The 72,089-nt window shown below is 42.9% G+C and overlaps 1 protein-coding gene across 1 annotated transcript; it reads left to right on the forward strand.

The window, feature by feature from the left end:
- The first annotated feature begins 7,189 nt into the window (after nt 1-7,189).
- Nucleotides 7,190-54,362, forward strand: LOC144828365 (uncharacterized). The gene is made up of 4 exons (XM_078686479.1): nt 7,190-7,510; nt 7,603-7,641; nt 25,369-25,431; nt 51,227-54,362. Exon 4 carries the CDS (start codon nt 52,564-52,566, stop codon nt 53,380-53,382), a length of 819 nt encoding a protein of 272 aa, XP_078542605.1. The 5' UTR covers nt 7,190-7,510; nt 7,603-7,641; nt 25,369-25,431; nt 51,227-52,563; the 3' UTR covers nt 53,383-54,362.
- The last annotated feature ends 17,727 nt before the right edge of the window (nt 54,363-72,089 follow it).

A 72,089-nucleotide genomic window follows, 5' to 3' on the forward strand; every position in this document is an offset into this window, starting at 1 on the left:
ACGCAGGAACATCAACCAAGCTCCTGAGACGGCTGCAACGCATCCAGAACGCCTCGGCAAGACAAATCCTCGACGTCCCCCGACACAGCTACATCACATCCCACCTGAGAGGCCTGCACTGGCTCCCCGTCAACAAGAGGATCACCTTCAAACTCCTCATCCACGCACACAAAGCCCTACACAATGCCGGACCAGCATACCTCAACGACCGACTCTGCTTCTACACCCCCACCCGCAGCCTCCGCTCTGCCTCCCTCGCCCTCGCCACAGTTCCACGCATCCGGAAAACCACCGCCGGCGGCAGATCCTTCTCCTACCTCGCCGCCAAGACTTAGAACACTCTCCCTACCGGCCTACGACAGACCCAGGACCTGCTGGCCTTCAGAAGACTTCTCAAGACCTGGCTCTTCGATCAGTAGCAGCCCCCCCAGCGCCTTGAGCCCCCCACGGGTATGTAGCATGCTTTACAAATGCATGATTGATTGATTGATTGATTGAACCTATAGATAAAACATTACATTGTGGCCCGGGACCTAATAATCGCCTTCAAATACGTTGTTACAGCCAGAATAGTAGCTGGTGTTTCTAGCAACTGTAATCTTTGAACTGCTACTCTACAATATCTAATATTCCAGCTTCTAAGAATCGGTCTAAGGTATTTCTTTCTGGGCACCGTAAAAAATTTACAAAATAAAGTGCAGTGCAGGGTTGATTTTAATGAAACGTCATCGCAGGGGCATACAAGTGTATGAGCTGACCAAACATTTGCCACCGGGAATAAAACCATTCTAAAGAAGGATCCAATTCGAAAACGGGCCAAAATCATACGGCTAAAGCTGTTTTGTACCGTCAATAAGTATTGTTGAGTGCCCACGCCACTCATAATCAATTGATTTGCCATTACCGTATGTTTTACTCTCTCTTTGCACCATCTTTGATCCTCAAAATATTTCAGACAATGAGTTTTCAGATCTTTTCTGGAGATATCTTCCAAGCTGCTGGGATCCATAAAATATTCAGGGTGTCCAATAGCGTTAGTTGTCTTTTTATATAATTGAACCACACCATGTGTTTGACACCGTCTAGTTTAAGGCAGTCCCGAATTAGGTCCCTATTGAAGCCTGTTTCGTCCGTTACCCAGACCTTATGCCACAATAGTAACGGAGCTATCTTGATGGTGTCTGATATATAAGAGAGACCCAGTTCCTGGCGGCAGCTGTAAGTAGCAGAAGAGGTAGGGACACCCAGGAGGTAGCGAATAAAACCATTTTTGCAAGTTTGTATTATATCCGATCCTTCAATGCCCCATAAACCTGCCTCATATAGCCCAATGGAAATACATTTTGACTTATAAACTTCCAGCAGCTCTTTTACAGGTCTTTCTCCTATCTTTTTAACTCAATTTATAACTGCCCCCACAGCTCTGGTAAAATTCAGCTTTCTGGCATTAATTGCTGATTTCCATGTTCCTTAGTTATCAAAGGTAATACCTAAATAACAAAAAGTGTCAGTGTCTTCTACCTTTCTGTTATCAATAGAAACATTACATTTTGTGCCTCTATTCTTGCCACAGCCTATGGTAAATGTCTTAGTTATGTTCACTCTTGGGCCCCTCTCTTTCATATAAATGACAAAACTATTCACTGCCCTTTGAAGGCTCCGTTGGGTCCTTGACATAATCACTGCATCGTCGCGTATAATAAGACAGGGATGGGGGCGCCCCCTATGGTCGGGTAGTCATTTTGATCTCTACTGAGGTGTTGGCCCAAACTATTTATATAGAGTGTAAAAAGAAATGGGGCCAATATACACCCCTGTCTGACACCCTTTTCGATTGGGAATTTGGCAGAACACTCCCCCATCTTCCCATAATGCACCCTCGCCCCTGCATTCTTATACATTTCCCTTATAAACAATAATAAAACTGGGTCCACCTTAAGATCTTCTAAAATATTCCATAACATGCCATGGTCAGCAACAATCAAACGCTGAACTCAAGTCTATGAAAGTAAAAAAAGGTTTCCCCCTTTTTACCTTAGAGTATTTATCTATGATTAGGGCCAGATTCAATCCCTGCTCTATGATTCCCATGCCTGAACGAGAACCATATTGAAATTTTGTTAAAAAACCCGCCTCAGCCGTCCAGATTTGAAGTCTCTTTAAGATTATTCTCCCCGCAATTTTCATTAGAGCGTCCAAGAGGGAAATGGGCCGGTAGCAACTGAGGTCATTCTTATTCCCCTTCTTAAAAATAGGTACCACTATCACATCTGACCAGGTAGGGATAAGTTTAAAGTTGGTGCTACTATTTAGTACCATCGTTAACAGTGGCGCCTACAGATCTATGTTCGATCTGTAGACGTCCACTGGGACTCCGTCCGGGCCTGGTGCTTTCCCTGCCGATCTCTCCCTAATGGCCCTTGTCACCTCCTCTAGGGTGATGTTCAAGTCAAGGGGGAAAACTCCCTGCTCACTCATTACTCGCATATCGGGGCTGCTCCCTTTGATTTGTAGAGGTCCCCAAACAATTCCACCCACCTTTCTCACGTAATAGCCACGTCTATGACATCTACCTCTTGGTAAAAAGGAGCATTTACGGCTTTACAAAAACCACTATTGTCCTTCATTACACATGCCCGATGTAAGGCTTTCCAGGCTTCCTTCTTTAACTGACTTTTCCGCTTCTTCAGAGCAAGGCGATAGGCAATCCTCGCCTGTCTAATATCTTCCTTACATTTTGGTACAGTATGCAGCGTACTTTTAAGGTGGGTGTGGGCTCTGGAACAATCTCTATCAAACCAACCCTTCAATTTAGATCTTCCACCGCTATTTTCCCTCCTTAGGAGTCTATAAGCCTCCTCTGATATCCTTAAAAAGGCAGAGTAACTATCCTCAGTAGCACTCCCCTGTGTAAGACATATTTCCATTTCAGACTCGGTTTTACTAATTAAATTACACAAAAAGGCCTCAGAGTCAACTCTATCCCATTTTAGGGTATAACCATTTGTGGTAGCGAGTCGAACCCTATACTCATAAGGGACCTGCCTCTTACTATTTTTATGATTTTTCAAAACGAGAAGCTTTAAGCTAATTGGGTAGTGATCACTCATTGAAATTACCTCTGTTTTACACTCCAAAACGCTAGAGGCATATCTCTAGGACAATATAATAAAGTCAATAGTAGAGTTGCAGTCTCTCCCATTAAAGGTTGAATGGAAAGGCGTGGGATTTGAACACAACTCGTTTGCAAAACCCAGGTCGAATTGATATAATATGTCGTTAAACAACTCCCCACTTTTATTATGAGTAAAATGTGAAGAAATGGCCTTGTTTGCTGTTGATCTCTTTTCATGCATGCCATTGCTTGGTTTTACTCACAAGAAAGTGTCAAACATATGGCAGTTGAATATCATTCATAAGTGCACTGAAACACACAAACAAACAATTTGAAAACGTGGCTGCTATGCACTTACATTGAGACAGAAAAAACACTGGTGTTATTATAGATTTTAAATATAGTGTGCACTCACACCACCACTAAATGTGACGCACCCAGTCCACTGATAGCTGTGAGGACATGCTCCGGGCATCCCTCCAAGTCACAGAAGAGGTCCAGGACCTCACATGGTCATGGACAAACACAGGCTAGATTAGTGTGACGAGAGGATAAAAATATATGCCAGGATTACCAGTTTCATTTTCACTTTAGTATTTTGGGGTGGGGTGCACACGTTTAACAAGCAGAGGACACTCCTGTCGAAACAGCCTCAGGTTGGCACCCAGCAAACTCTGGATTGTAATTTAGGAAAAAGTATTTGTGGTTGATGGGGTCTATTGTCAAGATGACATAGAACACTATACGTGCGATGGCTGGGTCAGTTGGCACACTCTACCACAAAATCAAACATAAAGTATCAAAGTCTGCTTCTTTTAAGTGCCCAAAATGTGTCACTCTGGTGCTCAGGAGAAGGAAAACCCATCTATTCATCCTTGATTGGAAAGGTCCAAAGATTAGCAACAAAGATCTCCAGGCACACAAATTCACCACGCCTACAATGAGCGAATCAAATTTTGAATATATTCTCTTGCTTTCCCAATACAGTATATGGGGCTTTAATCATCAATTGTAGACATCAGATTTGGTTCCTCCTGAGAGACGCATACTCCTTAGTCCTCTCCAGTACCACGTGTATGTTGGCGATGAGTGAAACCCACTCCTACATCTCTGATGAACAATGATTGACTCCAAATGTTAAGCCCAGATGAAGTCTGCTGTAAACAAGAACAACCAGAGACTAAACATGTGTTGGGAAAAGGGCGTTTATGACCACATGAAATTTAAGGGACTATTGAAACTGTTTCTAATGCACGTTTGGTGGTTGGTTTAGTATGGTGCTGGTGCTCCTAGGTGGTACACAAAACTATTGGGTGCAACGTAGTGTTAGTGTGGTTCAAAGGGGTAGGGAGAACCACCCCACTCCCCAATGAGTGGTAAAGACCACAGACGGAATTCACAACAATCCCCTACACACGCCTGCAGTGTAAAGACAAATTTGTGACAGTAGATTAATAACAACAATCCGCTGCTAGGTATTTTGCTTCAGTTTATTGCTCTTCTTGTATATGGTTATTCATAGACTTAGCCAACATGTGTTTTGTCGTGTCTCAGGGTAGTAAACAGTGACTTCTTCAGGGTTAAACTCCTGTGTATCAGGTTGAAGTGTAGTTCCTATATTCCCAATAGGCTCTGTGCATTGGAATAATATATCCTATAGTTTAGACGTAGGACTGAGGTCGACTAGGTCTCTATCGAATATATTAGACTTAATTGTGAGTGCCAGCTAGCCCAGAGGGCACTAGAAACTTTCTCGAATAAACAAGAAGGGATTCGTTTCTGACAACCGCATAAACATGACAACTTTGAGAAAAGAAAGCATCTCTCTCAGTGCGTCTGCTGGAGGGTCGGCTTCCTTCGGCACTTGCTGCAGCGAGATGCGTCGGGCAAGTAGATAGTCGAACTGCTCCAAACCACTGTGTGTTTGCTAAGGCATGTGTGGGCATATTTATAACTTGAAGGTGTCGAGTTTGACGTAAGGTTGGACATATTAACGTCATCAAAGAGTCTTAGTTCTTTGAAAACTCTATGGGTTCTTGGACAAATCAATATTCAAGCAAGGGGAAGTCCCTAACTGCTCAAGCCGAGTTTTCCAAGAAATCGTTGTGGATTTTCGGAACTAGTGGAAGTAGCCATGCCGTAGTTGGACTTCATGAGCTATGTCTTCATGTGGTTATGATTTCTATGCCTATATAAGGATAGGGGGATGTATTCCTATGTAAGGGAATGAATCGGGAAAAATACACTAGGGTCCTAAAATGCTATACAACAAGGTCCTCAGTTTTGGTTATAATTCCGTCCCAAAAGTTATCAAAACAATGTGTCTCTACGCACAGAGATCAATCGATATATCGTTGAGCCTCATACGTGGCAGTCCTTGTCCAAGGTGCAAGATATTTTTGTCCCATTGCCAAGTAATGATCCTCATCATAGGTATCACATGTAATCAGATATTATGATTTTTGTTGTCCGATTATCAGATGCTTTCTTTTTTGGTGTAAAGGTTCAAAGATACCAGCAAGTGAATTACTATTGCATGTTACCCGATCCAGCAGCCTCTCTGCTTCTGAATCCTCGTGTGCGATGGACGGTGACGTAACACATGTTGGCTAAGGCTATGAATAACCATATACAAGAAGAGCATTAAACTGAATCACAAGACCTAGCAGCGGAGTGTTGTTATTAGTATACTGTCACAAATGTGTCTTTACAGTGCAGGCGTGTGCAGGGGATTGTTGTGTTTTCTGACTATTGAAATCACGACCTCAATTCTGATTTCTGTGTGCCTGGAGATCTTTGTTGTCAAGATGACATGATCTATTGCTCTAACGTGTTAAAATCAGAGGTCTAAGTGGGCAGGATCTGATGGGCACAATGTGCCCATACTTCAATAGTTTGACAAAAGCAATTCTCCTACTTTATTTTGAAAGGCTACCGTCTTAGGACGACTGAAGTAAATGGGGAGAGAATCCTCTGCCATGAAGCCTAGGGAGGGACATGCAAGTGGACGAGAAACAAGCCGTCTTGCCAGGGTGTCTGATGCCTGAAAGAAATGTAAATGTGCGCATTAGGGTAATGTCAAGGATGCTTAGAAGCCTATATTGGTTTAAATTGATGAAGTACCTGTAGGTTGTTTTTGATAGTAGTGTAATGTTACCTGATGAGCTGTGGGGTGTGTGCTTTAAGCAGTGTTATAAAAAAAATGGTTGCACTAGGTACAGTCTGCATGCTACACTGATCTGTATTTTGGAAGCACTATATCTTAAAACGAAATATTTTTTGTGAACTTTGTAGCAACCTCTAACAACGTGCATTTTCCTAATACTTTCTGTTACTGGCTGGGAGCTCGTAAGATTAAAAACACACGTCACTACTTCCCACTTCACCATCCAGAACTCAATCATGTGGCTCTGTGGGTGCACACAAAGATATCTGCAGATATTGCATTAACTAAAAGAGCCTTCTCGACGTAAAATAGCGCATCCCTCATTGACTACTTTAGCATGCATTTAATTTTCATTTAAGGTGTCTTATTTTAGATGCACTGACCTGAGGGTGAAGACCAACAAAATAGTTTCAGAAAATGTGAATCTTTTTAGCCAAGCCTTTAATCTCGCCCACTTGCTAACTGACCACGTCATTACACTCGGATCGGAGTCCCCATACTTTTTTTCCTGCATTTTGACTAGTTAAAACTCAACAAAAAGTTACCAAGATAAAGTGCATTAACAAAATGAAAACACGCATTTAACTTGCCATCCTTGTACCCCACTGAGGTGAAATTTCGAAATTTAAAACACTGTGTATCCGAAGCCCAAATGGGTATATTGAAATATTGTATTTCTGCCTGCTCGGATCTTCAGAGCTCCTTGATGCATCTGTTCCTGTCCCCATAAAACTGTCTCTGCTCATTGTCCATGTGCAGTGAAGGGTGCAACAAGCACCCCAGCAGCAGCCCCTGAGGCGAGGGGACACTGGGTCCGTGGGAGTCCGAGGCAAGGGCCCGAGCGAGGCGGTGCTGCTGGGAATGGAAGGTGAGCACTGAGCAGGCAGCATAGAGACGCTGTGTTTATCTGCAGGGTTCAGTGTCTTTCACTGTTAGGGTGACCTGTCCCGTTTCGAGATGGCGCCGGAAGAAGCTTTCAAGGGCTGCATCTGACCCCTGGAGTCCTGTGGGCGGCCATCTTTAAACGGGATACTGCATCGAGTGTCACTAGCTCGATCAGTCGGCTCTTCATCTCTACTCTGTTATCTGCTCCACGTGACAGTATCTTCCAACGGACCGTTCTGGGTCCGGTTCTTCTGGGGGTGTCTCTGGACCCTGCGGCTCCTGCGGTCAGTGCTCTGCTTCAGCCATGGCTCAGTCCTCCCGCAAGCAACGCTCACCTGCTTCATGTACCCGGCTTCTAGGCGCTTGTGTATCCTCCGTCCTCCTCTGACCCCCTCCGACCCCCTCCCCCATTGCTGCCTGGACCAATCACGGAGAGCCGGACCAGAATGGAGACCGTCCTGTTCTGCTCCGGCTTGTATTTGTACAGAAATCCATAGGACACAATAAATATAATTAATTAATACATCTTTAATGGAGCATGTAAATCAGCTTCCATATCTGTTCTGGTATATCTCATGAATGTCCCTTCAACATTCTTTATCCTTGACATTCTTTTACATCTCACATTATGATGTAATTTATACATCATTACATTCTCCCCCCTCCCCCCTAAAATAAGTGAAATAATTGAAATAAATAAATAGATTAACATTGTTCAAAATTAACATTGATCAATTAGTCTCCCGGGTCTTTTTGAAATTCTTTCTGATCTCCTTTGTATCCACTCATCTTGTTGATCATTTGGTTGTATGTTTCTCTGTACATTGCCTGTTGCAACTTTCCTAAAGAAAGACTTGTTTCTTGTAATTGTTCTGCTATCATTTTCTGCAGTCATTGCTGTGCCATGTATTTTTGTAACTTCCAAAGGCATTGGGTGAAATCTAGTTTGTGATTTCTTAACTTGCTGTTGTTTAACTAAAACTAAATCACCAATTTGATAATCTTTGCCTTGATAAGTTTTTCCTTTTTCTGCATAGTACTTCATTTTCTCTTTGGCCTCTTTGTCTTGTTTTAAGACTTCATCATGTACTTTTGGTGGACTTGCAGGTAATTGTAGTAATCGAGTTCTCCTTGATTGCCCAAACATTAATTCTGAAGGGCCCTTCCCAGTTGATGGATGAGGGGTATTTCTTTAGTCTCTTAAAATTTGACACAAAGCTTGATATACTGAAATCTGTGAAAGTTTTGCTCTTTGTACTCCTTTTTTAATTGTTGCCATCAATCTTTCCACCATTCCATTTGCTCTAGGCCACATTGGAGTTATCTTCCTATGTACTATTCCCAAATAGTTCATGCATTTTCCAAAAATCCTCTCCACTAAATGGTGGTCCATTGTCTGTTTTTAATATACTAGGTATTCCCCATGTTGAGAATATTTCATCTAATATTGGAAGTACTGTTGACGTAGACGTAGAGGATATCAATTTTATAATTGGAAATCGAGAATATTCATCTACCACTGCTAGTAGGTAATGCCCAGAATCCAAAGGCCCATAAAAATCTGCTGCCACGTTTGACCAAACAGCATTTGGAAGATCTGACATGTGCAACTCTTCCATTCCTTTCTCCTTTACGGTACGTTGGCAGATATAACAAGACTGAACAATTTCTTCCACTTGTTTGTCCAGCCTTGGAAACCATAGTTTCTCTCTTAGAAAATTCTTTGTTGCTGATACACCGCGATGACTTTCATGAGCCAAATCAATTACACGACGTTGAAGGCTGTCTGGTATTATTATTTTTGTTCCTCTGAGTAGTATTCCTGAGGAGGTTATAGATAATTCCGATTTTATATTTTTAAACGCCAACATATCATTTTTTCTAATATTTCTTTGAAATTGACTTCCTTTATTTATCAATCTCCACTTATTTTCTTGTATGATTTTCTTCACCTCTTGAAGAGTATAATCTTTCTCCGTTTCTTCAATTAATTCATTTTCTTTCACAACTCTCGGCATTGCTGATTTCACTATAAAGTGTATGTATTCTTCTGCCTCTAATTGTTGTACATCTGTTGTTGAAGATGGGTGTCTAGACAGATAATCTGCTGGATTACGTTCTTTACCTGGTTTATGAATTATTTTGAAATCATAATCCATGAGCCTCATACCCCATCTTTCAATTCTCTGTGGCATCTTTGTCTTTGGATTCCCAAAAATGGAAACTAATGCTTGATGGTCAGTAATAATTACAAAGGGTTTACCATAAATGAAATCATGAAAATGCTCACATTCCCAAACAACAGCTAAACTTTCTTTTTCAGGCTGTGAATATCTTTGCTCTATTTCAGATAGACTGGCATGTGAGATTACATATCTTTGACTTTCTCTTCCCGGCTTATGTTGTACCAGCATTGACCCTAGACCTACAGGGCTAGCATCCACTATTAATTCTGTGCATAGATGTGGGTCAAAATATTTTAGGTTTGCTGCAGTCGTAATTTCCATTTTTATATTTTTAAATGCTTGTTCACAGTCAATATTCCATTGAAATGTCCTTCCTTTTTTTGTTAACTCTCTTAGAGATGAGCTTGTAGTTGCAAAGTCTTTTATGTATCTTCAACAATAACTTGCCATCCCAAGGAAGGATCTTACTTCTGCTATGTCTTTTGGTCTCTGCATTGCATTCAATGCTACTATTTTGACAGGATCTGGTCTCATTCCTCTTTCTGAAAATATATGTCCAAAAAATGTTAACTCATTTTTATTAACTTAACATTTTTTTGCATTTAAAGTTAACCCAGCTTCTTCCAGCTGTTGACACACTTTTTCCAATGTTTGATTATGTTTTTCCAAAAACTCAGATGTCAGCACTGTAATTCATACAATTTTGTATTGGTCTTATTATGTTTTTTTATAATTTCTTGAAAAATTTCTACTGCTGAACAAATTCCAAAGTTTAATCTTTTATATCTAAATAACCCCAGGTGTGTTGAAAACGTTGTAATATATCTTGATTGGTTATCAATGACCAGTTGGTGATATCCTTTGCATAAATCAAGTTTTGAAAACACTGTTGCTCCACTTATAGTACTAATCATGTAATTCAAGTGAGGACCTGGATAACGTTCCCTTTCAATAGCAGTGTTAGGAATTCTCATATCTACACATATCCTGATATCATCAGTATCTTTTTTGGGAACTATGACAATTGGACTTACCCAGGGCGTTGGGCCTGTTACTTCCTCTATTATGTCTTGTTCAAGTAAGGATTTAATTTCCTTTTCAACTTTTCCTTGCATATGAATTGGTACTCTTCTGTGTGTTTGTGCTGTTGGCTTTATTCCTTCATTTATATGTAATGTAATTTCCTTTCCTTTAAATTTTCCTAGTCCTTCAAATAATTTAGGATATTTTTTTTTTATATGTATTTTTATTATTTTTACACAAGAGAAATAATACACATATCGGGCGCCACCAATCGAAACACAGCGCAGATGTGGATGTGCGAACGAAGCAACGAAACACCATACAGTCATGAGCAGGAGAAAAATCAATACCAGCAAAGGCTGGAGCAAGCAGTTAAACGTCAATGACCGCAGGCATCCCCCCACATCATCCACCCACCAAAATTACAGGATATACAATGGATACATGTGACACCCAGATACGCTAGGAAAAACAGGAGAATAAGCCATAGCTCTTGCGGAGAGGGAAAAGGGAAATAGAAAGGTCATAGAAAATAACAAAGGAAAAATAAAAACCGCAACCCACCACCCTACACCCCTGCTTATGGCTACGACCCAACCCCACTAGCAGTGTGCCTGTCGCCCCCTAAACTACACCCCAAGGATGGGGAAAAAGGTGGAGGAGGAGAATGTTACAGTACGATACGAGCTCCCAGACTCCCATCCCCCCGCCAAAAGCAGACACCCCCTACTGGCAGAATAGCAAATTGCAGCAGATCAAGAGATAGTCCGTAGGGGAGCCGCAAACAAAGAAGAAGAGAACATCCCGTCCGACCCCGGCTCAACAGAAATAGCAAACCCCGTCCAGACACATCAGAAAAACAGTAACCAGGCCAATCAGACGTACAGCCGGTCCCGCCCCCACAGATACAACCCAGCAAACACAAAGGGAGACATTGCATTTAAGCGTAATCAAGTTCAGCCCAAACCCTCACGATCCATCACGAAAAGCCCCTCCAGCACACATAGATCGCCATGATTCTTCACGTTGAGTACATCCATTCGAACCGCCATCACAACAGGAATACCAGAAAACAGTAGAGTGTCAAAGTTATTGCAAGGAGAGGAAAAGCAGGATAAACGTACGCAAAGTTCAAAAGTCAGAGCAAGTCCACTATCCATCGGTGAGAAAGCAGCAAGGCGGTGACGATCGATTACAGAAAGAGGCGAAGGTCGAAGTTGGCAGTCGTAGTAGAAGGCACATTGTTCCATAATGGCAGTCACATCCAACTCGGGCGGCTTCAATGTAGGGCTTAACTCACATCCAGCCCTCTCGGCCTCGATAGCCGCCATCTTAGGGTTGCTGGGAGGGTCCAAATCAATATTCTGCACGGGGACCTCGGTGCCAATAAAGACGGTATCCTTGGGTGGAGTATCTCGGCTGTCTAACAACAAAGGGTCAGAATCCGGTCTCGAGCTAATACGGTCTGCAGTTACGACCATCCCTTGGATGTTGGCGGTGAACCGTTCGTGAAGCTGCAAAATGGCGGCCATTACAGTGCGTAGCAACGGTGTAGTTTCAGTCCGCTCCATCGCCCCTCAATGAGCGACCGGGCGGGTATCCGAGCCCCAGAGGTCGACTTCTCCGGGGCACAGGGCAGAATCGTTGTTGAAACCACTATAAAGCACGTCCACAGCACAGTAGATGCACCGTCGCCGCCAACGAGGAACCGAGCCCAGAGAACCACCGGGAGCCCAACGGGGTCTGCGGGAAGCGGATCCCTGAACAAGTAGATGATATTAACAGGCCACTGTAGTTGCAGGGTAAACCCGTCACCGGAGCACCATCCAATAAGGGAGAAACAAAAAAGCCGCTGCGGGAGACCGGATCCACTCACTTTTCACAGCCGATGTTGTTCGACTCCAACCCGGCCAAGTTGAAACTCGAGGCCCCGGCGTCAGATCGGAGGCAGGCCAAGAATGGCGCACGGCATAACTTCGCCGTCCGGGCCGCCAGAGATTTCGGGGTTGCACCTTTCGAATCAGATGCTGTTCACCAGCACGGGAGTCCGGCAGGAGTTCAGGATAAAGTTCAGGATTTATGAGCTTCTGGCGGAGGTCGACGGAGCCGGGAGCTTATGCGGCCATCTTGGTTACGAGCGTAGCTCCTCCTCTAGGATATTTTTTTTAAACTGGGTGATCAGTTGAAATATTGCAGATCATTGCCAACAAACCCATTAGTTGTGCAGTCACATTACTCAACAGACATGGACCTGGTACTTCACCTTGAAGCACATGTATATCCTCTTTGCTTATTATATCTCCTTATTTTAAAATTTCCTCAAATTTTCCCAGGCAACGGACTGGACGTTTTGCACCCCACTGGAAAACACTAACATTTGATGGTGTCAACTTGGGTTGTTTTTCCATTTTCATGTATTCACTTATACACATTATATTACACGTCGCTCCACTGTCTAATACAAAAGGAACTTCTTGCGATCCAACTAGTAGGTTCACAGATGTGTTTTTTTTATATCTTCTCTTTTAATCATATTGATCTGTTGGTAAATGTCACTTTCCTGCATCATGTATGATCTTTCTGGCTGCACAAATTCTTCTTCTTCATCATATTCTTCTTCAGTTCCTTCCATGTGTCTTATGAATTTTGCATTTCCAATTTTTTTTTATTGGATTAACTTGTTTCCAACTTCCTTTGTTTTCTTTCTTGAATCTGCAAACACTTGCAAAATGGTTATAACCTTTGCATTCTTTGCACTGTTGTCCTAATGCTGGACATTTCTTCTGAAGTGGGAATTGAAATCCACATTTGTAACACAATCTTTTTCCTTTAAACTGGGTTTCATACTTTTTTTCCTTACTGATTTTATTTGACATTTCCCTAATTTGTTCAATTGCTTTAATTCTTCCTTCTTCCATGTTTGTAGCTTGTTTTTGTGCTTGCATTTCTGTTTTTGCCATGCGAATTATCTCCTGTAGATCATATTTCTTTTCTAGCAATTTTTCCCTAAACTTTACTGAGTTACATCCTTGTATAACTCTTAAGCAAATGGCTTCTTCATTGTTAAATTTCTCAAATTCACAAAATGTAACCAATTTTTTAAGCCTTGTCACAAAATTATCCATAGTCTCATTTTCTTGTTGACAAGCTAAATTAAAATTATATCTTTCAAAATCTAAATTTCTTTGTGGGTCAAACTTTGCATTTAAACACTTCATGATTCCCTCATAAGTGCTTTTTTCATCTTCTGGAAATGTTGTTATTAAGTCTTCAACATTATCACCTACAAGATTTAATAATAAATCTTTTGCTTGCTCATCTGTGTATTTTTTACATGTGGCTTTTAGAAAATGTTTGAACCTCCTTGTCCATTTTTCCCACCTTTGGGCAACATTTTCTTGATCATATATATTAAAAGGTAGTGGTCTTCTAAAAATGGTGCTTGAAATGCTTTCAGTATTATCTTCCTCATTATACATATCTGAATTCATGTTTACAACTGCATTTCTTGTTTCCTCTTCAGTCATTTTGCTGTTTATAAGTTACAATTTTTTTTTTTATTTCCTTATGTCTTTTCTTTTTTTCACTTAGTTTATTTGCTTATTTACTATTCATAATATATATAAATAACAGATATATAAGTATTTTAAAGTATGTTTTCTGTTTTCTTGTTTTCTCTTCAATGGTAAGTCTGTCTTTCCTTTTTATAGGTACATGAAGCCACACTGGACAAACTTGAGTCACTTGACAGAATCTTCTAGAGGAACAATACTGGTAATTTATTTGATCAATATCTTAAATGCTTTTGCCTTAGGATAAAATTGTTAATTTGTGTTTATTTTCCACTAATAACTGTTTAAGGTGAGCATACACTTGTGTTTACTTTCCAATTAAAAGCTCGTGCTGAGGCACGTACTGGCAATGTTTATTTTCAGTTAAGCTTCCTTCTTACACTTGTCTGCACGCGCTGAAGCTCACGCTGCAATGTTTACTTTCAATTACTGGCTTCGCGCTTGGCTGCACGCGCTGGAGCTCACGCTGCAATGTTTACTTTCAATTACTGGCTTCGCGCTTGGCTGCACGTGCTAAAGCTCACTCTCATGTACACTGTTAAGTAACAGCTTAAATACCTTTGCACTTAGTTATATGTATTAACCCCTTCCATGCTCATGACGGAACGGTTCCGTCATGAGCGTTGGTTGAGCTGTGCTCATGACGGAACCGTTCCGTCACGACCACACCCGTTTTTAAGAACGTTCAGCACAGCGCGAAAATTTGCACCGCGCTGAACGGGTTAAAATAGACTCGTTGTCAAACTTAGCATCGTGTTTACTTTTCTATTAACAGTTTCATTCCTTTCGCACTCTGCTGCTGAGCTAAAGCACACGCGCTGTTGTTTACTTTCAAATTAGGCTCAATTTCCTTCACGCTGGCTGCACTGTTTACTTTTCAATTATGTTGGATTCCCTTCACGCTTGACTGCACTGTTTACTGTTTAATTATACATAATCTTCATGCACTTAACTCCATATGCTTTGTTTACTTTTAAACTAGAGCTGTCACACTTGATTGATATATGCACAAGAAGCTTTATTTATTCTGAAACGGCAGCTTTTCTTCAGCATTAATTTGTCTCGTTTTGCTTGATAGCAATCACACAGCATTCAAAGTAGAGAAATTCTTCTCACGCTTGCAGATGACTCAGACGTTTTTTTTTTTTAATTAGAGCTCTCACACTCTGTTTATTTTCAACCCGGTTTTCCTTTTATGCCTGGCTTACTTTCAGTCAGTTTCTTTACCCTTTAGCTGTGCGTGATGAAAAAAAAAATATATATATATATGCTTGTATTTCAAATACACTTTGTAAAGTCAATTTTTAAAACTACTTACAGTTTGAAATCTTCATCAAGAGGGGGTGAAATTTCCAGTAATTCTTCCTTTGTATAAATTTTGCATATTTTAAAATGACTTTCCTTTTTAAATAGTTTAGCCCACAGCCTGTTTGATGTTTCCAAGCAATCAACAGTCATTTATGTAAATCCAGTGAATAGCCAGTCATGTAAATTCCTCTAGAAAATGTCCATAATATGTTCTTTTTGTAGAAAATCTTCACTTTCTTTATAAATGTTCTTCTCCCTTCGTCGCCAATGTACAGAAATCCATAGGACACAATAAATATAATTAATTAATATATTTTTAATGGAGCATGTAAATCAGCTTCCATATCTGTTCTGGTATATCTCATTGTAATGAACAAGAATAAGTCCATTCTTTGTGATTTAAATGATGTAGTTTTTATTCAAGAAGTATTGATGAAGAGAGCCCCACCAGGAGGAGTCTGTGCTCTGCTCAGCCCATTCAGCAACTGATGACATCCAACCGATATTCTAACATTCCACATTCTCTACACGTCACACATCCTGGCTGAGCAGTACACTATATCTTCTCCCTTCTTTACAATGAGAAGGGAGAACTTGGTACAATAAGTTACAAGCAAAATTTCTTCAAGAAACATCTTGAGGGGAAGGAATGAAAAATACATTTTCAAACATGTAAATGAGTGGAACCAACCCTTCTTCCCCCTTATAGAGAGAACAGATGCGAATAAGATGCAAGTGTTGCAATGTAAAAGGAAAAGCGATGTAAAGATAAACGAGTGAAGAAAGATGAGATTTGCGCAACAATGGTGACGCAACGACATGAATAATGAAGACTAGACATAGTAATCACCACCAGGGCACACTGGTTGGCCAGACTAGTGTGGAGGTGGCGAGGACATGAAAAGTGAATGCAGGAGAAAAAGGAAAGAAAAGATGAAGAGGTGTGTGAGATGCACCTGGGTGGATTCTTGAAAAAGTGTATCCACAAAACAGTTATAATCACATACATGAAACGATGTAAGGTGAAATACAAACTGTAATAAATCCCATGCAAAGGGAGTGTGCAAGGAGTACTGCGAGGTACTTTGAGATAACACAACTTAAAGTTGTGTTTAGTAAATAAGCACTGAAACGTGACGTGCAAGGTGTGCATGAATGGCACACGGCAAAATGTATTGCCTGAAACTGAAAATGGATGTGGAGTGGAACCACATGAAGCAATGAAAATTTCCCTCAAATAGAGTGGAATGTGTGGAAGGTAACCACACTGTATGAAACAAAAATGTGAAGTGAAAATTTCCCTCAAGTAGAGTGGAAGGTGTGGAGGGAACCACACGGTATGAAACAAAAATGTGAAAAGTAACATGGGCACAGAAATGGGAGTGCCACGTGAAAAGATGTGACAGACAAACATGAACAAACAATGAAAACAGTAATGCAAAGTACTGTGTGAGTGGGTGAGGTTTGAAATACCACACAAATTAACGTAGAAAAATAAAACCGGGCATTGAAAAGAAGGTGTAGAGAAAAACCACACAATAACTGGTGTAATAAATAAGCTAATGAAGGTGGTGTGAATTGGGTTGCCACATAATTTTAAAACATGTGATGTGAACAACGAAATTGTAAAACTATCCACAACTTTTAAAACAAACTACATGGTGGAAATGCAATTTTTTAAACACAGTGGAAATGCAATTTGAAGTAATAGCACTAATAACCAGTTGAAGCAAAAAGATGAAAATTAAATCAAGGTAATAAAAGTAGTGAATGCCAAATGGTAATTGTGTGAACCTTGTGGGTAACTACATACAAAGCTGAGTTTAATAAAATTACTTCAATACAAATTACGTAAGGAACACATGAAAATATGCATTACAAGAGGTGAAAAGTTGTTATCCTTGAAAAGAAACCACAAGGTGGCGGTGTTGTGACAAACAAAAGTACTGTACTTTGAAAAACAGCAGATCGACGTGACGAGTTTCCAGAGAAAACGACTTCAGTACCTGTGAAAAATCTCCGCTCCAATGATCTTGAAAAAAACGATGCATAGAAAGCATGCCGGGAATCTGTGGATTGCAAGACTGGAGAGACGGTGACAGCGTGCCAATCACTGCGATGAAAATGCTGAAATGCATTGGAAAAGACTAAAACAAAGCGTGCCTATCGCTGTAGAGAATACTGACACGCAATAGGCAAATTAATAACAAAGAGTGCCCATCCCCACCAGTGACCTACCATCGGTCGCCCTCAACATCAATAGTGCCACTTCCTACCTGCTGCCTACCAGTTTCTGCATACAGCTCATGCCTGCATGCCAGTTCCTACCTGCATGCCAGTGTATTTCTGCATGCCAGCTACTGCAACACCGTTTGCCCTCATCTCCAGTGTGCCAGCTCTGCCTCATTTTCAGCCTGCCTCTGCTGCCATTGAAGATCCTGCCTGCCATTCTGACTTCTTGCTTATATCACAAGCTTGTGAGTACTTTGCTGCGCTTTTCAGGCATGACATGCTTCTCTATTGTTTGCTTCCCGGTTTACTATTCAATCGGACCAACGTGTCTCTATGCTGCCTCCCTCTCCTTAACGCCGCATCAGCTTCACTCTTTTCATTTAAAAACCTTAAGAACTACAAAAGCAGTCCTGACTGACATTGCGAGCAGACAGTCATACGTTGCTTCCAGACACTTCCCTCAGAGTCAACTCTCAAGACCTCTACATGTCAGGGACGTGCTTCTTTTGACCTGGGTTCATTTCATTATTTTACATCGTTTGCGGTGAGTTTTTAATTTAATTTAATCCTTTTTGCCTCATCTTTGGCTCACTTTACTCCTGACAGTTCAACTGACTTCCTCACGTATTTGAAATGTGGCTCGAGCGCACCCAAAGCCCCCGCGCTCTCAACGTCATCTCTGCTGCTCAGCTACTCCTCTGTTCCCGATGACGTCTCTTACATTCTGAGCTGCATATTGTAGTGGCGCACTAGTTGTTGCACGTCACGTAAGGACGTGACGTGCGGCGGCCATCTTAGGGAACGATGCGCGCGCATCTCATTAGGAGGCGCGACCGGAGACGCACAGAGCAGCGCCGGCTCGGCGCTCTTCAGAAAAGTTAAATGTTGAAATAAAGAAGCGTGCAACCTCATAACTGGGTCAGCGATTTATTGCTACATAGCATCACTACAGTGGCGACGAGGTCGGGAAGCGACCAGAACCTTCGAGGGAAAAAAAAAACGGACCCAACACGAGGGAACTCCGGGAGAGTCAGCAGAGCTCCAGCCAATCCGGACCCTGTTGCAGTAAGGATCTGAGAGGCCATATATCGTAGCAGCGCCAACAGAACAGAGCCTGGACCGATGCAACAGATAAGTTCCCATAAACCTGAAGAGCGTGGCAGAGCCCATAACTGCCCAAACAGGGAAGGCAGCAGGAAGGTGGCACAGAGACCGCGTGCAGCCAAGACAAGCGCGCCAAATCGAAACCGCCCATTTACACGAGAGGTAGCGAGCTGGCCGCCACAAAACAAGGGGGGGGGCTGACACCGAAAGTCCCCAGGCACAACCCTGCAAAGAAGAAGCGGACAGCACCCCAGGCAGCCCCACCAGCAAAGGAGACAGGGCAACCACAGTCAAGGAAGAGAAGATGAGTACACCAGCGGGATATGCCATAGCGCCGGTCCAGTTCCTACCGAAACCAGGGGAACCACTGATGAAGTGGGAGGACTGGCGAGAATATATAGACAACTTTATAGGGGTCCTGGAGGACGAGAATGAAGAGAACTTCATCCCCAAAAGGAAGAAACGCATACTACTACTCAATCTGGGGCCAGAAGGACTCAGAATCTACAAGAGCCTGGTGCCCAAACAGAGAGATAGCACGGACGATGACGTGTATGCCCACGCCATCGACGACCTGAACGAACACTATCGACCCACTGTATGCGTATCAGTCGACAGATTCAATTTCCAGCAGAGGAAACAACGAGCTGGAGAGTCGATTGAGGAATACGTAGCGGCCCTGAAGAAACTAGCGGCCACGTGCAGGTACGGAGTGTGGGAGGAGGAGTTTATCAAAGACCAGATAGTGATGCACACCTCCAGCACGAACGTTCAGGACAAGCTGTGGGCGAGCGGAGACACCACACTCAAAGACGTGATGGTCATCGTCAAGAGGGCAGAACTCGCACGCAGGTGCGCCGACGCTACCAAGAAAGACACGGCAACCAGTGCCATGGTAAACAAGGTATATGAAGAGGAACCTCGCAGGGACCAGAGGTACAAGGGCCCCGCACAAAAAGGACCCAACAAATGGCAGGGCAGCACAGGACTGCATGGAAAACAAGCAGGCAATGACACCAAGAAAACGTGCTACAGGTGCGGAAGTTGGTCCCACGAGGCACATGATAGAAGATGTCCCGCATTCAGGGCAAAGTGCTTGCACTGTGGCATCATCGGCCATTACGAGAAAGTGTGCCGGAAGAAAATGTCAAAAAACGTGGTGAAATACATCGACCAAGGGGAGGAAAACCAGGACGGGACCACAGAAGAAGAAGTAGTCACGGTCTTATGCATATATGACCAGGTATTAAGCGTGGATGGAACAAGGACAACCAAACCAGTATTAGAAATGAAGATGGGCGGAATAACCATTAGTGTAGTGGCGGACACAGGCTCCCCTACACGATAGTTCAAAGAGCGGTGTGGGACGACACCTTCAGACCTAAGCTAGGACCAGAGTTGGAGAAACTGGACATCCGACCAGTCACATATAATGGCGATCGCATCCCAATGGTGGGTTTCCGACTTCTGAAGTTCGAGTTCAGAGGCCGGTCAGCGCTCTGCAAGCTGTACGTCTCAGAGAGGGGACAGTCTGTACTGGGATGGCTGGACCAGGGCGACCTGGGAATAAAATTGGACCCAGGAGGAAAAGAACAGATCCTGCTCACGGAACCGGAAACGTGGCCCAATTTGACTAAGTGGAAAGAAGAATACCCAAAGGTGTTAGGAGGCACAGTAGGAAAACTGGAGAGATTCCAACACAAGATTGTACTCAAGGAGGACGCCATTCCCGTCGCCCACAAAGTGAGACATGTACCCATAGCGGTAAGAGAGGCAGTTCAAACAGAGCTTCAAGACTTGGAGAAGAAAGGGATAATTGAACCCATTACCTGTGCAGAATGGCCCGCACCGTTGGTGGTAGTCATGAAGCCCAACGGGAAGGTCAGGCTCTGTGTTGACCTGAGGGAACTAAATAAGAACATTGTCGTGGAGAAATTCCCCCTCCCAAGGATTGATGAAATGTTGGCGAGAACCAGGGGGATCAAATGGTACTCCACCATTGATTTGACCTCCGCTTACTACCAAATAGAACTGCACCCGGACAGCAGGAGACTCACATCATTCATCACCCCATTTGGTTGCTATCAGTTCCGCCGCATGCCGTTTGGACTGGCCTCGGCAGCTGCAGTGTTCCAGAAGCTAATGCACCAGCTGTTTAGGGACATGACAGGCATCCAGTATTTCCAAGATGACATTCTGGTAATGGGGCGAGACAAAATGGACCATGATCAGAAGCTCGGAAAAGTGCTGAAAACCCTGGAAATCAAAGGCCTCACAGCAGAGTGGACAAAATGCCGATTGGGCCTGGAGTCGGTGACCTATCTAGGCCATGAAATAGGGGTACAAGGCATCACACCAAAAGCAGAAAATGTAAGGCAATCGCTGAAGCTCCGCCCCCCACCAACAAGGAGGAAGTTAGATAATTTTTGGGTATGGCGGAGTACTACAGTAAATTTGTGGTACACTTTGCTTCAAAGACACGCCATATGAGGATGCTGACCAGGGAGAGCACCAGTTTCCAATGGACACCAGAAACACAAAGTGAGTTCGAAACAATCAAGAAGGACGTCACGGGAGCAGTGCCGCTAAAAGGATACGACCCACAGGGCGCCACTGTGCTCACAACCGACGCCAGCGACAAGGGCTTGGGCGCAGTGCTCATGCAAGATCGCGGACAAGGACAGATGGAGACGATCAGTTTTGCATCCCGGGCATTGACGGCCACTGAAAGCAAATACAGTGTAATCGAGAAGGAGATGTTGGCCGTGGTGTGGGCCATGACGAGATTTCGGCAATTTCTGTGGGGAACCCGATTCCTGCTTAAGACAGACCATAAGCCGTTGGTGAAGGTGCTAACATCTAGTGGACACGCCAACGCCACTCCCAGGATATCTAAAATGACTTTGAAACTACTTGAATTCAGGTATGATGTGGAGTATATTCCAGGAAATCGGAACCGAGTAGCAGACTACCTGAGCAGGGCTGCAGCCGTGGAGCCAGGGGAAGAAGACCCTACAGACCAAAGAGAATTGGTAGCTCTCGTGGAGGATCAGGAGAAATGCATCAGCTACCAGGAGTGGACAGAGGAATACGAGGAGGACAGCGTCATGAAAGAAGTGAAGATGCATATTGTCAAGGGCTGGCCAGACAAAAGACACGTGAGTGAACATATCAAGCCATACTATGAAGTAAGGGAAGAACTGTCGGTAGGGGACAAAGGAGTGTTCACATATAGAGGAGACAAAGTGATCCCCCCAAGGAACCTCATTACCAAGTTACTGAACATGTTACACGAGGGCCACCTTGGCATAGGAAAACTGAAGTTAAGGGCCAAACAAAACTACTGGTGGCCAGGCATGGACATAAGAGCAGAGAGGCATGTCAGAGAGTGTCCACAGTGCCAAGGAGCTGACAAGACGCTCAAACCCCTGCGCCCTGCGCTAGGACAGTTCGAGACCCCGCAGAACCCGTGGGAAGAACTATCAATAGACATATTAGGCCCCATCCTTGATGATCAGGGCACTCAGAAGTATGTATGTGTCCTCATGGATCGATACTCCAAATGGCCGGAGGTGAAGGTGGATGAGACTATGGACACGGAGAACATTCTGAAATTTTTGTCGGACACTTTTGTGAGAGAGGGCATCCCCAAGTCCATCCTGAGTGATAATGGCCCCCAATTCACGTCAGAAAAGTGGAGCAAATTTATGCAGAGGAACGGCATCACAATCAAACACACGGCGATCTACCATCCAGCTGGGAATGGCTTGGTGGAACGATTTAACAGGGTTGTGATGGGTGCCGTACAAGCTGCGATTTCCTGCAACAAGGATTGGGAGAAAGCCATAGAGAATATGGTTTGGGCCTACAGGATCACTCCCACTGGAACTGGATACAGCCCATTCCAGATTTTGAGAGGGCGTGAACCCTTCACGCATGACAACCGGATTTGGAAAGAGAAGGTTATCACCAGCGAATGGTCTCCCGCGGTGGTACGTGCCAACCTGGAAAAGGCACAGTCTGTCTATACCAACCACTACTACAAACGGAAGAATGTAAAGGGAGCAAGCTTGGAAAAAGGCGAGTGGGTAAGAGTAAAGTTGGCAACGCTACAGAAGAAAGGAGACAGTAAATACAGCAGGCCCATGCAAGTCAAGGAAGTGTACGACCGAGCGGCCCTGCTGAGTGACGGGAATGTATGGTCCCAAGACCGCATGGCCAGGTGTAACAAGATCTTGCAATGGGAGCAAAATGGAACTGAATGGGAGGACACGGAAGACCCGCAGGGAGAAAAAGAACAATGTGCAAGTGAGCAGCAAGAAGGGGGAAGTGTCAGAGACGAACGACTGGAGGAAAGAAGTGAGAACAGTAACCTAGGAGCCGATATGGACATGCGAAGGAGGAGTACGGACATGGGCGCGGCTGCGCTGAGGGAAGAAGGATGCATCGAGATACAGAGGCAAGGGGCCCCGGCAAACCCAGTCCGGGTGACCTGGAGCGGAAGGTCTGTGGTGAGACCCTCCAGGTTTCGAGATTACAACATGGACAGCGAACTGTAAGTGACTCATTTAATGTGTAGAAAAAGGGGAGATATGTAGTGGCGCACTAGTTGTTGCACGTCACGTAAGGACGTGACGTGCGGCGGCCATCTTAGGGAACGATGCGCGCGCATCTCATTAGGAGGCGCGACCGGAGACGCACAGAGCAGCGCCGGCTCGGCGCTCTTCAGAAAAGTTAAATGTTGAAATAAAGAAGCGTGCAACCTCATAACTGGGTCAGCGATTTATTGCTACATAGCATCACTACACATATCTCTCTCTCCACCCAGCATGCACTTATGTGCCTAGAGCCACCCGGTGCGCCGTCGCGCTGCGTGCCTCCATTTTGCTTAGCACCACCGGAGTACTTTTACTTTATTTTTTGCTGCCATCCACTGCCAATCAGTTATTTATTGCCTTGTCACTTCGTATTCACCTGCACATTAAGCTCCTTCATTCCTTCGCTGAGTGTCAACTTTGAGGTATTTTCAAGCTGTTTTCCATTATTTTTAATCGTCAGTCTCACTGCCAGTTGTGTCGATCACATTTTCAATTGCTGAAGCACCGTGATTTCGGCAATTTATTTGACTAAGCAACAGCGCCACCTACCGGTTGCTTCTCATCACAGCACCTCTACTTGGAACCTCAAGTTCATTTGTTTGTGACACAATAAATTCACTTTAACTAGTGTTTTACCTCTCAAATCTTTCTACCAAAGTACTCTTTTTTTACCGGAACTTTTCACAGTTCTTCAGCAGTTTCCTCAGACCACGGTGACTACTTCATTTATTTTATTTTATTTTATTATTTTCATCTACATTCCTCATTTTAGGAGAGTGTCAATATGTTCTTTTGTACCATGCCCTGTACATCTTGCTGTTTTACATGTCATCCATAATCAAAATGTGTACTTAATGGTATTTTTACTATTATATTTACAGCATATTCATTTCTATATACATGTTATATTAACAGCATATTTTATTACTATGTACTCTGTATTTTCACTTTTGAAAAAGTCACTGATTGGGATCCTTCATTATAGTTAAGTGAATTTCCTTTCACTACAATTCAGCATGCACTTTGCCAGTTGCACATGCTTATTCTTTCATGTGGTCATAATCCACATCCATTTTCAGCATGCACTTTGCCTGTTGCACATGCTTATTCTTTCATGTGGTCATAATCCACATCCATTTTCAGCATGCACTTTGCCTGTTGCACATGCTTATTCTTTCATGTGGTCATACTCCACATCCATTTTCAGCATGCACTTTGCCAGTTGCACATGCTCATTCTTTCATGTGGTCATACTCCACATCCATTTTCAGTTTCAGGCAATACATTTTGCCGTGTGCCATTCGTGCACACCTTGCACGTCACATTTCAGTGCTTATTTACTAAACACAACTTTTTGTTGCGTTTCCTCACAGTACCTCGCAGTACCCATTCCACACTCCCTTTTCATGGGTTTTATTACAGTTTGTATTTCACCTTACATCGTTTCATGTACGTGATTACTACTGTCTTGTGGATTCACTTTGTCACGAATCCACCTAGGTGTATCTCACACACCTTTCTACATCTTTTCTTTCCATTTTCTCCTGCATTCATTTTTCATTTTCTCGCCACCTCCACACTGGTCTGGCCAACCAGTGTGCTCTGGTGGTGATTACTAGGTCTATTCTTCCTTATTCATGTCTTTGCGTCGCCATTGTTGCGCAAATCTCATCTTTCTTCACTCGTTTATCTTTACATCACTTTTCCTTTTACCATGCAACACTTGCATCTTATTCGCATCTGTTCTCTCTATAAGGGGGTAGAAGGGTTGGTTCCACTCATTTACATGTTTGAAAATGTATTTTTTTTTCATTCCTTCCCTTCTTGATGTTTCTTGAAGAAATTTTGCTTGTAACTTATTGTACCAAGTTCTCTCTTCTCATTGTAAAGAAGGGAGAAGATGTAGTATACTGCTCAACCAGGATGTGTGACGTGTAGAGAATGTGGAATGTTAGAATGTTGGTTGGATGTCATCAGTTGCTGAATGGGCTGAGCAGAACACAGACCGCTCCTGGTAGGGCTCTCTTCATCAATACTTCTTGAATAAATACTACATCATTTAAATCACAAAGAATGGACTTATTGTTGTTCATTACACTCATGAATGTCCCTTCAACATTCTTTATCCTTGACATTCTTTTACATCTCACATTATGATGACATTTATACATCATTACAGTATTGAGACAATCTCTTGTCGGATAACCGCTCAGACTGAGACTACGAGGAGTGTCTCACAAAAGTAATGGTGTTTTTTTTAAACTAATTTTTGGAACACTCATGTATGTGGCATGCGTCTAAGTATTAGATTGTTAAAAATTGTTCTTTCATAGGGAAAGGGGACTATGTTTGCTACAAGAGAATTAAGGCGAGTCGGCACTGGTGACCTCATTAAAATAAGTATCGGGCAGTTCTGAAGAAATCTGATGCCCTGACGGAGGTGTGAATAAGATTGCAAATTGTAGAATAGCACTGCTCAAAAGGGTAGTGGTACCCAAATGTGTGTATTTCTTTCAGAATATCCCTTTCTTGTGTCAGGGCAAATATTTTCATGTACAGGAACTAGATTGATAAGGCTTGGAGAGGAGATCAGGCCAGTTTGCGATACCATTCTGAAACCTTATTCAATGGGTAGACTAACTTTCCAGATATATTTTCGAGTGCGACAGGCACATTATGCAGCCTGCTGGTTTGCGAAAGCAGAGATTTGTTCATGTGCCCTGATGGAAAGAGCACTAGCTTCTCTGTTGGAGTCACTGGAAGTACAATAGGCAATGTTTTGTTGGCGAGGAGATAATTAATTTCCCAATGGTTAGTTGAGTTGTGTGTCGACGGTCTTGAAGTGTCCGTCATGATTGAACAAAGATACCCCCCTCTACTTCGGAAACTTGAAATAACACTTTTTTGGGGATTTTGTCATCGAGGACAGGTTTTTATTGCCAGATCAGTTCAAACCAGAGGGGGGTGAGAGATCCTGGATATTTTTCTACCCTGCCCTTGTTTTGCCAGCTTTCCCCATACAACCATCAAGGTATGAGGCTTTGGATAAGGACATTATGAAAAAGCCAGACAAAATTGTTTCTGTATCTTATCATCAACTTTCTTTCATCATACAAATGTAAGCCATACCATATAAAATGTATGACACAGGTCTTTTTAAAGTAGAAGAAAATCAGAAACATATTAAAGGAATAAAATTTATATCAACACCAATTACGAAAAAGGAATTAATTTGGCGGTGGAGCTTGCCTGGCTCGAAGATGGTTGCCTTTTAGGTGTGCTCCTTCCACCGTTCATCTGTCCTTAATAATCCTTGTGCCTAATCCCAGCAATTCCCACCTAAATCAACCTATCAAACTCTGCGCTTTCAGAATCCTCACCAACAATGATGTTTCAGGTGCCTGGGAGCGGCTAAGGAGTGACCTGTGGCCTGCATCGAGGCTGGGTCTCCACATCTGGAGGTGGCTGCCATGGACTGTGCTGCTGCCTGTTTCCCGTGGGTCTTTCTGTGGCTGGGGCTTGACTGGAGGAATCTTTTGGCATGGTCCAGAGAGGCCGTGCTGCCGGGGGGACACTTGTGGGCTGGAGGACTGCAGCCGATGACCGGTGTGCAGTGAGGCGGGGATGCCAGGGGCATGGCAGCACGAGGACAAGGCTGGGATCTAGTAACCGGACCCAGACTGGCAAACCAGAGGCTGTGCATCAGAGTGTGAGGTGTGGTGGACAGCTGCTATATACTGCTAGTCCCTGCTGTGCCCATGGCCCTGTGGACCTTCTGGCCACCAGCTGTTGCCCCACCGACCCTGACTACTACTGTGACTGACCATGCACTTTGGTCTCTGGATGTGGCGGTGACAGGCTCGCCTGAGCCTCATGGTGAGTATGGGCCTTTGATTGTCTGAGCGATGGAAGGGAACTGATGGGTGTTCCCCATGCCTGACTGATCTTATGTAACGTCTCTTGCCCCTAGTGGTGCAGTGGCAGTGCGGCACTCGGCTACATCATTATTCAGTTGCCGGCTCACATACCGTCGCATATCCTGCAAAGGGGCCCCCCTGGACCAAGGTGAGCGAGTGTCCGATAGCCGAGTGTAGAAGAGCACTGAACTCATGAGTACAGTTACCGAGGCGGTGTCATTGCTTGCTGTAACTTGTGTGAAAGTGGCGTCTTAAGTGTCACTCATTTGGAAGTTGAATGTCACTTAAAAGTACACAGAAACAAGGGACATTTCACAAATAAGCAACTTAAAACTTGACCGCTACGACATAAAAATACTGATCATACTGGTATAAATGTGCCCGGTGTTAACCCCTGCTGCTCCATAGTGAAATATGCTAATTATAACAATTCTTTTTTTCCTCATTTGGATGACTAGATAATATAACATTATTTTCTCCCTCTTTGCACGTTAATGGGCCTATTAATTATCCAGGTGGCATGATGTATTGCTCTAATTTGGGAAAACTAAATTAAAAATGTTAATTAAAAAAAGCTCCTTAACAAAGTGCCTCTTCTAATGAAACTTGCCATTTGTGTGCCCAAATTAAGTTAAAATGTTGACCCTTAAACCATAAAACCGCACTCCTGTCCTCCAACACACTGCGATGCGCCACATCCTGTAACAAGTTAACTGCACCTCATTGGTCATCATGCACAACATGGACACACTTCTCAAATAGGATCAAAACCAGGTCTCAAGTTGGGGATACATGCGGGTAGACGGTGTCCACCCATTATATTCCATGGTGGATACTGTCCACCCTGCCAAGAATTTGTCTCCCTCTGAAATATGCTGAACTCACTCCAGTGTAATGTTTAGACACAGAGACACATACAGTAGGGCCGGCATGTTGTCTGCTTTCCTTCTGAGCGGCAGTGTGCCGGCGGCAGCAGCAGGAGGCTTTCTTATCTTGTATTCGAGCTGGGCCCTAAGCTAAGCTCAAAGTTGTGGGAACCTACCCAGCTGGACGTTGGACAGATTTTTCCTGCGTCTCTTTGTCATATGCTCCCTCCTACTCCTTTACCCTACCCCATTACCCCTCTACGCTCAAATTATTTTGCCCTCTATGTTCTTTAAATGTTTTCCCATTGAGACCTAGCTATTTGGCCAATGCCCGGTGGAGCTACCTGATAGCTATAGAGGAGATGGGTTTTTGGGACTTCCCCCTGAACTGTCACCTACTCAGCCGGACTTTGGGCAAACCTTCCTTCGTCTCTCTGCCGTTTCTCCCTCACTTATCTCGTCTTCTATGCTCTTGTAATGTTTGTCTAGCAACTGATGTAAACTGGAACTAATGTAATCTTGTAATTTTTGTGGAACCTCATGTATAACGCTCTGATACCTCCGGGTCTAGCCAGCGCTATATCAAGCTCTTAAAATAAAATAAAAATAAACATTTGACCTCCTTTTGTTCATCCTGGCTGGGAGCTATCTAGAGCCTCACATCTAGAGTCAAATGCAGTGGAGGGGAGACAAAGGCCACTGCTTGTTGTCACTTCACAGGCATGATTTTGACTTTGGTCAGTCTCTGGATATATGAGATATGCACGCACAGTAAGAATGTCAGCTGTGCTGGGCTGTTCCAGTATTTACACAAATAACAATTTAAATATCACTATTTCGTTTTATTTCTTTTATAGCCAATGCAGGGTGTCAGAGAGCTTTACATCACACGTAGACATTCAACATTTATTTACACACTTATATGATTTATTTTCAATGTACATGATGTGCGGCATAGGACAGTGAGGGTTACAAGGTGAAGGAGTCACATGTCCTTCATAGCTCGAGGATTACAATTTATGAACTGCAAGTAACAAAAGAATCGCCATGTTAAAAGCAGCAGTCCACTTACCTATCTACAAAAAATCCAAATCTGCCACCTGCTTGTTACATGATGTACTTTGCAGGAGCCACTAACTTTGATTCAGATCTCTCCAGCAAATGTGCTAACCTCCAGAATTTTCTTACCATTATTATTTCCTGAGATTTACGGGGCATACAAAGCTCGCTGCAGTAGGTGCCTTAACCCCCAGAACATATTTTAAAAAGCATACTTTGCAACCAATTAAACAGAACACATTTTTTGCCACGTTTCTCCTTGTGTCAATTTGTTTGCAGTAGAGATTTAAAAAATTTATTTAGAAATTGAGATCCAGATTTTGTGTCTGGGTTGTGCCACTTTTTTTTGCACAACCCAATGCAAAATCTCAAATGTTAAATCTGGTAATTTCCTCAAATGTACTCCTCATATACTTGCTAACCATATGTGTGTAGTCTTAAGATCTGATGTCACATCCTGTGATGTCACTTCCTGTGATGCCACTTATGATGTCAGGCACTGGGATATCAGTGCCATGATGTCATTTGCATTCTGTCTAACTTGGTTAGTCCCACCATTTCTTTTTTTTGGACTTGTTCCCTGATCAAAATAAAGACATCCTTCCAACCACATACCCTGCGCGGTGTAGCCACCTCAAATAGAGGTAGTGAGGCAGTATGAATGTTGCATTACAATCGAATACACAATGAATTGCTGTAGGGTGTTAAAACCCAATACAAATGTTAACAAAACTAAGTTCCTTGACAAAATCATACCTGTCAATACACCGATTCAGGCAGGAGACTTAGTTTTGAAGCCGAAAAGGGCTTGTTTTGGCTGTTTGTTGCCTGAAATTGCCTCTATTTCAATTGCTTCTATTTCAGTAGAAGTCAAAGGGGAGAAACATTATCTAGACAACTTTTTTTTTAAATCTCTCTCATTCATCTTGTAAAATGTTGCCATGTGCGCAAAATGCAACCTCATACTAAAGCTCCCTGATGCGTCTGTTCCTGTCTCCATAAAACTGTCTCTGCCCATTGTCCATGTGCAGTGAGGGGTGCAACAAGTGCCCCAGCAGCGGCCCCCCGGGGTGCAGAGGACACTGGGGCCCATGGGAGAATGAGACGGGCCCGAGGGAGGTGCTGCTGCTGTATGTTGTGCTAGCTGTGTGTTGACTGCCTTTTCGATGTCTGGCTGCAAATGGAAGCAGTCCTCTGTGCTCTGCTACTGATCCTGTAGATTCTCAGAGCTCTGCTGCTGACTCTGTAGCTCCTCAGTGCTCTGCTGCTGATCCTGTAGATTCTCAGAGCTCTGCTGCTGATTATGTAGCTCCTCAGTGCTCTGCTGCTGATCCTGGAGTATCCTGTGTCTCAGTCATCCTGCAGGCAGGTTCACCTGCTTTATTTACACAGCTTCTGCGTAGCTGCCAAGTTTACATATTGCTTATGGTGCCCTTTTTATGTAGTTATGAGTGACAAGCTACTAGCTGAAGTGTGACACTTTCTTCATAGTAAAATCAAGTAGCGGAGTCAATATGAAGAGCTGAATATGAGACGTTACCACCTTCTGTGCAATGATAAGCACTATACCGACTATATGTTCCATTTTAACCCCTTTAACAACCATTGTATTTAGCCTGAACCAACCCAGTCCATCCTAACTCCATGAACTGATTTAGAAACAGCTGGCCAGACCAATTGTGTTTAAACCCTGTACAAATCCTGCAGGTCTGCCTCATGCTCAATCCGCTCTCACCCTGTTTACACCCATTAGAGCCAGCCCAGGCAGGTCAAAACCACGCTAGCCCCACTTGCATCCACCAGAACCAGTGTGGCCGTGCCCGGTCCATTTTAGCCCCATTAACACCCATCAGAGCCAGCGTGGTCCTATCCAGTCTCCTCCAGTAGCTCCATTCCCAATCTGAACCAGCCAGGCCTTCCCATTGCGTTCAAACACCAGCTCAAACCATTCTAGCCCCATGTACATCGACTAGAACCACAGAGTGCCACATGGCTGTTTTTTTAGCGGCCTGCACAAAAATAAAGAAAATCGCCTAAAGCTGATATTTTTCCTCTTTTCAGTGCATACTTAAACTACAAACATAATAAGAAAGGACTTTTAAAGTGTGTGCCTTAATGATCTGTGACAGATTGACCAAACGCAGAAAAGTAGTATAAAAATAAATAACACTGCCTTTTATATAAAGTCCTGTTTATTAAGGATCACCTGTATTAAGAGTCACAAGTGCCACTGCCAGGCACAGCCAGGGTATCTCCATCGAGCGAGCAGGCAGGGCTGGAGGAAAGCAGATGGTGCTCTGCAGTTATGTTATGTTAATTGGATCTTGGTAAGAATGAGTATCTCGCCCTTTAAGGGTCTCATGGCGCTGCTGCGCGAGTTCCAACAGATATTGGCAGTGGTGGTAAGAGTGATTAGAACTAGAACATCCATGTTTTTAGCCTTTCTTTTTTTAAAGTCTGTGGTCGGTGCATGACCTGTGGTGTGTAGGGAGCAGGTTCCAGTATTGAGGGGTAGGTAAGAAAATGAGCTCCAGCCATTTCTGGCAGTGCGGGCCCTGTGGGGGAGCAACAAATGTTTCCCACCTGACCAGAGACTCCTTATTGGCCTATGCCAATTAAGTTTTCTTTGTAAGTACTGTGGCCCATTTCCATTTAAAGATTTGTGTGTTAGGCAGATGAGTTTGAAGCCTGTTTGTTTACTTATTGGTAGCTACTGTAGGTTTTTAGGATGAGGCTGGACATTGAACGTGGAGGAAGATAAAGTACAAACTGTCCTGTGGTGTTTTGTACCACCTGGAGCCGGGTACATAGCTACTCATTCATGGACGCCATTAGGGCGTTTCCATAGTCCCGGCGACTCATTATGAGTGCCTGGACTAGGGATTTCCTTAAATACAGTGGAATCCACTGGAATATGTTTCATAGGGTGCACATGATGCCGTAGCAGGTGCCTGCTATATAGTTTACGTGGTCCTTCATGGACAGTTTGTTGTCTACTATTATTCCTCGATTCCTTACTGTTGCTTTTGGGATGGGGCTTGGACCGAGACTTGTTGGCCACCAGTCGTTCGACCAGAATTTATGTGCTTTCCCAAGTAATACCACCTCTGTTTTATTTGCGTTAAGTGGTAAGCAGTTTGTCGGCATCCAGCTGCCAAAATGATTCATGCAGTTTCTAAATCTTATTTTGGTGTCTGCAAGCATGGGTCCCATGGTTATGACCAGCTGTGTCATCTGCATATAAGATGCCCTCAAATCCATATGATTTGAGGACTTTTGCCAGCGGTCAGATGTATACATTGAAAAGGGTGGGGAGGTGAATATTGCAGCGAGAGGCCGACCCTCCTCAGTCTAGCAGGCAGCTGGCTACACTAGTGCATTGTCATCAGAGGTCCATGCCACATGGACCTGAGGAGTGCCACCCCCCCTCCCTGGCAGCTGGCACCACATCATGAAAGAGCAAAACTAATTTGCCCATGAACACTAGCCAGTAAAGGTCAGTGACACTACTCTGGTGTGGTGGCACCAGTTGCCAGCAAAACAACGGGAAAGAAGCTACCCCCCAGATTCATGTAAGGGCTCTGCTCCTGGGGTAATGATTCACTCTGGATAGAATGATTATCTTGTGACTGGCAGACCAAGTGACATGGTACGGCCTTGTAAGCTGCGGCTGGGTCTGCGCTTAAATCAATGCAGTCAGCCACACCCCAGCCCATGGCGTGCTGTGGTGAAGGTTCAGTTGCAGGCTACTAGTAGTGTCACATTTTATTTTCTCGTAATATAAACTCAGAGAGAGACTAAGGCCTGCACGCAGAGTGAGTCTCAGCTGTAGCACAGAGTTCATAGCACTCGCTGCTCTGCTAATAATGCAGTTCCTCTCCTCCGTCGGTCACTGTCCTTGTCGGTGCCTCGCAGCACGCAAGTGGAGTCAAGGCGCAAGTAATGCATGTCTATGCATTTTAGTGCAGTGATGTGGACTACAACACTAAAATTACTTAGTTTAACCTCTCATGCGTGGAACTTGGGAGGGCTGCATCTGAGCACCTGAGTAGCCTTTGTGCACCTCTGACCAGTCTGTGTTGCTGCCTCCGAGTACCCTTCCCTCTCCGGTGCTCCTCTGAATCCCTGCAGCCTCAATGCACCTCTGAGGTGTTACACCTTCAGTGCTTCTTGGACCCCGGCAGCCTCAGTGCTCCTCTAAGCTCCCTGCAGCCTCAGTGCTCCTCTGAGTTCCATGCAGCCTGGGTGCTCCGCTAAGCTCCCTGCAACCACGGTGCTCCCCTAAGCTCCCTGCAGCCTGGGTGCTCCCCTAAGCTCCCTGCAACCACGGTGCTCCCCTAAGCTCCCTGCAGCCTGGGTGCTCCCCTAAGCTCCTTGCAGCCTTGGTGCTCCCCTAAACTCCCTGCAGCCTCGGTGCCCCCCTGAGCTCCATGCAGCCTCAGTGCTCCTCTGAGCTCCCTGCAGCCTCAGTGCTCCTCTGAGCTCCATGCAGCCTGGGTGCTCCCCTAAGCTCCATGCAGCCTGGGTGCTCCCCTAAGCTCCATGCAGCCTGTGTGCTCCGCTGAGCTCCCTGCAGCCTGGGTGCTCCCCTAAGGTCCCTGCAGCCTCGGTGCTCCCCTGAGCTCCCTGCAGCCTGGGTGCTCCCCTAAGCTCCCTGCAGCCTCAGTGCTACTCTGTGCTCCCTGCAGCCTGGGTGCTCCCCTAAGCTCCCTGCAGCCTCGGTGCTCCCCTGAGCTCCATGCAGCCTCAGTGTTTGTCAGCCCTCTACATTCTCAGTGCTCAACTGAGCTACCTGCAGCCTCATTTATTAATTGTATTTATTTGAAAAGTTTGATAAAGCATGAACAAGACCCATACGGGTATCGGAGCGCTGAACAGAATTGGCGAAAACAAGGGTAACAAACTGAGTCAGTAAGTGAGGTTACAACAAAGGGGGAAACAGAACCAGTTAAGAGTTGGAGGTATCAGAACAATTTTACATACCAGCCTACAATAAAGTGCACCCATGTAGTACAATAGGAATCAGAATATTAAGAAAACAAGAGCATGAGACCAAGGTGATGCTGTTAAAGTTCTTTCAAGTGTCGCAGGGATTCTGCTCCTAAACAGAACTGTGCATAGAGACTTGGAACCTCAGTGAATTAGGGTGTGCCAAAACTGACCTTTGTATCCAAAATCCCCTACCAGACTAGCAATCAGTGTCTCATTGGTTCTTACAAACCCCCAATGATTAGACAACCCAGAACATGAACTTAACCCCCAATGATTAGACAACCCAGAACATGAACTTAGTACACCTCCGGTAACGTGGAATACATGAACACTCTTTCGTTATACCAACATATCAGAACGAGGAGTAAATGAAGACACGTGCAAGTTTGAAATATTTATTTCTAATGTGGTGTTCTCAAGCGCAGTATCTTAGCTAATACAAGCAAACATATTATAAGGAACAAGGTTAACAGCATATTTACTATTCCATAAAATACAAAGGGTGAAAGCATGTAAAATGCTAAAAGGAAAAGGTCTAAATAGAACCTCAGTTTACCCTTCCTTGCTAATATATAATATATTATATCTATAGAAGGTCTCTTTGGGTTTAGAAGGGCGGGCCCATACCTCTGGTCTTAGCAGAAAAGGATCACATCATCTCCTGCACCAACTCTCTGCATGCGAATCTCCGTCAAGTGTGTATTCATGCCCTGTGCAGTGCATTATTAATCCCGCCTAAAACCCAGAGTTGGCCACAGCTGCATATGTATTATGTCTAGACCGTGCGCTGATCAAACCGAATAACAAGCGCTGTGTTGAAATAACCTTGAAAGCCTCGGCACTCACTGTACAGACATAGCTTACTAAGCAAGGCTGATATTATAAGCAAACATAATATTCTTGTGTGAAGCAAAATATTTTACTAGGCAAAAAGCTTTAATAACAAAATGTGCCTTGTGCAGAGGCTGCAGAAAAGGAAAATGGCGTTTAAACTTCTAAGAAGCTCATGCTAACATAACACAGTGTGAAGGCAAAACCTATCTACATGACACCCTCCCTTTGACCTGAGCACGGATAGAACAAATAAAGGGACAAATTTAGGAATGCAGAGTTCAAGATCGATAGTTCGAACACAAGTCTCCAATTTGGAACCTCAAAAAAAATGAGATAATAGAAAATAAAATTTGAAATAAAAGAGAAAAAAATTCAGCCCTCGGACATTGATAAAGTCAATAGGTCATGTTTTTAAAAAAAAAAACTGGGGGAAAAAACCAATATGAGTTTCCAATGAAAGGTGTCGATCAAGGAAACGAGACTGCAACGCTAACTCATCCTAATAATGAATAAGCAAAATATGCAGCAACAGCCTCCAATAGGAAGTCATTGTTCTCATCCGAAAACAATTCGGCCATCCAATTTAACAAAGGGAAAGAACATAGATGTTCTTCAGTTACCGGAGCCTCTAGCACCATCAGAGGACAACTCAGTGGGATTTCGAGAAAGCTGTGAGCCAAAAAATCTTGCGCCGCTGTGAACACATTCCAACGACCCAGTATTCCATGCATCGCTGCAGAGGCTATAATCCCTCCATCAGAACAAAGCAATTCATGAGCAACTAAGGGGCTCATAAGCTGATTATAATCCGCATCTGGAGACACCGTATTGCAGAGACACAAATCCAGGGCCCATTGAAAGTTGCAACTCAGGCAATGAAATAAAGGCTGGACGCATGTGAAGAAGGAAAATCGAAATGATAATCCATAAGCTGCACTCAATGTAGCAAGAGGCAGCGCTCCATAGTACTCAAGCATCCAGGCGCGAAGCAGCCCCAGCCGAGACAGCTCGTCTTGTGACACAGGATGTGCATCCATTTTGAAACAAACAAAACAGCAATAGTACGCCAGCATCAATAGCCAGTAATAATGGAAATCCACCGAACAGGCTGGAAAAAATAGAATGAAAGAATGCTGGAAAGACCCCGAAAATTGTTTGAAAGGAGGACACCAGGCCACTGCTCACAACTTTAAAAAAATGAGCCAACCCCGATGTGGAGGATGCATTGAAGATTGTGTGAATTAACTCACCGAAATGCAAGGGCTAATTAGTATTTAATAAGGCATGCACCTCTGTGCGGGTGTTAGCGACGTGAAGGACAAATGTTTCACGAGCAGATGTGAGGGCAACTTCTTTTTGGGTCAATAGAGCTCTTATGCGACTCATCTTATTGAACTCTGCTTTCAAGGTCGGAATCTTAGGCCAGGTGGAAACATCCAGTTTCCCATGCAGGGGTGGATACATTACATTCTTGCAGCAAGCCACACGCTCACTGACGGTAACAACATAAGCAATACCTTTTAGTAACCCATAGCAATCTTCATTGTTTAAAAGTAAATAACTCCCATTTGCAAGTAATGTGAATGTGGGAATGATTTCAGGCATAAGGGTACCTTTAAAAATACAGGCCAAATTAGGCTCGTTCTGATTACAGGAGCCGTGTAATTGGATATGTCTACACATTAATGCACAGCTTTCCAAACTTTTCATGTTGGTGACACACCCTTTTGTGAAAAATTGTTTAGGGACACGGTAACGCGAGGAAGCGCAGCGAGCGAGCCCGAACCACCTATGGTGGGTTCGGGCGCCACACCCCACACACAAACACCCCAGCCCACACACAAACCCACACAGACCACCCCACAGACACTACCCCACAATCACTACCCCACACACCCAACACTTAACCCCCCACACACACACCCCACCACACCCCCCCCCCACACACACACCCACCCCCCACACACACCGCCCCACACACACACACACCCCACACACACACACCCCACACACACACACACACCCCACACACAGAGGTCCCGATTCACAGAGCTAACTTTAGACAAAATCCTAAACGTACTACTTTTGGTATTCACAGAAGTTAGGATTTTGTCTTAAGACCGACTTAAGACAGACTTAAGTTAGGATTTTGTCTTAAGTCTGTCTTAAATTTGTCTTAAGACAAACTTAAGACAAAATCCTAACTTCTGTGAATACCAAAAGTAGTAAGTTTAAGGATTTTGTCTTAAGTTAGTTCTGTGAATCGGCCCCAGAGACTTGAGGGGCACTGTTAAAGGGTACTAGTGAGGGAATTAGTGGCGGAGGTGGCCTTTCCCTCCAACTGTCTCCCTCCCTCTCTGTCTCCCTCCCTCTCTGTCTCCCTCCCTCTCTGTCTCCCTCCCTCTCTGGCTCACTCCCTCTCTGGCTCACTCCCTCTCTAGCTCACTCCCTCGGACTGTCTCTCTCTCTCCCTCTGTCTCACTCTCTCTGTTTCACTCTTTGTCTCTCTCCCTGTCTGTCTCCCTCTGTCTCATTCTCTCTCTCTCTCTCTGTCATCCTCCCTCTCTGTCTCCCTCCCTCCCTCTGTCTCACTCCCTCCCTCTCTGTCTCACTCCCTCTTTCTCCCCCGATGCAGTTAAGAGCAAGGGTTTCCTAATTGCAAGGAAGATTTTTTTCCTCTGACGAGGCCCTGAGCGGGATAAAGCTTTTTTGGGTGCTGTATGCAGACATGGCCTTTTATCATGGCATGAAGAGGCGATAGCCACTGGTAGGACAAGGCCCTTAATGTAAAGACACGATGTGGACTGAAGGTAGTACTGTGAAAACATTGTACTCGTGCTAAAAAAAATACACATTTTGCTACTTTTTCCACATATGATAGTGATGTGCGATGTTGCAAACAGTGGCAGTGCGACCTTTCACTTATCCAGTCCCAGATGGGAGGCAGTCATCCACAAACAAACTTAAATCAAATTCATTTCCCATTGCAAAGTGGGGGAGCATGAAATTTGATCGTGAAGCAGCAGGAACCAGGGTGAAAAGCAAACCTGTGACCCCAACTCATAAAAGAAAGGTTTGGTGGAGTGAGGGAGTGGTTGTTTCTTGCACAAAAGGAACCATAGCACTGAATGTAGTCTATTCCCAGCCCAGAGAAGGAAATAAGCAAACACTACCCAGTGCTGCTTATGCTGGTGTTTGCCCACCCAGGCCTGTAGATACAATGGAAACACTGCACCTCATCTCATGTCATCTCAACATTTTCACGAAAGGTTGATGATAAACGTAGTCATTTCATTATACTTTGATAAAACTAAACATCAGTTGCAACCCTCCAGAAGGTGGCGCTATTTGATTACGCTACTCCACAACAACTGCATTATCTCATGCAATTGGGACGAGAAATATGGTGATGTAAAATACAGTAATACATAAACTAAATAAGTTTAACAGCTTGCACTGGCTCACTAAAATCTAGTCAGTCAAAGGATTGCTGGCGTTACTTACTGTGAACAGAGGATCATCAAAGTATGTCCCTAAGAAGCATGAATCTCCATTCACCCATTTTAGTTGATCTGTAAATAAATTACTGTGGTGTGGAGGAAAGGTGAGGCAGGCTCGCACTTAGTAAGTGTAAGATTGAGTGAAACATTTTACACTCTGACGCTGTTGTAAAACCCGGACATTTCTCTCCCCCCCCCCCCCGTCGTGTGTGGCAGCCGGGCCCGCTCACAGCCGCATCCGAGCACTTCACAGGTTGTTAAAGACCTTGTGCATGTGAATGAGGCTTTGTTGTTGCTTGGCCCCTTCTAAGAGCCCCTGCAGCTCCACTCTGCCGATTGCCGGCAGAAGTAATTTTATCTCATCCCGCGACACACCTACGGCTGGGGCGCGACACAGTAATGTGTCGCACCACACAGTTTGGAAAGCTGTGCATTAATGAGTGATCCGGTGTTTCAGTGCATTCTTCACCATTCAAATAAACTTCCTTTCCCTCCCTAAGGCATCTATATGTAAAAGGAAGCGACCAAGCTTCATGGAGATAAGAACTTCCAAGAGGCTTGTATCTACCAACAGCAAAGTACTTCATACAGCCCTTAAACTCAAACAGAGGGAACAGGAGAGTTATTAGTCCGTGAATAAGCCATGTTGCAGTATTGGCCTCTGCCACAGAAAACGGTAAAGGCTCTAACCTCTCAATGTGTAACATAGAAAAAGAAGCATCTTTCATCGACAGTAAGCGCTGCTTGTGAGTCAAATTAAACGGGGCAAACAATGATGATGTATTCATGTAATGCCATGGCACTTTTCTGGCCTTAAGGGCCTGCAATATCCACGCAAACTGCATAATAGATGCAACTGATTGTGGCCTTGATACAAAACAGACACTTCATCTTGCACAATATCTACAACAGATGACACAATATTATCTAATGTGTAAATGCGGGAAGAAAGTGTGTTTATGCTATTATCTACAACTGCTAGCACTTTTTCTAAATTATCTTGATCTATATCTCTAAGGCGGGTAGCCGCCTCAATCTGGGATGTTTTCCAGAATTAGTTATAAACAGCATATATCCATCTTTTAGATTGACCTTTAGCCGGGCCTTTTATAAAATCATTCAGATCAACATCGTCAGTCAGTTTAGATAAATGCAATTTCACTGACGCCAAGGTAGAATGTCTAAGCCAATTCTGACCCAATTTGCCTACAGAATAGGTTGTTACAGAATGACCACTCTCAAAACGGGGATCCACCCTGACCTGTGTAAAGCCATGAGCTAAACCCAGAAAACGATGCTGGCATGTGTCAGCACTCCTATGCCAGAGCAACCAGCCTTCGGGATCCAAACTGGATATGTTAAAGGAGGAATTGGCCATTAGATGGCACTATTGTACTTGCAATACTTCTTGGGTGAACCACTTTTTAAAAAACATTTTATCTAAATGTTCTATGTTAGTATGCTTTGACAACGCATACCATTAAAAAAAAAAAATGTATCCTTTTTTTGGGGGGAGCCCCCCACACCCCCCTTAATCAGACCCCCCAGGATATAGCGGCATGGATTAGCAAATTTAGCGGCACAAAAATGGAAATTTAGCGGCACAAAAATGGAAATTTAGCTGCAATTTTGCGGCATTATATTTGGCCATTTTTCCTACAACAAACACAGATATCTTAGTTTTTTTAGTCATTTAACAACATGAAGCTATGTATATTTGGTTTATTTACAATGTAGACACTTTGTTTCCCTCGAAAAGCAAAAGACTGCCCGTCAGCAGCCCAGGGCTGTAAAACAGCGTTACAAGCGTCCCGGGTTGCATGGGGGGGGGGGGGGGGGCTAGGACCGTCATCCCACCAGGAGCTACCAGCATCATTCACGGGAGGACGGCAGAAACTGGTCCGGCTTATGATGTTGGAAGGTTTGCCCAGCGATAGAATGGCATGGAGTTTCTTCAGGGGGAGATGCTGGAGTTTGGAGGTTCATCACTCAACAATCATTTGCGCCCTCAGCCCTCAGCTCTTCCTCAAGACCAGCGACTGTGCACTACAGCAACTCACTCTATACTGGAATTCACACTCCAACCAAACACTTAAGTTCAGCTGGACTTCTACTTGCAATCACACTCCAAATACACAGAACCAGATCCTGAAGTCGTACCTTCTCCTACCTCGCTCCTAAAGCCTGGAACAACCTGCTCTGCACATCAGAGCCGCCTCCTCAGAATTCTGCAAGAAACTAGAACTGACCCTGGTTCAGCCCACACAGCTACTGCTTCAGCTTCAGGGTACCCTCCGGGAGAGTTGTGCGCTATACAAATACACATAACGTAACCGATGCTGCATTTAAAATGAAGTTGTAAAGACATTAGTTTTTTGGTGCAAATCTGGCTCGTTTTGGAACACGTAGGGCCTCAAGAATGCTTTGTTATGGAGTGGGAGCTGTGACAGTCAGCTGGCACCGTGATTGCTTCTTCCAATCTCCAAAATAGGGTGCCACCAATGACCATAGAATATGTTAAATTGGAGAGAATCACAAGATATATGATATAATAAAAGTGCCGATTTCGCGATTTTTTTGCAAATCGCGAAATCGCGATATCATGGAGGGTCTGATTGGTGCCTTAGCAGATTATACATTTGCTTATTAACCAGTTGCGCACATTTACATTTCTTTCAGGTAGCAGGCACTCTGACAAGAAATCTTGATTCTTCTTTCACTGTGTGTCTCTCTTTAGGCTTCACAATACAGAGGACCCCTTGCCCCTTCCCTTTCAACCAGAGGCACCACAAGGTCGGCAGTAACGGCTCAGAAATGGTTGGTTTTAACAAAAAAAAAAGAAGTAGGGGAACTGCTTTGTTGTTCCTCATAGATTCCGCCCACTTCTACCTCTGGGTACATTGTAATTCCAAATTGTAGTATCCAGACATCTGTAATTGGGATTATCCTGACATCTGCAGACCCTTATTTCTTTGATAGCATTTCTTCTTGCTGCACTCCACCCAGAGGTGGACGAGCCACTGATAGGGGGAGTCAGGCTCGAGCCCGATGCCTCACTCTGGCTGAGCTCGAGGTCCTCTTGAGTTCTCGAGCCCAAAACGATCCGAACTTTAAAATGTTTTCAGCTACCACCCACACTCTAAATGAATACTCCAAGATGAGAACATTATCCTTTGATGTAAAATAGGAAAAGGAAATACTCAATGTCTGAATGGCACAATGTGGAATCAGGAAACCTAGAACTTTTTCTGCCTTCCCTGCTTGACCAAACTGATGTGATCCTAGACAAATATTTTATTTCACTGTGCCTCCTATTTTCTTTATTGCATTTAAGAGTGCTTTGAAATACATGAGTTCAAGGTGTGTACTATCTTGTGTCGGATTGAAAGACTATAATGTTGCTCCATGAAAGAATCAAGGCCACCTACATGGTACACATGGCAACTGACTTGCCTTTTAATTCACTAATGGCAATGCAGTCATGGCTAAGGCCAGGGGGCATGACCATTTTGAAGTTCATGTTTAATAAATCCCTCGCAATGCAGTGATATCATCTGATGTACTACGTTGAAACATTTCTATCTGCTAAAGAAATGCACTCTTTGGAATGTTGAAGTGCAGGAGCACTTAAAACCCAGACAGAGAGTCGGCTCGGCTCTTGCAACTAATTTGGTTGTAAATCTGTGTTGCCTCGCCCGCCCCTTTGTCCGAATATGACGTTGAAATCTGCAATGATTTGTATCCACAGCCTGCCCAACGTGATGCATATTTACTCCCCACGCCCATAGCCTTATTAATGCAATAGCAAACTATAAAACCCAAGGAATGAAACACAGAAGGAAGGGAAATCCATTCTGAAAGGTTCATCTGAACAACACCGGCAAAATGACAATGTAACTGTTCAATAGTGTTCATAGCGCCTAACACTGAGGCCCGTGTATGCATTTATTAAGTGTGGGCTGTTTTCAAGACCACAGGACATGATGTCGGACTTTTCATCAGAAGGGGGCTCCTAGGAGCAATATGCAAAGACCTATTCAGATGAGACAAATGCACCTGTGGTACCCGGTGATTGAGTTTCTATTTAATGATTATGGCCTAATCAGACCCCCCAGGATATAGCGGCATAACGGCATGCATTAGCTTTTGTAAAAATGCAGCGACCAAAGAGCCGATTTCGCGGGCACTTTTGTAAAAATCGCGGCATTTTAACAAAAGTGCCGATTTCGCGATTTGTTTGCAAATCGCGATATCCTGGAGGGTCTGCCTAATCTTCCCTTAATTAAGAGGAGTGACATTATACAGGATACATTATACTTCGTTGTTCAGCCTTTTGTTGTTCCGGCCGACGTTGTTCATCAGTCTTCGTTATTCTCTCCTCGTTGTTCAGGTGAGTCGTGGTTCAATCATCGTGGTTTAGGATGTTTCCCATTTGCCACCACAGGTAAAACTGGTCCACTGGGAACTCAGTCCGTCCAAATTATGGGCAAAAAAAACGTTGGATATGTCAAGTGTTGTTTTAAAACGTTTACGCACAAGACCATCCACAAGAGCAGAACCGTGGATATTCTGTACTGCACAGGTACGGCAATGTAAGTTTAAATGCCGGTAATCCAATACCAAACGGTACGAGCCGTCAGGCTTGGTCACAGTAAAAAGAGGGTTATTCATCGGTGACACACAAGTTTCAATTACACCTTGATATTCCAATTGTTCAAGGATTTCCGCGACGGAAGCCTTAGCTTCACGTCGGATAGGATATTAAGGTTGAGGCTGTGGCATAGATCGCAGAGGAATCTCTTGGTGTGGGGATAATTTATCCCACCCACAATGTGTACGGTACAAAGCTGGCGCTAGAGCCTTAGCCCGCTCTTCTGCAAAATGCAGCGCATGCTCTTTCGAGATTGTGTGCTCGAAACTAGGGAGGATCACCTCCTCCCCTTTCGGCGCTGCGAGCACAAAAGGTGGGGGCCAGTCAGCCTCCGCTAACAAAATGTCATAGGTAGTCGTAAGATTTTCCCAAAATACCCCTTTTATGGTACGTTGTATGTCACCTTCAATTAAAAGGACTACTTTATAAAGTCTATCAGGGAGAGCTACTCTAGTATCAGCTGTCTCTACAACAACATATCGGTCAGTCGCTGTCACCTTCTGTAGTGGACGCAGGGTCTCGCAAATTATGGTAATCTCCGCCGCGCTGTCCAGCAAGGTCGGAGCCCATGTCTGATTCTAAAGCTGCGTTCTCACTATCTGTGGCATATCTAGCTGTTAAAGCGGCAACTTTCTTTTTCTGAAACTGGGGTCTTTTGGTGTTGAATCGTCCTTCTTGCCTTTACTGTCTTTCGGGCAGGGCTGGTCGCGTCCCGGCTAGTCACCCCGACCTCTGCCACCTCCTCCACCACTGGTCGATGAGGCCGATGAGTCCTGAAAAGAACAAGGAGAGCGTTGTTCAGAAACCTGAAAACTTTCAGGTGATTTTATCGTCACGCAATCGCGCAAGTCATAAACACGTTCTGTAGAAGCAGGGACTGGAGAAGCAGGACGAGACTCCTGTTTCTGCTGTTGTTGTTGTTGTTTACCCTGTTTTTTCGGCCAATTTTGCTTTTTAGCCTTGGGCTGTTCGTCAGTCTCTGATTTCTGCCCTTGGGGTTGCTTTTTCTCCTTAGTGTAAAATGGCTTGACTCTCAAACTATTGCGGCCCACGGTCTTATAAGCCGCCACAATAATTGTTGGTAACTGACCGGGTTTATCTGCATCGGGTACTGCCTGCATCTCCCTTGACATTTGCAAGTACGAGATCGGAAACTACGTCAAAACTGCCGCATAGGCGCATACCCAATTGAACCGCAGCCTCAGGTCCGTGCTCATCTTGAACACGCTTCACGACCGTTGGAAGGACAGTCATTGACGGAGTGCCAAAGCACCGCGTATACACTGCCGCAAAGATCTTACCCCATGACTCACAGTCCCCAACTTCTGGGATCAAGTCCTTAGGCAAGCTAATTGTCAGAATCCTGTGTTTCTCACCAGGAGTCGTGTTAGGAAATATTGCTTCCAGCTGGTCAAACTTCTCGGCAAGCCAGAAAAGAAAATCATCCTTATCCTGGGGGCGCTTGCCCATCACAACGTTTACCATCACAGGACTAAGCTTCAATCCGCCTTGTCCGGCTGGAAGCGCCGCAACACCTGGGGCCCCGCCCGGGAGATTGCGAGTAATGTATTGCACTAACAACCTAATCACGCTAATTGCGACTACATGTAGTCGCCGTATATCAGCAAGGGGACACGCCCTGTGTTGAAGATGAGGTGTAAATCCTACCAAAACAGGCCAAGTAGCGCCTGGAATGGATAAGGGACCTAATCTCAGATTTGCCAAAGTGTGGGGTAGGGCGCCATTAAACCAAACTCTGTGCAGCCAAGCATTAATCGGAATTTCCTGTGTCCGATATGGAGTATAGTCCTGAGGCACGGCAGTGGCAGTGTACGTGTCGAACACAATAGAGTTTGCATTCACAGCCGGGAAGGTCACCCACGAATAAAAAATGTCGTAAGGGTAAGCCACCTCTGCACTCACCACCATAATTACAGCCATGCCATCCACGGGGACATTATAAGTCTGCATGTGATTGCGCACCGCAATGTGACTATGTTGCGGAATGTCCACCCCGGCCATAGTGACGCAGAAAGAAAAAGGTACAATAAAAACTATGTAGCACAACTGGGTAGTAATTCAAGGAAACCGATTTGAAAGATTCAAGCTTCAAAAGACCTATGTAAGTATAGGTAGGTTTATCCAACACCACTGTCTTCCGGAAACAACAGTGAAGGTGTTAAGGACTGACCGAAGTACTACTCAAGTGTCATGTAATAAGACCACCAACGGTTGGGCGCCATGTCGCAGGGAATCTGCTCCTACACAGAACTGTGCATAGAGACTTGGAACCTCAGTGAATTAGGGTGTGCCAAAACTCACCTTAGTATCCAAAATCCCCTACCAGACTAGCAATTATTTTCTCATTGGTTCTTACAAACCCCCAATGATTAGACAACCCAGAACATGAACGTAGTACACCTCAGGTAACGTGGAACACATGAACACTCTTTCGTTATACCAACATATCAGTCCAGAAAGAGGAGTAAATGAAGACACGTGCAAGTTTGAAATATTTATTTCTAATGTAGTGTTCTCAAGCGCAGTATCTTAGCTAATACAAGCAAACATATTATAAGGAACAAGGTTAACAGCATATTTACTATTCCATAAAATACAAAGTATGAAAGCATGTAAAATGCTAAAAGGAAAAGGTCTAAATAGAACCTCAGTTTACCCTCCCTTGCTAGTATATTATGTCTATAGAAGGTCTCTTTGGGTTTAGAAGGGCGGGCCGATACCTCTAGTCTTAGCAGAAAAGGATCACATCATCTCCTGCACCAACTCTGCATGCAAATCTCCAAGTGTGTATTCATGCCCTGTGCAGTGCATTATTAATCCCGCCTAAAACCCAGAGTTGGCCACAGCTGCATATTATGTCTAGACCGTGCACTGATCAAACCGAACAACAAGCACTGTGTTGAGATAACCTTGAAGGCCTCGGCACTCAGTGTACAGACATAGTTTACCAAGCAAGGCTGATATTATAAGCAAACATATTATTCTCGTGTGAAGCAAAATATTCTACTAGGCAAAAAGCTTTAATAACAAAATGTGCCGTGTGCAGAGGCTGTAGAAAAGGAAAATGGCGTTTAAACTTCTAATAAGCTCATGCTAACATAACACAGTGTGAAGGCAAAACCTATCTACATGACACAAGAGTAGCCGTTTGACAAGTTACTTGAAAGATGCTGTGGAAGGATCGCATCTGATCTTGGAAGGCAGGGAGTTCCAGATTCTTGGAGCAAGACCGGTGAAAGTACGATTGAAAGATCTTTTCTTTTTGAACCTTTGTGGTTTCAAGAGTAGAGTGGATGTACTTGTAAGGTTCCGTCCAGAGCCCGAAAGTTCAATTGCTCATTGCTCCTCTGAGCTTCTGCAGCTTCAGTGCTCCTTTGAGATCCTATGCAGCTTCGATGCTCCTCTAAGTTCCATAAAGCCTCAGCGGCCTTCTGAACCCCTGGAACCTCATTGGTCCTGTGAACCCCATGCAGCCTCTGAGCTCCCCACAGCCTCAGTGCTTCACGGAGCTCCATGCAGCCTCTGTGCTCCTCTGATCCCCCTGAAGCCTCTGTTCTCCTCTGAGCTCCCTGCAGCATCAGAGGAGCACTAAACACTGGAAACGCTAGGATAGAAATTGGTCGATAGTTTTCTGGTTGAGCTGCGTCAAGCGAGGGTAGTTTCAAAAGAGGGATGATTTTCACGTGTTTCCATGGGTCATATGAGAGAGGAGATATCACTGATAGATGGGCCACCAACCCCACATGAGATTGCGGCTGGATATTACTTAGAAGGAAGATAAGGGATCACTGAGAATTGGCTAAGGACCCTGATTGGTTAGTCATTTCTGTACCTCTCACTTACACAAACATGTTAATTGGTCACAGACAAGTGCATACACTATACTGATCTTGTATTGTACCTTTGTAATCACTGTATTCATTCAATGTTCTTTTTCAAATCGTCTCACACTGGAACTTAGCCAAACCTCAAGAAAAGGTGAGTCTAATCGTGAGAAACTGGAACCGTACTAACATCAACACATATTGTAAACTTCTGGCAACAACAATGCCGACTGAGCAGTCCCTAGTCAAACAACATGAAGAAAGTATTAAATCCTGGATAGTGGCCACCAGCCACAGTTATACCCCTCGTCGCAAAGTCATAATGGCTAGATGCCCCAGCGCTCAGAGATGGTTCTCAGAAGAACTAAAACTTTAAAAATTAGCTCTACACAGACCGGAATATATGTGGAGACGGAACTACTCTCCAGATAAAAAAGATATCTACCAAGTGCAAGTTAGACAGTATAAAAACTATCTTACAAACCAAGGCCACCTATTTCTCCCAAAAAATTCAGAGTTCAACAAATAAATCCAAATACATATTTGCAATTATTGCAGAGCTATCCAATCCGGACAGAGTCATGGTCAAATTAGCTCGTACCCAGATACTATGTAATTCCCTGAACACCTTTTTTATTGATAAAATCATCACCATAAAAACCAGTATCCCTCCATACTCCCCCCCCCCCTCACCCCCCCTTCAAACTCAGCCAGCTGCTCTTAGGAACACTTTCTCCCTGCACCAGTCCCCCCCCCCCTCCCCCTATTAGCAGAGAAGCCTTTCTGGACCTGTTGATGAAATTTAAATCTCACCAGCTGATAGTAGCCCCCCGCACATTTTGAGGGAAGCTTTTCTCACCTGCCCTGACCCCTCATTATTGAACAACTTGCTTATCCGGATTGTGATTCCCAAAGCTTTTAAAGAGTCTGAAATAGTTCCAATTGTTTAGAAAACGTGGGCAGACCCCTGTTTTCTAAACAATTCCTTGACTCCCATTAAGCGGGCTTTCGGCCTTCTCATTCTACGCAGGCACTTATTCTGACTGTACTAGACGAATTAAGGAAAGAAGCGGATAAGGGCACTAATCAGGCCCTGGTGCTTCTAGACCTCTCGGCGGCCTTCGACGTGGTCAACCATGAATTCCTGGTGGACTGAGTCAGGGATTCAGGGCCTGGCCCTTAAATGGCTCACGCCCTTTTTACATTACAATTCTCAATCAGTCCGGCTCTCCCAATTCACTGCCTCTGAAGTCAAACTGACATGTGGTGTGCCGCAGGGATCTTCCCAGTCTCCCCACTTATTCAAATTATACCTCTTTCCAATAATTCAGTCCTTAGGTGAAAGAAAGGTGAGTATTTTCAACTCTGCAGACCATCTTCAATTGATCTTTACCATCGATAAGTCTGCCTCTTCCATCACCAACTTTCAGACAACCTTGCGACACATAAGTAATTGGATGAGCAGCAATCACCTAAAATTGAACTCCGATAAAACAGAACTGATCTTAGTCGGGGGCCCTTCAAACCCCTGGAATCCGAATTTTTGTAATTTCCCACATTGACTACTCAAACTCACTTTATTTAGGCCTCCCGGTATGTTTAACAAGAAGACTGCAATGGGTACAAAATCCGGTTGCTAGAATGATCTATAGTCAGCCGATATGGCACCATATTACCCCCTTAAATGAAGAAGATCCACTGGCTCCCTGTAGCAGAACACTGACCATTCAAGATGGGATGTCTCCTCTTTAAATCTCTCCACGGCACATGCCCGAAATTTGTATCCACCCGGGTTCAAAGATATGTTCCTAGACCGGGAACTTAGGTTGTCCCATCTTAACCTCTTGGCTACCCCTTCTTTCAAAAGCTAGAGACTAGGTGGATCAAGATTCGCCATCCTGGCCCCTCACTTTTGGAATTCTCTTCCAACAAATATCAGATCCACTACAATTTACCCTCAATCCAGGAAACTTTTAAAAACGTCCACCAGGCCTATAACTGAATTAAGGTAAGAGAAGACGAAGAAAGATCTGCCCCGTGTTTAATCAGTAATAGGCTCTTCAAGAGTCCCAATTTTTTTCAAAAGTCGTCCATTTAGTGCTCACCAAAGTATTAGTGCCACATTAAATTCAAACAAGAACACATTCAAGTTTATAAAAAATACGTCATTTTTATTTTTATTTACTTCATATTTTAAAGTGCATCTAGGCATATTAATTTATTTATACATTTCAATACAATAAGATAAAAGACACACACCCCATCAACAACCAATCTTCCAGCATTCAAACTCGAACACATTCATGAATCACTAACAGACATTCACATACATAATTCATTCATTCGCTCAGACAGGGATTTAGGGAATAGTGCTCTGAGAACATCCTGAACATGTCCTCTCAGCCATAGGCCGGAGAAAAAAAATCGGGACTCTTGAAGAGCCTATTACTGATTAAACACGGGGCAGATCTTTCTTCCTCTTCTCTTACCTTGATTATTTCCCCTGCTGATCTGCCTCATATCCTACCCAGGGGCCCCTTCCTTTGTGATTTATTGGATACTATAACTGAATTAGCTAGCGGCAGGATTCCTTTGACCCCTAGCGTGAAGAAACCGTTTGGTGTACGTGCGCTCTATAAGCACTTTTAACAGAACAAGTTACCTCTGAAATCACTGGCACATCTAGTGTTCACTTTAAATTGTATTGAATCATAAAGCGCCTCAAGGTCAGAATAGGCCTGATGTGGGTTAAAGAAATAAAACCTGGAAAAACATTTCTCCACCTTCATGGTTTGAGACTGAGCAAGAATATACGAGCACTCTTGATCTGCAGTTAAAGTGGCAGACGTCATCCTGGCAGCACGCTACTCCTCTGCCAAGGCTGATGGTGTTGCTTGGTGGGCTGATGAAGTTGATGATTTCTGCCCCGTGCCTACACCTCGGGCACATGTCATATCATACCCTACGTGGTTGTAGATCTGAGTTATCTCTGGAAAGTGCTATATTCTCTGTGGACTATCAACTTTGGAATGTCCATGTTTCTTCCTTGGAATGTGTGGAATGCATAGAGAGATGGGAAATAATTTTTGGGGGAATGTCTGTACAAAGAGTGAGAGACTTAGTGGCAAAATGGTTGTGTAGAAAATGTATGCATGAAGGGTTGTCTTGGATTAGTCTAGGGATTGTGTTTGTGTGTTCAGGGCCAGGTCTCTATTTTGAGTTTTCAAATTCCTCTCACTACTAAGGTAACAGCATTTAGACCATGCAGGAGGGAGGTGATCAGACACTCCCGGTCATGCTCAGTCTTAGTGAGGTGACTCATTGCCCAGCAGTCAACTCTATGGTGAGCATGCTCAGTTGTTCCTGGGTGATGTAAGTGTCATCCACCCAGATGCCCATGAACCTTTATCGCACCTCTTACCCCAACCCCTATTCCCCTGGAACAGCATGGTGCTATGGTGGGAAAAGATTGCTGATGGGTGTGAGCCTTGTCAAGGCTGGGGAGGCTCTCATGGTCGTGGATTCTTTTCTGGTGAGAGAAGGATGTTGTCTACCGTTCCTCACAGTATCAGGCCTTGGCTGTCTTGGATCCCACATGTGCTCTGTGAGGTAGGGCTGCCTGTGTTGGGATCATAAATCATTCTTGGCTTTGTACTCCCATGTATGCTTGCATGATTTATAATTCACTGATGTGTCTTTTACTTGTAGTGGATTAATAAATATAGAATATATTCCACCAGAGATCAATTGTCTGTGTCTGTTCTCTGTTGGTTGATTTATGCTTCCTTACCCAGTTAGTCAATGAGTTCAAGAAGAGAAAGTTTCTCTGGAATTCTGAAATGGCATTGCACGTCATCACATCGCTGCTTTATGGGTGATAACTAACTTGCCTTAGGACAGTGTGGGTTTGCAATTTTATGAAACAAGTCCCTAGATTTGAAATACTGCTAATTTATTCAGCGAAGGAATCCAGTATTACTTGCATTATGGAAGTTTACTTCACAAAGTCAGTAAAGATCCTGGAGGCGTTCCAGTGGTGCTTCCAGTGATCTGGTATTTGGAGTCTGAATCACTGCAGGGACCGTTCACACACTCCACTAGTCCTAGCAGTTACTGGTCAATCTTGGGAGTAGTGGTGCTGTAGCTGGGCAAGCAACCAGTTAAGTGTCATTTTTAGGGGCACACGTTCTTTCAAAACTGAACAGTCTGATCAGTTCTGATCTGATAGGCAGAGGCTCCAACTGGACCAGTTCCAATCAGAAAACTGTTCTTTACATGTATGCTCTAGCTGTTTCTCTGTCTTTTATAGTCCCTTTCAAAGCAGATACCTGATTGAATTCCCACCCTGACATAGAGTTGTTTCTCATTCACAGAATCAAAGAACCTGATGAAGAGACCTGCAGCTCACGGCACCAGAAAAGCCCTTGGCAGCATCACCAGATGATCCATTGTATCGGTGTTTAGAGTGAGAAAACGCTCAGCTAGAGGGTGGACCTGGAAACACACCCTACGGTTTACTTTCAGGGGATAAACACAGTCCTCATGTGAGAAAAAGCTCACGCAGAGCTCATCTTTATGGACAGTTTAAAAGATCCACACCAGAGATCATCTCTTGGAGTAAACCTTTGTTCTGAATTTATACCTCTGATAAGTACCTCAGAAGTTCTGTTCTAGTGAGAAAAAAACTATTGCAGATTGGGAGAAATGCTTCGCTCAGCACTCCCACAATTGTAATTCTAATGCGAAATTAGAGCAGTTAATCTGAATATCCTGAGTATAAGCCATACCAGTGTAAGGAGTGTGAGAAAAGCGTGACGCCCAGAACAGCTCTGTAGAAATATCAGAGAATGCTTACCAGACCGAATATCTAGCAGTATATGGAATGTGGATAAACCTGAACTGAGGGTACTTCACTGCACAGGCATTATATAGTTCCTTCTGAGGATAGGTCATACCACTGTGCGGAATGTGGGAAAAGCTCCACTGAACCAAAGAAGCTGTTGAGAGACCAGAGAGTCTATACAGGTGATGAACACTATAATTGTCAAGAATGTGGGATTAGCTTCACTGAGAATGGCGCACTGGTAAAGCACCAGATAATCTGTGCTGGTGAGAAACCCTTTCAGTGTAATGCATGTGGGATAAACTTCCATGACAAGAAATCACTGTTGTCATATAGTCCATACTGGTTAGAAACCATGTGACTGTACAGAAAATGGAAAAATATTAACTGATCAGGGCACACTGGTGAAGCATAAGATAATGTGTGTGTAACCCTATCAGTGTACTGAGTGTGAGAAAATCTTCATTTGATATAGCATACAGTACATTCATCGGAGTATCCATACTGGTTAGAAGCCCTATCACTGTACAGAATGTAGGAATTGCTTCAATGAGAACGGCATACTGATGATGCATCAGACAACCCATTCCGCTGATAATCCCTATCAGTGTATATAATGTGAGAATCGCTTCACTGCAAAGAGCAAACTGTTGGTGCATCAGAGACTTCATAATTGGAAGAAACCCTATCAGTGTACAGAACGTGGGTAAAGCTTTCCTGAGAAGAGCACATTTTTGAAGCATCAGAGATGCCACACTGGTGAGAAACCCTATCGGTGTACAGAATACAGGAAAACCTTTACTGTGAAAAGCCCTTTGTTGAAACATAAATAATCTTCACTGGCGAGAAACCCTTTCAATTTACAGAATGCAGGAAAATCTTTACTTCGAAGGGCATGCGGTTGAATCATCGATAATCCACACTGGTGAGAAACCCTATCATTGCACCAAATGCTGGAAAAGCTTTACTATGAAAAGCAGTTTGTTGAAGCATCAGAGAATCCACACTGGTGAGAAACCCTATCAGTGTACAGAGTGCGGTAAAAGCTTTACTGTGAAGGGTGTGCTGCTTCAGCATCAGAAAATCCATACTGGTGAGACACCCTATCAGTGTACTGAATGCAGGAAAAGCTTTACTGTGAAGAGCTCATTGTTGAAGCATCAGAGAATCCATACTGGTGAGAAACCCTATCAGTGTACTGAATGCAGGAAAAGCTTTACTGTGAAGAGCTCATTGTTGAAGCATCAGAGAATCCATACTGGTGAGAAACCCTATCAGTGTACAGAACACGGGAAAAGCTTTACTGAGAACGGTACCCTGTTGAAGCATCAGAGAATCCATACTGGTGAGAAACCCTATCAGTGTACAGAATGCTGGAAATGCTTTACTGAAAAGAGCACATTGTTGAAGCATCAGAGAATCCATACTGGTGAGAAACCCTATCAGTGTACAGAATGCTGGAAATGCTTTATTGAGAAAAACAATTTGTTGAATCATCATAGAATCCATACTGGCGAGAAACCCTATTTGTGTACTGGATGTGGAAAAAGGTTCACTCAGAAGATCTCACTGTTGAAGCATCAGAGAATCCATACTGGTGAGAAACCCTATTTGTGTACTGAATGTGGAAAAAGGTTCACTCGGAAGATCTCACTGTTGAAGCATCAGAGAATCCATACAGGTTAGAAACTGCATTGGTGCACTTAATGGGGGAGAGGCTTCACAGAGAAGAAAGCTTTCTTAAGACAATAAATAACCCACACTGGTGAGAAACCGTGTCCATGCAGAGAATGTGAGGAAAGCTTCACTGACAACAAATCCCTGTCAGAGAATCCGTACTGATGAGAAATCTTTTCATTGTTACGAATCTAGGGAAAACTTCACTCATATTCCCTCATTAAAGGCAATTCATGGTGGCAAACAGGAGAAATCTTGACAAGAAAGCAGACATTGTAAAATAATCAGAGAATCTGTTTATTGTAGAATTGTCATAGTCTAGAATGTGGAATACTAGTGAAGCAAGATATCAGCATTTGGGAGATAGAATGGATACAAAAGCGAATCCAGAAGTCAGATCCAAAATACAATAAGAGTCCCCTCTTTTACCTGATGTATTCTATTATTTGACAATTTCTTCATATTATAAACATTGCAATCTTGCCCTGAACAGGGGCACGTGACAGGGAAATATAATTGTGTGTAATTGTTGAAAGTATGAAGGCAAAGATCATCATCGCCATGGTGTCAGACCAAGAGCTTTTTTAAAGTCCGCATTACCCCATACACTCACTTTTTAATATTCCCTCCCCATGACAACTGTTTATCCTTTTTTTAAAATACTACTTATATCATGAATTTGAATGCACACATGTAGACACACATCTGTGAAAATGAATGTGCAAAAACATGTTATTTGGAACAACAAAGCAAGATTCAAACATTTCTGTGACAAAATTCCATGTTAAAGCTTCAATGCAATGCAACTCACTTGAGAAAATATTTACAACTAATTCTCATGAGAAAACATAATGACATATGAAGATCTGTAACATGTAATATGCTGTATCATTGTGTTTTTTTAAAGACTTATTTTATTTTATGAGTGGGTGAAATGCTATAATGTTTGGCTGTATGCAGTAAAAAGCCAAAGGCAATGCTTAATTATTTAGATAAGTACGAGAGACTTTTTTGTGCAGGCTTTCCCCCCCCCCTACACTTTTTGCGCTACTATTAATGGATTTAGTGCTGGGTAATGACTGTGTAGTGCCTGTGGACCCTGCATTTCTGGCCTCTTTGCATGTACTCTGACCCTTAAAAGTATTTGTTTATTTGGCCTATCTCCAATTGACATAGGTTTTCTGATACATTGGACCCTAATGTATGACACCAGATGTACACAGTTTATTTAGAAAAGACAAGGGACCCGATAATTGGCTAGGGACCACGGTTAACAATTCTATTAAGGGGAACAATCGTCCTTAGCAGACTGAAGAATGAAAAATGAAAATACAATATATGCCACAATAGGTTACTATGAATCCACTGTCCAGACGGACGTGGAGTTTTATTCAACAATAGTTAAGAATATAGTCAACAATTTCTGAAACAACGGTTTCTTGGATAGGGCACAAGCCTGTACCCTATATAGGGAGAGAAGTGTGAAGAACAATAAAGATTGATCAAACAAAACAAATAAACATAAATACAGGCAAAAACTTTGAGCTGTGGTCACTCTAGACACTTGTATATAGCACCACAGTTTTCCATTGTGCCTAACTTTTGTGATTTCTCTTTCTGGTTAAACTCGCTGCATAATATAATACATGCGAGTGACCACAGCTCAAAGTTTTTGCCTGTATTTATGTTTATTTATTTTGTTTGATCAATCTTTGTTGTTCTTCACACTTCTCTCCCTATATAGGGTACAGGCTTGTACCCTATCATAGAAACCGTTGTTTCAGAAATTGTTGACTATATTCTTAACTATTGTTGAATAAAACTCCACGTCCGACTGGACAGTGGATTCATATAGTAACCTATTGTGGCCTATATTGTATTTTCATTTTTCAATCTTCAGTCTGCTAAGGACCATTGTTCCCCTTAATAACAGATGTACACAGGGCCTATACATTAAGTGTTCCTCATGGACTGCAACACTTATTGTGCCACCATGGAGGAAGACTTAGTTTTGAAGCCGAAAAGGGCTTATTTTGGCTGTCTGTCGTCTGAAATTGCCTCTATTTCAATTGCTTCTATTTTAATAGAAGTCAAAAGGGGGAAACAATATCCAGACAACTTTAAAAAAATCTCTCTCATTCCTCTTGTAAAATGTTGCCATGTATGCAAAAATCAACTTCATACTAAAGCTGGCATTCTTGTGCCCCACTGAGGTTAAAATATCAAAATTTAAAACACGATGTATTTGAAGTCCAAATGGGTAAGTTGAAATGATTTATTTCTGCCTGTTCAGAGCTCCTTGATGCATCTGTTCCTGTCTCCATAAAACTGTCTCTGCCCATTGTACTTGTGCAGTGAGGGGTGCAACAAGTGCCCCAGCAGCAGCCCCCGGGGTGCAGAGGACACTAGGGCCCATGGGAGAACGAGACGGGCCCGAGGGAGGTGCTGCTGCTGTATGTTGAGCTAGCTGTGTGTTGACGGGCTTTTCGATGTCTGGCTGCAAATGGAAGCAGTCCTTTGTGCCCTGCTACTGATCCTGTAGATTCTCAGAGCTCTGCTGCTGATTATGTAGCTCCTCAGTGCGCCGCTGCTGATCCTGGAGTATTCTGTGTCCCTGTCATCCCGCAGGCAGGTTCACCTGCTTTATTTACACAGCTTCTGCATAGGTGGCAAGTTTACATATTTCTTATGTGTGCCCTTTTTATGTAGTTATGAGTGACAAGCTACTAGCTGAAGTGTGACACTTTCTTCATAGTAAAATCAAGTAGCGGAGTCAATATGAAGAGCTGAATATAAGATGTTACCACCTTCTGTGCAATGATAAGCACTATACTGACTATATGGTCCATTTTAACCCCTTTAACAACCATTGTAATTAGCCTGAACCAACCCAGTCCATCCTATCTCCATTAACCGATTCAGAAACAGCTGGTCAGACCCATTGTGTTTAAACCCTGTACAAATCCTGCATGTCTACTAATGCTCAATCAGCTCTCACCCTGTTTACATCAATTAGAGCCAGCCCAGGCAGGTCAAAACCAAGCTAGCCCCACTTGCATCCACCAGAACCAGTGTGGCCGTGCCCGGTCCATTTTAGCCCCCTTAACCGCATCCATGCGGTGCATTTTCCCGCTGTGCGCTGGAAAATTAAAAAACCCATTATTCATGACAAGCTCACCTTGTCATGAGTGTACCAGAGGTACACCTCATGACGAGCTGAGCTCGTCATGAGCATCGAAGGGGTTAACACCCATCAGAGCCAGCGTGGTCCTATCCAGTCTCCTCCAGTAGCTCCATTCCCAATCTGAACCAGCTAGGCCTTCCCATTGCGTTCAAACACCAGCTCAAACCATTCTAGCCCCATGTACATCGACTAGAACCACAGAGTGCCACATGGCTGTTTTTTTAGCGGCCTGCACAAAAATAAAGAAAATCGCCTAAAGCTGATATTTTTCCTCTTTTCAGTGCATACTTAAACTACAAACATAATAAGAAAGGACTTTTAAAGTGTGTGCCTTAATGATCTGTGACTGATTGACCAAAGGCAGAAAAGTAGTGTAAAAATAAATAACACCGCCTTTTTATATAAAGTCCTGTTTATTAAGGATCACCTGTATTAAGAGTCACAACTGCCACTGCCAGGCTCAGCCAGGGTATCTCCATCGAGCGAGCAGGCAGGGCTGGAGGAAAGCAGATGGTGCTCTGCAGTTATGTTATGTTAATTGGATCTTGTTAAGAGCGACTATCTCACCCTTTAAATGTCTGATGGCGCGACTGCGAGAGTTCCAACAGATATTGGCAGTGGTGGTAAGAGTGATTAGAACATCCATGTTTTTAGCCTTTTTTTTATATCTGTGGTCGGGTCATGCCCGGTGGTGTGTAGGGGGCTGGTTCCAGTATTGAGGGGTAGGTAAGAAAATGATCTCTAGCCATTTCTGGCAGTGCGGGCCCTGTGACGGGGCAACAAATGTTTCCCACCCAAACGGAGACTCCTTATTGGCGTATGCCAATTAAGTTTTCTTTGTAAGTACTGTGGCCCATTTCCATGTAAAGATTTGTGTGTTAGGCAGATGAGTTTGAAACCTGTTTGTTTACTTATTGGTAGCTAGTGTAGGTTTTTAGGATGAGGCTGGACATTGAACGTGGAGGAAGATAAAGTACAAACTGTGCTGTGGTGTTTTGTACCACCTGGAGCCGGGTACAAAGCTTCTCATTCATGGACGCCATTAGGGCGTTTCCATAGTCCCGGCGACTCATTATGAGTGCCTGGACTAGGGATTTCCTTGAACCCAGTGGAATCCACTGGAATATGTTTCATAGGGTGTGCATGATGCCATAGCAGGTGCCTGCTATATAGTTTACGTGGTCCTTCATGGACAGTTTGTTGTCAACTATTATTCCTCCAGGGGTGTGGAATTTAATAAAATATCTACTTGTCCATGGGGCAAGTTGCTTCATAAATCTACTTGTCCTGTAACAAAATCCACTTGTCCCTTTTGTGCCATGTAATGTGGCAACAGATTATGGCAGAAATCTCATTATAACAGAGCACTGCTATACCCTCACTGATTATGCCAGGGATCATATAGTGGATTTGGATACTAGCAATTATCTTGTGTTGCTGAATTTCTGCAGATCTACAAACTTTGGCTAAAGGTAGTGGTTAGCAAAAGTTTGAGGGTTGAAATGCCATTTTATGTCTGTGCAAACCTACTAACTGGCTTGATTTAAGGGTTTTCACCAACTCTTCTCTAATCTTTTCCTACACTGAGAATGGTTGAAAATTTACCCCAGATAATGACAGACGTAAAACTTCTTCCAGGGTTGGAGAAAAAGTGGTTGGAGAGAAAGTGAACGTGCAAACACGCAGCTCATAAATATTTTCGAGGAGTACGATTTCTTGGCCTACTTCTGTAAATTCTTTTGAATCCATGAAAGCTGTATTAACTGCACTTAACGTGAGGACATATACCATGGGCGCACTTTTGAGACTTTATTTAATAATTGGGTTCCTACTTGGGTCTGGCTTTAACAATGACCTTTTGTGTTTATTAAAACGATGTCTCTCTCTCTCTCTCTCTCTCTGTTGTAGGGGTTCCACAAGAAATATAATCCAGGCAATCCAGATTTGTAGTTAAGAAGTATTTATTTGAGCATCCACCTTCTTGAAGATCAGCAGTACAACTGACCACAACTGATATTTCAAGATGTATCATAACAAACCCTATTTTAAAGGTATACAAACCAAACAAAGAACATTACACATAAAACATTCCACAGAGAATGAACTATGAGAATTCCTCAAGGAATTCTCCTGTACTAAACATTCTGCTATAAACACAATACTACACATCTCCTCCCTTTATAAAATTAAAGAAAGAAAGATGCAGAAAAGCAACTTATTTGTATAAAACAAAATCATCAAACTTTCTAGGAATTTTTTTTGCCTCTTTTAGACAAACGGTGAACATTATTTCCCTGAAAAGATGATTGTGTAACTGAAGAAGGAACAACATTGGCATCATTAAGTATATGACCATCAACCTCAGAATGTATACTTTTGCAATTTTTGAAATATTCCACCAGGATCCATTATCCAAAAGAACAGAAGTTTTCCCAATCTTATAAATCTCAAAAATATCTGAACATTTAGACTGACCTTTCTTAACAAAAGTGGGTAGTTTAACTTTGACTTTGTCACCAACATAAAACTTAGATTTAACTGTTGACTGAGTTGTTTTATTTGAAACAGCAACAATAAGTTTAGCCTTTTTATAAATGACATCCATGTCATTTTTTGATTTGTCCTTCTCAATCCAAGAAAGAGAAATCTCTTGTTGAGGACGCCTGCCTTTAAACAAAATAAAAGGTGAACATTTTGTAGACTAATGTGGAGTATAAAGATACGACAAAACCAAATTTGCCACATGATTCTTAACATCAATGTGAGATTTAATAGCGAACAGTATACCCTCAACTAAGACTATTAAATCTTTCCACAAGACCATTCATGTTAGGTGAATATAAAGCAGTCTTGCAATGTTTAATATTATTCTTTTTGATAAAAGCATCAAACAAATGTGAGGTAAATTGTGTCCCGTTATCAGACACTAAAGCCAATGGCAAACCCTCTCTATTAAATAATTTGATCACGGAAATCGTGTCAATTTATGTGGACCACTTATATTCTACCCATTTCGAGAAATAATCAATGACCAAAAAAATATACACTTTTTGTGCCTGAATACCTTCATATGGATCTAAAATATCAATAGCTATTTTATTCCAAGGAGTATCAGGTATCTCAACAATTTAAAACTTCAAAACTTTATCTGAATTAGCACATAAAGAACACTTCTTAATAAAATGAATAATTTGATCATCCATATAAGGCCACCAAAAAATCTCTCTAATTTTCTTGATGGTACTAGACTGTCCTAAATGACTTAAATGAGCAATAGAAATTATCTTTTGTCTAATAGACATCGGAGGTACAAAACAATCACCTTTCAAAATCAAATTTTCATTACAAGTCAAATCATCTCTAATCTTCCAAAACACTGCAAGTTCCTTTGAAAGATTTTTCTCAACTGGCCAACAATCAACAATATATTTACTGACTAATTTAAGCTGTTCATCCAAATCCATAGCTTTAGACCACTCATTTTTCGTAACTAAATCAGACATAGAAAGAACAACATAATCCACAGATGCAACAACACTCATCAAAGCTCTCAGAATGATTAACAAAATTGATATTAGGTAACAACCTTGAAAAACAATCAGCTCTGGTATTTTGCGAGCCAGGAATATAAATAATATCAAAATTGTATTCATATAATTTTGCCAGAATGCGGACCAACCTTGCAGATGCTTTCCCAACACCACTGTTAGATAATAAAGAAATCAAATGTGTATGATCAGTCTTTATTTTAAAAGACTTTCCCCACAAGTATGTTTTAAAATGTTCAACTGCCCATCAACAACCTAACGCCTCTCTTTCAATCGTAGAATATTTAACTTCAGCCGTTGACAATGGTCTTGACTCAAAAGCAATAGTTACTTCTTTATCATTTCTTACCTGACTCAAAACAGCACCAAGTCCAGTGGCACTTGCATCTACAGTAATCACACATGAAGCAAAAGGAGAAAAAGGAGAAAGAGGTTTGCAATCAATTATTGCAGTCTTAATAGCAGAGAAAGATTTAAAAAGTTCACCAGACCAATCAAATTTACACCCTTTTTTCAGAAGTAACCTCAAAGGCAAAACAATATCCGAAAAATTCTGAACAAACCTCGAATAATATTCACACAAACCTAACAATGATTTGAGTTGATCTTTGTCTTTAGGCTCACACGTGTGTTTGATAGAAGCAAGAAGATCATTTTTTTGAAAAATGCCTTGTGAATTAATCATATGTCCCAAAAAATCTGCACTTATCCTCCAACCGAATAGTCATACCTCTTTATCTAAAATAGACAATACTTTGTCAAGGATATCTTTGTGTTGTTCTACAGAATATGAAAATACTAAAATATCATCCTGAAAGGCCATAACATTTTCAATATCCTTAAAAAGTGAAAACATCAATTTCTGAAACACTGAAGCTGCAGATGAAAGCCCAAAAGGCATCATAATGTATCTAAAGGTGCCGTCAGGAGTAATAAATTTAGTGATGTCTCGTGAATCTTCCGTAAGTTCTACCTGATGGTAAGCAGATTTTAAATCTATGCTGGTAAAAAATTTTGCCCCATCCAATTTTGCCGATAAATCTTGTATTTTAGGCAACGGATGACACTCCATGACAATTTGTTTGTTTACAGACCTCAAATCCGTGCACATTCTAAGCTCGCCATTTTCTTTTTTTAACTAAAACAATGGGAGAAACCCATTCAGAGGCATTAACAGGTTCAATCGCACCTTCCTCGCACAATTTCTTAATCATTTCAGATAATTCACCTCTGACAGATAAAGGAACATTTCTTAGTCTGTGTTTTGAAGGTACTGCATTCTTTTTAAGCACAATTTTGTGTGAAAACCCTTTCACCTTACCAAGTTCTTTTTTAAAAATATTGCTATGTTTACTAATAATATCTGAAACAAGACTTTTATTGTCTCTATTTTCAAGACTATTTACATGCAAATCTTCAAAGAAACAGACTTGAACTTTGGCAATGGGACATAAAGTAATGTCAAATTTCCTTTGGTGTTTCCAACCAAGTACTTGTAAACCATCTACAGCAACATAAACCTTGCCACAAATGGTTTTGTGCCTATAAATATTATCAGAAATAAAATAACCTAACATTTGAATTTCTTTACCACCCAATCCAAAAACACGAATATCGTTTGGAAGTAAAGTTTTCTTATCCCAAGACTTATAAAAGAAAGCGTCGGAAATAATAGTATAAGGAGACCCAGAGTCCGCCATAACTTCAATATCTCTACCTTCAACAGAAATAGTACACAATGGGGGAACATAAGGTTCTGCATCAATATCACTATCATTGGTAAAAACTTTTCCCAACATATGAACTTCTGTGACAGCAAGAAGCTCATTTTCACAAAAAACTTCTGTAGGTGTTTATCTTCCTGAATTTCCGACTCAGAAAGAACAGCAATTCTCCTATTAGATAAACGATATGTTCCAAAATGACCAATTTTCTTACATTTAAAACACTCTTTCTCTCTAGCAGGACATTGTTTGAATTATAAAGAATGTGTTCTTAAACCACAACGATTGCAAAAAATCTTCCTAGAATTGACATACATTACCTTGCACCACAAATTCTTTAAACGCATTTTTGTTTTTGGAAATATATTGAGTTTTTGAATCTTTCACATTTACAGCAGCGACACCAGCAGTAATTTTGTCAACATTAATAGTGTTAAAAGAAATAATAGATCGTTCCACACTTTTTGCAATTCTTATTGTTTCCTCTAAAGTTGGATTTCGTTGTCTAAGTAACTACTCCTGAATCTTTTTATTTGAACAACGAATAATCAGTTGATCTCTAATATACTTATCAACTTGGTCTCCAAAGTCACAGTCAGCAGCTAAAACCCTAAGACATTCAACATATGTATCAACTGGTTCACTAACTAATTGATGTCTAGTATAAAAATTATATCTTTCCATAACTATATGAGGTTGTTCGGTAAACCTCTTTTTTAATCTATCAATAGCTTCAGCAAAACAATCATAATCTCCACTTTCCATTCCAGCAGGAGTAGGAGATATAGGTAAATGTATAAACACATCCTCAGCATGACCCCCTAAAGTGTTTAATAAAATAGCTAATTTCCTAGAAGCAGTGAAACTCGCCCCATCAATAGCTGAAAGATAATGATCAAATAATCTATACCATTTTTCCCATTTCATGCTGGGCTGGTTAGGACCTGAATAGAAAGGAGGAGGAGGTGTGCCACAAACAGTACTCATTGTATGAATGTAAACTGCAACAGAAACTAAAGTGATAAAATTATGAGCTCAAAAGTGCTAATAAATAGCTACTGAAAACTAATATAAGCACACTTCCCCTAAACGAACACTCTGTCAATATATATATGTATATAGTTTAAAGAACGAGAATTAATAAGCAAAATAAACACTCGAACAGAAGAACGAGAGGTTGCTAAGCAACAAACAAAAACACAAAATGACCGCCTAAGCATGATGACGACACCACGTAGAAGAGAATGTCAAACAGGGTGTGCGCGTCACCGCGACGCACAGGAAAGTAGCCAGAAGATCATGGAGGATCGAAGAAAGGCAATGTTCGAGCGTAAGCCGATTCCAGGTTCCAAAGATGCAATCTTTACGGTGCGTTCTTTTTAATTTTAAAAGATACAAACAGGCAGCAACTGTTGAATGAAGCGATTGCGCGCTCTCAATAACTCATAAACATGAATATTTCACCATATGTCGAAGAACTGCCGCCAGTCAAATTTTAAGAATGCTATGTCAGTCCCGTTTCCAAACGCCGACAGGAACAGTTAAAAGCTCATCGTGGTAGATAAGATTTAAAGTATTTGGCAATGATTCCAATCAAAGTGTGCCTCAGCCAGATAGCACATAATCCAGCAGGAACAAAATGTTACGTTTCCAGCAACAATTTTTAAACGAAAAGCAACAATCTTCTCTTGAAAATATCAGTATCCATGGTTTCCTGATGAAAACTCGAATAAAAGCCAAATCTTACTTTTAAATCAGCATACTCAGAAATAATCCATTGATAGATACCTCACTCGAGTGCACTGCAAGGAAGTCTAGAATTCAAGTAGAACCCAATTATCCATAACTTTTAAGAAAAATGGATAAAATAAAATAAAGGCTTCCCAAAAAATTGATCAGTAGATGCTCCAGGTACTTTAGAAAATCCCAAACGTCGCCAATATGTTGTAGGGGTTCAACAAGAAATATAATCCAGGCAATCCAGATTTGTAGTTAAGAAGTATTTATTTGAGCATCCACCTTCTTGAAGATCAGCAGTACGACTGACCACAACTGATATTTCAAGATATATCATAACAAACCCTATTTTAAAGGTATACAAACCAAACAAAGAACATTACACATAAAACATTCCACAGAGAATGAACTATGAGAATTCCTCAAGGAATTCTCCTGTACTAAACATTCTGATATAAATACAATACTACATTCTCTCTCTTGGTCTATTGACTGGCTTCACTTTCAGCGACAACATTCTGAGCATATTGGCACATAAGTAGTTTTGTTCAGTGCCAGGAAATACTGTGGCAATGTGTGCTTTTTTGAGACCAAAAATAATTTTTGCTTTTGACAATGTTTGTTATAATGGTGAGAGCCCAGCAGCTCCCACGCCAATCCTTTGCTGCACGCTAACTACAGGCCTATCTCCCTCCTCCCGGCTTTAGGTAAAGTTGTGGAGAAGCACGCCCACGCCTCTCTTTCAAACTTCCTGGATAAGAATAACATCTTGCATGATACCCAGTCGGGTTTCCGTGCCAACATGAGTACGGAGACGGCATTACTGGAGGTTACCGATGCCATCAGAGAGGTGTTGGACGCTGTAGGTAAGGCCATGTTGGTACTGTTGGACTTGTCGGCAACCTTTGACACCGTTCCCCACGACGGTCTCCTTCTCAGATTGAGGGAGATCGGGCTGCGGGGAGCGGTGTTCAATTGGTTTAAGTCCTTCCTAGCTGGCCGCCGTCAAACGGTCTGGGCCCCCCCTTTCTCTGCCCAGATGCCGCCACTGGAGGTAGGGGTGCCTCAGGGCTCTGTTTTGAGCCCTACTTTGTTCAACATCTATTTGGCGCCCCTGGCGGCTCTGGTGGAGTCTTTCTGCGCCCAGATCGTGTCCTATGCTGATGACACCCAGCTTCTCTTTACCTGTCAGAAGGGTGCAGACTTCGATGGCGGATTGATCAGAGGCTGTCTGGGGGCTGTTTTCAAGTGGTTTGAACAACATAGCCTTAAATGCAACTCCGATAAATCGGAGCTGCTGTTTTTTGGTTGCTCTTGTGACCCCAGATGGCAATCGTGGTGGCCGCCGGCCTTGTTTCCCCCCACGGCCGCCTCTTCCAAGGTCAAGAATCTGGGAGTGCAGGTCGATGACGGCCTCACGATGAAGCCCCAGATCTTGGGCCTCGTCGGCAAGTGTTTTGGCATCATCAAGATGCTCAGGAAATTTCTACCGCGGCTTTCTCTCTGTCATCGGAAAGTGACGGTTCAGGCCTTGATAGGTTCGCTCCTGGACTATTCCAACGTACTCTATCCAGGCCTGCCGGAGTTTCTCCTTTCCCGCCTGCAGGTTGTGCAGAATGCCACTGCCAGAGCCATCTCTGGCTTGCACCGCAGAACTAGTGCAACGGCATTAATAAAAAAACTTCACTGGCTTCCCATCAAAAAACGCGTGATCTTTAAGGCTCTGACACTGACCTTTAAGGCTCTCCATGGCGTAGGTGCAAAATACATTAGAAATCGACTGGCTTTTTATCTGCCGTCTAGGACTCTGAGGTCAGCTTCCCTGGCCTTGGCACAAGTTCCATCTGTCTGAAGCGCCCGAATTGGTGGTCGTTCCTTTCGTTATCTTGCTCCGAAGCTTTGGAACACTCTGCCTGTCCCCTTGAGATTGAACACTAATCTTTTGGGCTTCAGTAGGGAGCTGAAGACCTGGCTCTTTGTCCAATAGTCTTATGTTCTGTTCATCTGCCCTTGTCATCTGCTCTTAATCTCTCTTAAAAAGCGCCGGGACGCTCCTCGGAGCATCCGAACGCTATATAAATCTATTCTAACATAACATCACAGAACAATGAGGCATTACAAAACCCATGCCAAAACAAGCCACGCAATGACATAACCAAAAGTCTGATTACCAAGTTGAGACATATGGATTTGGCAATGATTGTTTATTTTTACGTTTCCTATAATCTTATTGAAACTGGTTACATTTATTTTCCATTATGATTATTTTTGGGACATACTAGCATGCATCAACACAGTTTACAAAATGACTCTGAAAAGAAAAGGTACCTAAACATTTACAGTATGTTAGTTAACTGTTTTTTCCTACTTGCAATTTTTTTGTGAACATTTTATTTTGAAAGCAAAGAATCATGAATATTGCTATCAAGCTTCTGCAAATATTTGCATCTTATCAGAGAGCATTCTGGGAGCATTATACATAGCCTCATATTGCTATACTTTGAAAATGTGTCTACACATTTATTTTCCGGAACCACTGTCAGTAGTGCAGTCTGAGCTAATAACGTTTACTCAGAGCGCTCACCCTAATAATAAAGGCTTTGCATTAATGAACCATAAAAGCAAGTCTTAACAGCATTAACACATGGATACAAATATTACCTTAACTGCAGAGAAATACCCTTCACTGATCCATAGTGTGGTACTGTAAACTGGCAGCCAAAGTGTTTGTGCTGTAGGGGTTTGGGCCTACTTGTCCCAAGGACAAAATGCACATAAAAACTTCTTACCCTTGACCCTAACAATATGTCCTGGGCGTCGGACTATAGGAATTCCACATCCCTGTTCCTCGATTCCTTATGTTGCTTTTTGAATGGGGCTTGGACGAGACTTGTTGGCCACCAGTTGTCCGACCAAAATTTGTTTGCTTTCCCGAATAGTACCACCTCTGTTTTACTTGCGTTAAGTGGTAAGCAGTTTGTCCGCATCCAGCTGCCAATATGATTCGTGCAGTTTCTAAATCTTATTTTGGTGTCTGCAAGCATGGGTCCCATGGTTATGACCAGCTGTGTCATCTGCATAAAAGATGCCCTCAAATCCATATGATTTGAGGACTTTTGCCAGCGGTGAGATGTATACATTGAAAAGGGTGGGGAGGTGAATATTGCAGCGAGAGGCCGACCCTCCTCAGTCTATCAGGCAGCTGGCTACAGTGGTGCACTGTCATCAGAGGGCCATGCCACATGGACCTGAGAAGTGCCATCCCTCTTCCCTGGCAGGTGGCACAACATCATGAAAAAGCTAAACTAATTTGCCCATGAACGCTAGCCAGTAAAAGTCAGTGACACTACTCTGGTGTGGTGGCACCAGTTGCCATAAAAACAACGGGAAAGAAGCTACCCCCCAGATTCATGTAAGGGCTCTGCTGCTGGGTTGAATGATTATCTTGTGACTGGCAGACCAAATGACATGGTACGGCCTTGTAAGCTGCGGCTGGGTCATGCTCTTAAATCAATACAGTCAGCCACAACCCAGCCAATGGCGTGCTGTGGTGAGGGTTCAGTTGCAGGCTACTAGTAGTGTCACATTTTATTTTCTCGTAATATAAACTCAGAGAGAGACTAAGGCCTGTACGCAGAGTGAGTCTCAGCTGTGGCACAGAGTTCATAGCACTCTCTGCTCTGCTAATAATACAGTTCCTCTCCTCTGTCGGTCACTGTCCTTGTCTGTGCCTCGCAGCACGCAAGTGGAGTCAAGGTGCTAATAATGCATGTCTATGCATTTCCGTGCAGTGATGTGGATTACCACACTAAAATGAGTTAGTTTAACCCCTCTTGCGTGGAACTTAGGCGGGCTGCATCTGAGCACCTGTGTAGCCTTAGTGCACCTCTGACCAGTCTGGTTTGCTGCTTTTACAGTGAACCCGCCGTCCCTTTTTATCCTCACAAAACCCTCACAATGGTTATGAGATTTGTATAGTAATTTAACATGCCTAAAACTGACAAAATACTCTTTATATTTCTTTTTCCCTTTTCTTCCCATTTATAAATGTAAATGTTTTATGTACAGTATTGTGACTAAAGGCTTAGTTTAAATATAATGGTTAAGACAACAACTGTCATTTCCTGTCCTGATGATGATGCCCTAGATTAAAATATGGCATCGAAACGTCGTCGACCTCTGAACCCCCAAATGCAATATATGACTGAAATATTATCATTTGCAGTGGAGTGTTATAATGAAATTTAAAATCTGTAACAACTGATTAATAGTATACAGATGCAATTTTTGATTTGCCCTCTTGGCCACTATTGTTTTGTTGTCTTGTCTTGTATTGTATGGGTCGCGGCTGTGCCCACTTGATACTAAATGGTTCTTCCATTTTCATAATTATCGTTCTAAATCAAATAAAAATTAAAATTCTTGTCCGGCTGGACAAAAGTCATTTCACCTATCAAGTGTATGAAAATTGTTTTGTCTGTCCTCACAGACTATTTTGTTTCTAAAATAGGGACCACTGTTTTATAAAATATGCTACTGCCCAAGGTCCCTATACTATACTTTCTGGGTTCCCTTGTTTATGTGTAAAAATAATTAGCGCAATCGCAGGATTGCAAGGGATTCAGGCAGTCCTAGCCCCCTTTTTCTCAAGTGGGTTCTCCCCTTCCCCACCTTCGTTAGTGTCACTCTAAATTTTTCCTCACTGTTTCTTCCTTTTAGGCATGTCTGACCCTCACCCACCTTTATATAATTTGGAATACATTAACAAAATCTTAGGAGGTCCCTCCCTCCTCTCAGATTCAACAGAAACATTAACAGGTCCCAGTACCTCACTTACAGCTGATTTAGAGAAACTAAACAAAAAAGAAGTACGCCTAACCTTAATGATCAGATTACTTACAGACTACCTTAGATCTAATACCATCCCCTTAGGTTTACAGGTACGTAACGTACCAGGGGTCTTCACCAACAACCCTAAATACCTAAACGGCTTTAGCTATATTAGCACCACTTGCTCTAGGCATTGGATGGTGCTTGGTGTTGATATTGCTACCGAAGAACTCCAAACACTAAATATTGAAATAACCGACCTAGAAAAACAGATAAAAGACGCCAATACCAGCTCTGAATCCAATAAACTCCTCGAGAAAATCAACAAAATTATTGAAGACTTCCATAAAATAGAGTTAAATAAAAAAACAATCAAAGTTAAGAAAGACATAAAGAATTTCAGTGAAGAAAGAGCTTACCCATACTTAGCTAAAGATTTCTATACTAATCGTCCGTACAACGGTCCCCCAAACCAGAGACCTTGGGGCAGGTACAATAAAAGACAGCAACACGTGGGATTCACTGATAGTTCTGCTGACTCCTCGGGACAGTCCGATCAAAGCGACAGCCCGGGACCTTCTAACCGGAATTTTTTAGAAGGAGGACGAGGCCAACCAAGAGGCAGGGGCAAACAACAACAACCATGGTCCAAAAGATCGAACCCCCACGGAGAGCGATTCACACGCCGCCAGCACTACCGGTGGTAACGACTCTTGATCAAACCTCCAGTAACAATACCAATATACTAGAAAGTGGTCTCCTCCCTATTTTCAATCTCACAGATCATAACTTATCAAGCAATGAAGTCTCACTGCTGAGTAAAGGACTTTCATTTGTCCCAACAGTACGTCCAAATTTTCAGGACATACAAACCGAACTTCTAAGGTTCTTCAGAAAAATTAGGTTAAAAAGTTTTTTCATTCTCAATCCTGCCTTACCTAAATCTCCCAATACTCCTTTCAAAATTCAGTCCCTCAGCCGGTATGATTCCACCGGAGATATTAACTTTTGAAAGACTTGTCCTCAAAGACCTAACTACTCTAGAAACAAAAAGGTCCTTCATGCCTTACAATATCTCCCTAGAGGAGAAAAAAGCTATAACCACCCTCAAAACTAATCAGTCCTTGGTGATAAAACCCGCGGACAAAGGGGGCGAAATTGTAATTCAGGACATTGAAATCTACAAAAGTGAAATCCTACGCCAACTTAATAACAGGGAACACTATTGCAAACTGCCTCGCAACCCCACCAGTGAAATTCAGGAACTGATTAACAAAGTAACTACAGAAGCCTGGGAATTAGGCTTCCTGTCAAAAAAAGAGTATGAGTTTCTTAATACAAAATCTCCGCGGACACCTGTTATATACTGCTTACCCAAGATCCATAAGAACCCCATATCCCCCCCGGGTCGGCCCATTGTTTCGGGCTGTGGCTCAGTGCTTGAGCCACTCGGGCACTATATAGATTTTTTCATTAAACCATTTGTCCCAGATACAATCTGTTATATCAGGGACAGTATGGCAATGATAAATCTTATAGAAGATTACCCGTTTGATCCCACATCCAGCACTATGTGCACGCTGGATGTGGAATCATTATACACTAACATCCCGCAATTTGAGTCTCTACGTGTGATTGAAAAGGTTCTTGAAACACGTATGCGCCCCCACAATGTTCCATCTATATTTATTCTCCAACTGTTGGAAATTTGTCTAACCAAAAACTTTTTCCTTTTTGACGGACAGTTCTATGGCCAGGTTAGGGGTACCTCCATGGGAGCTATTTTTGCCCCAAACCTGGCCATACTGTACATGGACCATCTCGAGACCAGCAGCATTCTGGACACATCGAACCCTTTTCTGAATGGCATTAGCCTTTGGAAAAGGTATATCGATGACATTTTTTTAGTGTGGAATGAATCCGCCGACAACCTTGTTGGCTTTCAACATTGGCTAAATAACAATAGTGGTGGTTTGAAGTACACCTTGTCCTCCAACAAAGAATCAATCCCCTTTCTGGACTTAGTAATTAAACATTCTGAGGGCCGTCTCACGACCTCATTGCATCGCAAGCCCACTGAGCGCAATACTTTGCTAGACTACAACAGCAATCACCCACAAGCGCTGCGAGACTCCTTACCATTCTCGCAGTTTCTGCGCATTAGACTCAACTGCTATTTTAAGGAAGAAAACTTTACTGAGGCAAAGATACTCAGTAACAAACTTAGAAGCAGAGGCTACCCGCGCAAACTAGTGCACCGTTCCTTGAAAAGAGCCTGGTACTGCCCAAGAGAAACCCTCCTAGAGCCCAGACAAAAAATAGACGAAGAAAAACTAATTTGCGTCACCACTTTCTCGCCAATGTCTAATCAAATCAGAAAGAGTGTGCTTAAACATTGGTCGGTGCTGAATGCCGGCACATTAACAATAGAGCGCCCCATGTTCGCCTTTAAAAGGGCAAAAAATATTAAAGATCATTTGGTGAGGGCAGCTCTTCCTCACCAACAATTGAAAACAACTCTAAATGATGCATGGAACCTTCCCCCACTTACAGGACACAAAAAATGTGGGAACTGTGTCTGCTGTGATTTTACAATTGAAGGACAGTTTTTTTAATATAAGACCATAAAATATGCACGGAAATGTTTTTCAAACTGTAATTCTACCAATCTGGTGTATGCTATCTTATGCCCCTGCATGCTTATCTATATAGGCCAAACAAGCCAAAAGGTGAAACTGAGAATAGGACAACACCGCAGCAGGATCCGATGTCAAACACCAAATGCACCCTTGGTTGAACATTTTGCCGAAATGGGCCACACTGAAAAGGACATTCTCTGGACAGTAGTGACAATCATTAAACCACCCCCTATAGGGGCAGACATTGCAAATTTGCTCAACAAAGAGGAACTTCGTTGGATTTTGAAATGTGATAGCATTAGAAATGGGCTCAACCGTCAGGAAGACTGGACTTCTTTATTGTAATGCTTAATTACATGTTTTATTTTATGATCTGAAGATTGCGCGTCGCTCTCAATCCAGTACTAATGTTTTAATTCATGATCGCTGATCTGCAATTTGTGCCCCAATGGTATCACTTGCGCCTTCCTTTGAAACGTCACCACGAGCACCTGCACTAAGATTCACCACTTTAGCCATTACAAAATGGCCGCCATGGTTACCGGCACTCGATACACCTCTGCACTATGGGTAGTCCCTTCTCCATTCCTCGGACCATGAGGCTTATTAGCCTTCAGTGCAGGCCAGTCACTCACCGATTGATTGCCATTGCTGCTAGGTCTGAAAGGTGAACAAGTAAGTGTCTCCCCCTCATCCCCATCCCCTACGCATCGAAACGTCGTCGACCTCTGAACCCCCAAATGCAATATCTGACTGAAATATTATCATTTGCAGTGGAGTGTTATAATGAAATTTAAAATCTGTAACAACTGATTAATAGTATACAGATGCAATTTTTGCTTTGCCCTCTTGGCCACTATTGTTTTGTTGTCTTGTCTTGTCTTGTAGTGTATGGGTCACGGCTGTGCCCACTTGATACTAAATGGTTCTTCCATTTTCATAATTATCGTTCTAAATCAAATAAAAATTAAAATTCTTGTCCGGCTGGACAAAAGTCATTTCACCTATCAAGTGTATGAAAATTGTTTTGTCTGTCCTCACAGACTATTTCGTT

The sequence above is a fragment of the Lissotriton helveticus genome, chromosome 4_1, assembly GCF_964261635.1.
Source record: "Lissotriton helveticus chromosome 4_1, aLisHel1.1, whole genome shotgun sequence".
NCBI lineage: Eukaryota > Metazoa > Chordata > Amphibia > Caudata > Salamandridae > Lissotriton > Lissotriton helveticus.

What these genes read in the sequence shown, in the direction of transcription:
- LOC144828365 (XM_078686479.1), top strand. Translation starts at nt 52,564, where the DNA reads ATGCAGGAAAATCTTTACTTCGAAGGGCATGCGGTTGAATCATCGATA.